This window comes from Henckelia pumila, chromosome 1, assembly GCF_033568475.1.
Source record: "Henckelia pumila isolate YLH828 chromosome 1, ASM3356847v2, whole genome shotgun sequence".
NCBI lineage: Eukaryota > Viridiplantae > Streptophyta > Magnoliopsida > Lamiales > Gesneriaceae > Henckelia > Henckelia pumila.
In genome coordinates this window covers 155,903,247-155,975,335 of record NC_133120.1, presented here as the reverse complement: position 1 = coordinate 155,975,335, position 72,089 = coordinate 155,903,247, and the positions used below count along the sequence as shown (strand labels likewise).

The 72,089-nt window shown below is 33.7% G+C and overlaps 3 protein-coding genes and 2 non-coding genes across 5 annotated transcripts; 2 read left to right on the top strand and 3 right to left on the bottom strand.

Moving 5' to 3' along the window:
* Positions 1–14,824: 14,824 nt before the first annotated feature.
* LOC140887454 (small ribosomal subunit protein uS4y-like) lies at positions 14,825–17,604 on the bottom strand. Its single transcript, XM_073294704.1, has 3 exons — positions 17,484–17,604; positions 16,148–16,529; positions 14,825–15,268 (listed from the first exon to the last, which is right to left on the bottom strand). The coding sequence occupies exons 1-3, from the start codon at positions 17,509–17,511 to the stop codon at positions 15,085–15,087; spliced, it is 594 nt and encodes a 197-aa protein (XP_073150805.1). The 5' UTR covers positions 17,512–17,604; the 3' UTR covers positions 14,825–15,084.
* Positions 17,605–21,070: 3,466 nt separating this feature from the next.
* Positions 21,071–21,176, bottom strand: LOC140876798 (small nucleolar RNA R71). The gene has a single exon (XR_012149030.1). It is a non-coding gene; the product is annotated as a small nucleolar RNA R71 (small nucleolar RNA).
* Positions 21,177–36,437: 15,261 nt separating this feature from the next.
* LOC140876008 (HVA22-like protein a) lies at positions 36,438–37,896 on the bottom strand. Its single transcript, XM_073279846.1, has 5 exons — positions 37,770–37,896; positions 37,662–37,688; positions 37,194–37,316; positions 36,738–36,978; positions 36,438–36,584 (listed from the first exon to the last, which is right to left on the bottom strand). Exons 1-5 carry the CDS (start codon positions 37,826–37,828, stop codon positions 36,516–36,518), a joined length of 519 nt encoding a protein of 172 aa, XP_073135947.1. The 5' UTR covers positions 37,829–37,896; the 3' UTR covers positions 36,438–36,515.
* A 3,296-nt stretch (positions 37,897–41,192) lies between these two features.
* TRNAT-GGU (transfer RNA threonine (anticodon GGU)) lies at positions 41,193–41,264 on the top strand. Its single transcript has one exon. It is a non-coding gene; the product is annotated as a tRNA-Thr (tRNA).
* A 2,960-nt stretch (positions 41,265–44,224) lies between these two features.
* On the top strand, positions 44,225–45,474 carry LOC140875083 (probable glutathione S-transferase). The gene is made up of 2 exons (XM_073278628.1): positions 44,225–44,574; positions 44,874–45,474. The coding sequence occupies exons 1-2, from the start codon at positions 44,263–44,265 to the stop codon at positions 45,216–45,218; spliced, it is 657 nt and encodes a 218-aa protein (XP_073134729.1). The 5' UTR covers positions 44,225–44,262; the 3' UTR covers positions 45,219–45,474.
* Positions 45,475–72,089: the final 26,615 nt, after the last annotated feature.

Below are 72,089 nucleotides of genomic sequence, written 5' to 3'. Positions count from 1 at the left end.
TTGACTCGGAGCTTGTGGTCGCAGATTAGAACCTCCCATTGATTTCCCTGGTGGCCTCCGCTGGTCTGTAGTCTGAGAACCAGAACCTGAACCTTCTCCCCCAGCCTATGGTCAATCCTTCTTGAGATGACCAATCTCTCTGCAACAAAAACAAGCTCTGCAGCCTTACGGCATTTATCCGTCGGGTGATTCTTCCCATAGTGAGCACACTTACCCTTCTTCCAAAAACACATAACTGCACCGGATCCAGAGGAAGAAGTAGTAGAAGAAGACTTCTTAAAATACTGGGTATGAGGACCCAAAGAACTTGTGAGTCGAGAACACTGAAGCGTCATACCATGGTTCACACTGATCTTTGCGCCGACAACGGTTCAGCATGTTCTCGTAAGAAGTGGGGTCATCACTGATAGTATTATAGTAACACGATCGAAAATCTTCTGGTTCAATACTTGCAGGAAGTGATCGTACTTTGCCTCAGAACTGGCGCCAATATGAGGACAATACGGGAGGAGGTCAATAAACTTCAGTTGATACTCATCAACAGACAAGGATCCCTGCTTCAAATTAAGTAACTCAATTGCTTTCTCTTAGCGGAGAGCTAGAGGAAAATGCAACTGACGGAACAATCAATAGAAATCCGGCCACCAGAAGGCAAACATGCCCATGCTCCTGAAGTAACGGTGCAGACGCTGATCTCCATCACTTACTAGCACGCCTCTCCAAGAGGAAAGTAGCAGCCTCCATCTTCTGGTCCTCCGAACAATAAAAAACATGGAAACAACTCTCCATCCACTCAAGCCAGTCCTCAACTGCCTCAGGAGTCTTGCCTCCGAATAAGGCTTAGGTCCCATATGCTGGAACCTATGCATCTAGAAATGGAGTCTGGCCTCTCGATGATAGCAGTGTGCGCAGGACGTCTCAGAGCATCACCATCTCCCCACCGACCAACACTACCCTGGCTCTCATCGTCTCTATCAGTCATCTGAAAGGATTAACACACATCAAAAACCCAAAGATCCAAGTCTAACTCCCAGAAATATCCTATGCATGCTCTGATAACATAAATTTAGTGACCCGCAACGTGATCATCTACTAAACTAAAGCTTAAGCATGCAATAATATTAATTAAACATGGTCAGAAATTTACAGCAGATTTATGTGGGTATTAACTAAAGCTTAAGCATGCAAACCCAAGAAAAAAAAATCCTAATACTAAAGTTATTACAACCAAATCGAACCACATTCTCAGTACCGAATCAACAAGTTCTGATAGGACCCTTAGAAGAAACAAAACTCTCCAACAGCTGCCACAACTCTGAAACTAAGTCCACTCTGAGGCTCCTGCTCCGTCTGATAAGTGTATTTTATACATTTAATTTATATAATATTTTAATTGTTAAATGTTTGTTTCGAGCAGATTTATGTGGGTATTTTGTTGTATTTGTGTTTACAGTGAATTATGGAATTTTGTGGAGAAAAGAAGAATTATTGAATTTATTTGGAAAATGGAAGAAAATAATAAAAGGAAGGAAAAGAAAAGAAGAAGAGAGGAACGTACAGTAAAGAAATCGAGTTGGGCTTTTCTATATTGGGCCACCAAAGTTTAGCGCTTCTTGTTAGCGACTAAAGAAAGAGCTATCGCACTATGCTTGGGAGCCTTGAAGATTTTAGAAGCGGACTTGAAGGCGCGCCCGCGCCGATCCTAGCGTGCCTGCCCCGTTTCTGTTTGGAATGTTTTAATTATTTCGGGCAAATATTTTATGAGCTTTTTGGATGTGCTTTTTCACACGATATAAAAGAGAATTTAATTTCATCAGAGGGTAGAGCCGCCACAATCACACTCACGTACATATCAGAGATTTGTGATTTTGATCGTGAAGATTTCTGGAGCTTAATTGAAGAACGAAGACGGAGATCTATAGATCGGACACGACATCGCATCGACGGATTTTTTTCTTTTATCTTTTATTTATTTAATTCTGAATATGTTTGGATTTTTGAACATGTTTTGTTTTATTCAGAATTTTATTATGAACTAAATTTTTAGAGTCTAGAGGTCGGATGGAACCTGGTGTAGACACTTTCATGAATTTTTGATTTTATTGAATTGAATTTCTTCTAGATTATTTGTTTTTTCTAGAATTGATTGTCTTTTCAATTATCTGATCAATAATTGATTTGTTATATTTATTTGAAATCATTGCTCGGGAGAGGGAATTTGGAATAGGACCATTGCAAAATACACTGTTAATTATTTATACAGCTCGGGAGAGTGTATAATTTTAACAGAGCTTTTAAAAAGAACATTATTTTGTGATAGATCACTGCGATAAATTCTTAATAGGGATATTGGAATTTAATTGTAGTTGATAAACATTATTTGTTGCTCGGGAGAGGGAAATAATAAACTTAAGTGTTCTTGGCTATTAATTGATTGGAATTCATGAAACTAAATTAATTAGGATTGATTGTTGTTGAAACCAGGTGAAATCTATACCTCTAGACCATCTTTCTCTGATTGATTTTTTTGAAAGTTGTGTGCGTGCTTATCAAAACTTCATTGCTATTTTATTTTTCTGCAAAATCTCTTAAATATTGATTTTCTAGATAAAGTTTGGACTATTTTAATTACAAGCACTGAATATTTTTATTTTACTTCATGTGGGATCGATATCTGATTTTATCACTATATTAAAACTTGACACTCGTACGCTTGCGAGGAATTTTCACAACAAGTTTTTGGCGCCGTTGCCGGGAGTAAATTTTGATTATTTTTTAGTCTTGTTACCAATTAGTCTAGATTTTAATTTAGTGTTTTTATTTTATTTTATTTTAAGTTACTAATTAATTTTTTCTAATTTTAATTGCAGTTTATGCGACGATCTCAAAACGCCAATTTTGATTGATGATTGGCGAGTAAAAGAGAAAAGGAAGATCTAACACCAGTGAAAGTCGGGCTGATGACTTTAAACCAAGCGCTACTTGGGAGGCAACCCAAGCATTTTCTTTTATTTTATTTTATTTGCTTTTATTTTCAGTATAATTTATTTTTTTATTTAGACGTTTTAAGTATTTTTTTATTTTCAATTTTTGAGCTTAATTTTTCTTAATTTTAAAAAATTTGCAGGCTTCAGAAATCTCAAATTCGAGCAATCGGCGCGCCCGCCCCATTTATCGGAGCGCCCGCGCCTTACCTGGACGAAATTGGAGTTATTTTGCGAATTAAAGGCGCGCCCGCGTCCCTCCTCTCTAGCGCCCGCGCTTCCTCTGCGCCACACTAATGCAAGAACTAGCGCTAACGCGCTGCTCAACCGCGCTAACGCGCGTACCACCTCCACCAACTGCGCTCCATTAGCGCTATCGCGCTATCACCATTAGCGCAAGAACCATGCGCTATCGCGCCTCATTATCTGCGCAACACTCTCCTCATTAGCGCTAACGCGCTTCCCACCTTCCCATCAGCGCAGCTTCCTCCTGTGCGATTGCGCAAATTCACAGCCCTTTCACATGCGCTAACGCGCATCCCTCCATCATCAGCGCAGCACCATCAGCGAAACGCCTTGCGCAGAAGACAATCCATCTGCGCTACTATCTAGCGCTACCGCGCCTTCCTATCCTTCATCTGCGCTGCGCAAACGCGCAAGAATTCCAAGCTGTTGCGAATTTACTCCACCAACCAAGTCCATCATGCATGCTATTTGCTTGTCTCAGCGCATCATCTTGAGCAAACTCGCATTGCCTTTCACCATCTGCTAAACCATGAACGATTGCGACTCATCAGCAGCCTTCTTGAAATCATGCGCCAACTTCTTCATCAATGACACCATTTCTTTGGGCCATCAAAGCTCCGGAACAGGACATGATCATGCTCACCATTCCTAGCACTCTTCCTGATTTTCCCATACATTAAGCGAGTTATTTTGTTTTGTTTGCCTCGGGATTCAATTTTGTGTATTATCTTATCGTGTGCATGTACTCTTTTCAGGTTAAATTGGATGCTAAGTCGTGTTTCTTCTCCACCTCTCCAATGGTCTTGCGGTTGCGAATTATTTTTCATGGAGATGATGATGATGACATCGGGTACTGATGCTCGGTGTCGAAGGTATGCGTCTCGTGTTCTTTTTCTAGTTTTTAATCATTTGGGATAATGATCATATTAAGTTTGGGGGGAGTCAATCATTTTTGTGCAATGATTTAGTGTTTGTTTTAGTTGTGAGGTTGTATTTATGTTGAGTGGATTAGTTTGAGTGGATTTATTGTGTGCTTTGCTTCATAGATTAAAATTTTGTTGTTAGTTGAGTTGAAAAGAAGTCAAGAAAGAAATGGATGCATGACTGATAAAAAAAATTTCTGCTATAATTGAAATCCATGATTGTCTACCTATCTGAAAAATATTTTTGAAAAAATGGAACCAATTAGATGAACAATTTCTTATATACTCTGTGATTAATACTTGAATCTGATTTTTGAGACATACAGGCATAGATATGATTGAGGCATTTTTTGATTTTGGGCCTGATTTTTATTGAATTAATTTATTCTTAGTTGCCTATTTGAGCCTACACGTATATTAGTACTTTGAGGTACGGAATAATCTGAATTTTGTTGTGAAAATCATCGTTTACTACTGATGAGTATTTTTTTCTGCACTGATTGAGATTTGTATGATTTAATTGTGGATTGATACTTGTCTAGAACTAGTTTCGACACTCTTCGAGGCGAAATACGGGCAATACTGTGATTAGGAATGATTTAGGCGATTTTTTTGAATTCGTTTGAGCCTTTCAAGCTACCTATTAATCTATGTTATCCCTAGTACCTTGTTTGAGCCTTATTGAAAATTGAATGGCATGCGTGTGAACGTGTAATAAACCCCCATTCGTCATTATTTCAAGGTCCTACATTGACTACCTGAATAGCCTAAACACTATTTCCTACCTTTAAGGGAGTAATTTGAATGCTAAAATTTTATATGCTCCTAGTTTTATTTGTGAAAAATAGAATGGTGTGGTGGATGAATTGAAAAGATGAAAAGAGGTAGTAGAAAAAAAGAAAAAAAAATTGTGTTGAAAAAAGTTGTGAAAGAAGTTGTGAAAAAGTTGAAAAATCAATGAAATGAAAAAGAATGTGAAATTGTGAATGAAAAAGAGTCAAAATTAGAGCATAAATATAAATTACTCCTTATTTTGAATTCTTATCCTTCGTTTGTAGCCATGAGTCAGACCTTACATTACAAGCTAATTAAGTCCTATTGACCGAGTCTCAGTTGCCCAATATACTAGTGGAGAAGAGTTGCGAGAATTTAGCCTATGGACTGTTGATTGATGCTTTTAATGATTATGAATTTTGATTGAAACACGTACACACTATTATTCTTTGCATTTACCTATTTGTGAGTGTTTTTGATTATATTCCTATAATTTGATCCTATGCTACCTTGAAAAGTCCTCATGATCTATGAATGTTTGAATTGAATTTGGACAATGGTGTTTTGAACGTGAGTTGGGGAGATTGTGAGTTTATGCAGTTATTTTGTTATGGCTGAAAACTTTCAAGTGTTAGTTGGGTGTGATATGATTGGATTTGATATTTTTTTGAAATCATTGATGAGGCCATTGCTCCATAATATTTCTTGGCTATTCTTGTGGGTTTGAGAGTATGAGTTTTTAGAATTTATTGTTTTGAATAGTTTTGCTCGGGACTAGCAAAAGTCTAAGTTTGGGAGTATTTGATAAGTGTATTTTATACACTTAATTTATATATGATTTTAATTGTTAAATATTTGTTTCGAGCGGATTTATGTGGGTATTTTATTGTATTTGTGTTTACAGTGAATTATGGAATTTTGTGGAGAAAAGAAGAATTATTGAATTTATTTGAAAATAGAAGAAAATAATAAAAGGAAGGAAAAGAAAAGAAGAAGAAAGGAACGTACAGTAAAGAAATCGAGTTGGGCTTTTCTATATTGGGCCACCAAAGTTTAGCGCTTCTTGTTAGCGCCTAAAGAAAGAGCTATCGCGCTATGCCTGGGAGCCTTGAAGATTTGAGAAGCGGACTTGAAGGCGCGCCCGCGCCGTTCCTAGCGCGCCCGCCCCGTTGCTGTTTGGAATGTTTTAATTATTTCGGGCAAGTATTTTATGGGCTTTTTGGATGGGCTTTTTCACACGATATAAAAGGGAATTTAATTCCATCATAGGGGAGAGCCGCCACAATCACACTCACGTACATATCAGAGATTTGTGATTTTGATCGTGAAGATTTCTGGAGCTTAATTGAAGAACGAAGACGGAGATCGATAGATCGGACACGGCATCGCATCGACGGATTTGTTTCTTTTATCTTTTATTTATTTAATTCTGAATATGTTTGGATTTTTGAACATGTTTTGTTTTATTAAGAATTTTATTATGAACTAAATTTTTAGAGTCTAGAGGTCGGATGAAACCTGGTGTAGACACTTTCATGAATTTTTGATTTTATTGAATTGAATTTCTTCTAGATTAATTGTTTTTTTCTAGAATTGATTGTCTTTTCAATTATCTGATCAATAATTTATTTGTTATATTTATTTGAAATCATTGCTCGGGAGAGGGGATTTTGAATAGGACCATTGGAAAATACACTGTTAATTATTTATACAGCTCGGGAGAGTGTATAATTTTAACAGAGCTTTTAAAAAAACATTGTTTTGTGATAGATCACTGCGATAAATTCTTAATAGGGATATTGGAATTTAATTGTAGTTGATAAACATTATTTGTTACTCGGGAGAGGGAAATAATAAACTTAAGTGTTCTTGGCTATTAATTGACTGAAATTCATGAAACTAAATTAATTAGGATTGATTGTTGTTGAAACCAGGCAAAATCTATACCTCTAGACCATCTTTCTCTGATTGATTTTTCTGAAAGTTGTGTGCGTGCTTATCAAAACTTCATTGCTATTTTATTTTTCTGCAAAATCTCTCAAATATTGATTTTCTAGATAAAGTTTGGACTATTTTAATTACAAGCACTGAATATTTTCATTTTACTTCATGTGGGATCGATATCTGATTTTATCACTATATTAAAACTTGACACTCGTACGCTTGCGAGGAATTTTCACAACACCGTCAAACCTAAGACTTGCCTCGTCGAATGGGGTATCCAATAAACACAGAAATATGAACGTGAGCGCTATGCTCAGAAAGAGAGTATGCGTATACAAATACTATATGAGCTTTAATACAAGTGTACGAGATACCAAGACTCAAGGTCTAGAAACTATGATCAAACAGACTTGGCCCCAAGATATGTAGCACTCTGTGACGTCGCCGCAGGAGGTGGGTCACACACCCTACTGCGGATATCGGTGACCTGATCACGAGTACATGTGTCCAACCATCCATTAACACATTAGGATAACCAGCCTAATACATGTTATCTCAAGGTTAAAAACTCAATATGATAATGCATGAAGCATAATATCGTGACATAATACATGCAGATAAAATCATGGCATATAAATAATGAAATGCATAATACATGCATACTCAGTCAGAGTATCTCGAACAGTACTTTTGTACCTCAATAATATCAGATAAACTACACCAGCTCTACTGTCTAATCTTATAATCACAAGATTAATATATCACTAATCATCGTCTAAAAGCCTTAACTAAGCTAATAGATACTCCTAAACTATTTATAAAAACTCAAATTATACTTTCGTTTGTCGTTAGCCCGTTGTTGTTGATTGCCCCAAAACTTGGGCACAACTTTGCTACGACTCCGGAGACGTCTCGCCAAGGCCCGTCTCTTGACAAAGAAGGCTGTAAATCCCCTAAACCACTCAAGAAACAAGAGAATATGTTGGTGAATTAACAAAACAAATGTGCTCCCGAATGCCCTATTTTTAGGCGGAGATCGGACGATCAGTTCCCAACTTCAGACGATCTGATCTCGCATGTAGGCTATATTGCAACAATGTACAGTTCAGACGCTATGATCCCATCTTTGGACGATCCGAACTCCTGTGTATCTAAACATCGATGACACCTCGACAAATACATGGCCTAACTACGATCGAACGATCCGATCTTGTTCGGACGATCCAATCTCGTTCGTAGCTTCGGACTGCTTCATTGCCTCCGATCTCTTTGGACCATACGATCTCTATAGGGCTTGAGTTCGGACCATCCGAACTACTCGAGCCCAAATAAGCTCATTATCCATTTTTGGACATTCTGGATCTGATTTTTTGGTCCGTTTGATCATATAAAAATCTCTTAACCAAGTTTTATTTATTCTAAACATGTTTAAATCATTTAATCTTGTAAAATAGGACTGAGTTATTACAGTTTACCTCCGGGATCTTCCAGGACCATTTAATTCTGAATATCATAATTGGATCGATGTCTCCTTGCTTGATTCCATTTATTGCAACTGCTACCACCTTCGTTGTCGTCTGGAACGCCATTGTTCTCAACTATGGCAAGCCCTCTCGTAGTTGCATCACTAAATTAAAAACGCAACTTCGCAATCCGATCAAGGGCGAGGTCCTTCATCGAGTTCATGTTGTTTATCAAATCTAAAGCAGATGAACTAGCTCTCATGAATGCTCCTCTTGATATTGAGGACCTTACAATCAAAGTTCTCAATGGTCTGTATAATGACTATAAGAAACTCGCCAATGTCATTCAGGCACGGGACATTACGATCTCCTTTGAGAAATTACATGAAAAAATCCTCAACCATAAAGCTCGTCTCGCTGCTTGTCAGGATGCTCCAGCCCCTCTTCCAGCCACGGCTCTCTCCTCTGCCCTATCTAGTTGTTCCTACCTGATATGAATTCGTATATGCACGAAAAACAAACAAGATTATAAATAATATCGCGCCCTCAATTCAATAACAAAAAAAATCAAAGTGGTTGCCCCGACCTTGAAACAAATAACAAATTTTGGATAATCGCCTCTAGTTTAGAAAAAAAACTAGCGAACATTCCTTGGAGAACTTCCTTGAATCTCTTGCTTCAACCTTTTGTTATTGGTCCTTGTGGTAGCTCCAACGGATCCCTAACGCGCTTGGCAACTTGTTCATCATGCGAGCCATCCATGATTGCATCAATACCACCGCACGCCATCTGCCTTCATCCATAGCCAGCCATCGTCAGCCGTCAACCTTGCCTCTGGCACTCTCGATCGCCGGAACCTCCACATTAGTCGACATACGGTTAGCGTGCCCCGCTCCCACATCTGGGGTGCTGCCAGCTCTGCATTTACTCTCCATCTTATAAAGTTATCTGACATTATAATGCTTCCAATTTTATAAAGTATATATCGACCAAACAATTATGAAATTTGCATATACGGTAAGAAATATTTAATCTTTTTGTAACTAATTTTGATGCGATTTTTTTTAGTTTTTTTAATAAAAAATTTTACTATTTTTTCTACAAAAATCGGTGTTTTCAGCTTTCATGATTTTTGGATTTCTCGCTAAAAAAATTTAGCCCGGTTGGAGCTTAAATTTGGCTCCGCCATTGATTAGAGCCCATGTGCTTATTGAAAAACACCATATTGTACATAGAGACCCCGTTTGGTTTCAAAAGTCAGGCCAAAAAAGCACTTTTTTAAGTGCTTTTCAGTTAACAAGGTGTTTGGTTGACTAAAAAAGTGCTTAAATAAGCACTTTTTTAAGTCAAAATTAGAGATTTTTTAAAAGCCAAAAATTGTAACTTTTAAAAGCACTTATTTTAAAAAATCTCTACAAAATCCAAACGGGCTCAGAATTTGATAAAATCGAAGCGTTTACTCAACAAAAATGTGTTGATTAAGTCACATTCAATAAACATTAATGAATTTGTCAATTTTTCCCGCATGGCTACTACAGATTGCCAAGTTATCAACTCCATACGCAAAAAAAAAAAAAAAAAAAAAAAAAAAGAACCTCCATATGTAAATAGCCATAACCAGCTAGAATCCATGATAATCATATGTCAAATAAAGGGAAAACAAATTAAAGCAGGAGATATCGAAAAGATAAAGGCGTAAGAAGAAATTTGCATCTTGATGGCATGAAAGTGAAATATCATGTGGTATCCTAAGTATCAGATCTCCGACCCGATATTTTTTTTATTGGAGTACTGACGAAGCGAGATTCAGAAGGAAATAAAAATGACCCGATATTATATACTATTAATAAGATTGATATGTCACCGAACACGTTTAATGCATTTAAGTACGCTAATGAGATCTTTTTGTGAGTATTTTCAAGAGATGACAAACGATAGAAAATTGAGAGCGTCTCCCGAATCCATATAGTACATATATTGTTAAATCTATATATATAATTAGTGTGTGTATATGTATATATTAGTAAATTTTATTATAAAAATTAAAATACCTAAACTTATTGGAAAATTTTATTATATAAACATATAACAACTATTATTCAAGTTGTCAACAAAAAAAAAAACAACTATTATTCAATTTTATTATAAAATACATAGAACATTTTAGTGTAAAAAAAATTAATTTTAAAATTAAAATTTAAAATTAATCACAATATCTTAAATAAGAGATATTATTATCTTATCAAAATAGTTATTTTAAAATAAAATATTATATATCAAAATTTTAGTAAAAAATTATTTCTCTCAAACATTTCTCAAAATCAATGATAAAATATATATATTAATTTTACTATTTTATTTATGTCTATGCAGCATTAACTGAATTCAAATACTATATTTATGTTAAAAACTATTATGTTATCATAAGAGGATGTATTTTAATATAATGCATAAAAATAATAAAATTAACAAACTTTTTTTAAAAAAAACTAACAAATACTATTAATAAAAAAAACTAACCAATACTATTACTTTAATTTTAATATTTAGTATATCTTATATTTTATTTCAAGATTCAATAAAATTTGATAAATAAAATTTTTTATTATTATTATTATTATTATTATTATTATTATTATTATTATTATTATTATTATTATTATTATTATTATTATTATTATTATTATTATTATTATTATTATTAGGATGGACTTGAGTTAGAAATAGGATCCTCATACCCACCCTGATTTATAAAATATATTATATATAATATATTAAAATAATACAAACAAATAAATACTATTAGTTTTAATTTTATCGTTTAACATATTTTGAATCGTATTCTAAGATTTAATCATATAATAAAATTTGATAATTTTTTTTTATACTTTATCATCATTATAATCATTCTAATATTTAATAAAATATTATAAATTTTTTTTGCACTTTATCAATTTGAGATGTGGATTGTATCTCCCTATTTGCCCGATTTACTTTGTAAGACCGACTCACAGGATATCTATTCTTTTATAAATGTAAATTGATAGCGATAACTATAAGATTATATAATATATATCATTCAAAGTCCATATATAAACAATATTGATCTATTTTTAAAAAAAAAATTTGGTTAACAATATATGTTTTTACTAAACTTGCTTTTTAAATTTTATTAAATAAAAACAGTTGTTTTAAGTTTTTTTGCGGAAATTAGTACCTAGATTCACCCAACTAATTTTAGGGGAGGATGACTTTCTCACATAGCTAGTAAATTCAAATGTCATAGTGTTTAAGAGAGTTTTTAGAAAACACTTTTAACGTTTTCTTCACAAAATTTGAAAAGCTCAAAAGTTCTTCTTAAAAACAATCTCAAACACCACCTTAATATAAACTTGAAACTGAGTTTATTTCAATTTTCTTCGTCCGCTGAGATTTAAACTTGCTATACTTATTTATCATCAAAATATTTTACTGTGGCGTTGTATCCATGGGAACAAAACACATTATTTTATTAAGTGAGACATGAACTATAACGTAATCACATCTAGTAATTTTTTTTTTAAAAAAAATAATAATAAATCTTGTTATAGATAGATCTTACCATGATTCAAATTGTATGCAATATCTTAGTTCAAGGGTTTATATAGCACATATCGAAAAATAGCAGTTGCAAATTATCATATCATAAAAAATAAAATAAAATAAATAAACTAATGATTTTTTTTTTTTTTGACGTGGAAACCCGCAGCCGCTACCTTTCTATGCGCACTAATGATTCTATCTTTGGAATCAATGGTTCTGGTTACAAGGGAGTTGAAACTGGAAATGAACCATTTGGATACGGCTTTCGTTTATGGTTATGGTTGCAGTTTGATAATGATTGTAACTGATTTGAAATGAAATTTTTTTATTTAATTTTTAACTATTACTAAATATATAAATATAATGACAAAACTTAAAAACAATACTTGCATAGATAATTTAATATTCAAATTTAGATTATATTAATATGAATTTTTTTTGACAAAATATTTATATGAAATTTTGAAACATAATGATAGGAAGGAAAAAAATAAAAAAAATTATATCGAATATATATAGTTGGAGGAAAAAAACATGATATTGGGAAAAAGAGTGGGTTTTGTTGGATTTTAAATTTAAAATGAGTTGTTGATACTACGTTAATGTCTTTTTCTAGACTTTGTTTACAAATAAAATGGAAGTAATTAAGTCCACAAGTTAAAAAATGAACAAAATAGTTTTTAAGGGCTTTATACATTATTAATTAAATAGTAAAGATCAACATAACTCATAGATTAATCAATCAATTAAATTTAATTATTTCAAAATTATATTAAAGACATTTGTTCAAAAAAAAAGTATATTAAAGACATGATAGGAATATTTATTTTTTAAAAAAATGAAAAATTGCATATTTCATATAATTTACGGCCATCTTCATATTTCCGATCACTGAGATTGAAATTTGTATCATATGATATATTGTTGGATTCACATTTTTGAGACGACCCTACCGTAAAAATTTCAAAGCAATCGGAGTTTTTTTTAACATGGGTGCACATAAATTCCCGCAGCCTAGAATGCGTGGGATCATATTTTATATATATATATATATATATATATATATATATAATGGACAACGCCATCTCCTTTGCCTGCCGTGTCTCTCTTGATATTATATAGGGTAAAAGACAAGTCATGAAAAAAAAAACTTAAAACCAAACAACGAAGTTTTTAATGTTAGAAAAAGACAGGATTGGATGTGATAACAAATAAGGGCCGTGCCGTGTCTGCTATGGGGCTCTCCTATTTATACTGTCACCATTATTAGGACTTCCAAATTTTGGAAATTATTATTATATCTTTATTTTCATTTTGAATTTAATTTATTCTCTATCACTAGACAAGATTTTCAAATTCAACGAGAATGATATAGCATATAAATTGATTTTTATTAAGTGTATATATCAATAGTTGAAGATTTTGGAATTTGAAGCCCCTAGAACTTTGTTCGGGTTCTAATTATTATGGTTGAAGCCGACGACTTGAGATTGGATTTTTTTCGGTAAAGGTTGGTATATTTCATTTGGGTCGAATGATTCAAAGATAAATTTACGTCTCAGATTGATTATTTCACAACGACTATAACAAAATATCGTAAGCTTGTACGTACGTACACCCTTAACTTCTCACGTTCACTACATGATCCATCAATCAAACAATTAAATTAATATTACTACATGAAAAACTTTTAGATCTCATACCCTCGTTAGCACTTAGTACGGTGAAATATTTTATAAATAAATATATTTTCACGTATTATATCACCCCTATACTCCACTTATACCCAATTGCCAAGTACAAAATAATAATCAATTTGATTGTTTTACTTGTTCTAGAAAACATTACAATAATAGTAATAAACCAAAATATCGACATTGTTCACATGTTTAGGTCGAGGTTGAATACTAATAATGAAATATATATACATAGTGAAGAATAATAGTAATAGTAATAAAATAGTCGAATACGCAAAAAGAATCCTAGACAGCAAATATGAATAGTGAATACAATCAGCGCGAACGAAAAGATGCAAGAACTTCAACACCAACAATAGGAACATGTTTAGAATTGATTGCTATGCTTGTGTGTTTGATTATTAGATTGATCACTTGATGATTTTTTATACAATCTACTGTTAAATTAAAATTCAAATCCGTAATTGTTTGAATAATCTAATTTGTGAAGCAACTGCAATTGATAATCGTCTGCTTGTGAGTTTATTAAATTGTAGGAACAACAATTGACTAGATTAAATACATCCGCTTGTTTATGTGTTGTCTAGATTCACCAGTTTCATTAGTTTGCATGCATTCTTGAATTTAAATCTAATCGCTTGAATTGAGTTAATTCATTGGTAAGGGTTAATTTAGAACCCTTGTGTCTAGTTAACTAAGATTAAGTTGAAACATAAATTTAATTTCAATGATGAATATTCGATAGAATTAATTATTTTTAGGTAATCGATGATCGAATGAATAATTTCAAGGATGTAGTCGACCAATACCAATGTTTGTTTTAATTGATTAATTCGTTATAATTTTAATTCTTACATGCTAGTTGATAAAATTTATTTTTATTTACTTTTAATTTTTGGTAGTTAATTTCAAAAATCCAAAAATCTCCTTTTTATTCATTTTCAATATATTTAAGAACACAAATAAATTTCAATACCCAACTGCCAAGTACAAAATAATAATTAATTTGATTGTTTTACTTAATCTAGAAAACATTGCAATAATAGTAATAAACCAAAATCTCGACATTGTTCACATGATAAGGTCGAGGTTGAATACTATAAAAAAAAAATTATACATAGTGAACAACATAGTAATAGTAATAAAATAGTCGAGTACGCAAAAGGAATCCTAGACAGCAAATATGAAGACAATCAGCGCGAACGAAAAGATGCAAGAACTTCAACACCAATAATAGGAACATGGTCATAGCTTTATCCCAATCTAAACAAACTATTTCAGCGAAAGCTTTAAGCAAATCTAAACAGAATAATATTTCAACAGAAGTTCTAAATGAATCTGAAACCAAATATTCAATGAAAACCACTGGTAGTTTATAGAGATGATATTTTCACTGCACGAGCAGCACAGATGAACGCAAAATGATGTTTCCTAACATTATTGCTGCTAAGTGATGGATCAATGCTCCACCTCATTCCTCATCATCTTCATCACCATCACCACCAGATGCCTTCTTTGCAGCTGCCTTTTGGTTCTTTCGCTTCACTCTACCAGGGCGGCCACCACCAAATGGGCTTGTGAGGGAGAAATCAATATGTTTCTGGGAGTCTACCCTCACCATAAAAGAGGGCACGTTGACAACTTGCCTCCCTACCCTAAGGTAGTATAAACATAACTTTAGTTAATGAGTGCAATTCGCGACGCATAAAACTCATAATGTGTGTCAACATGCAAAATGCCAAGAATCTGGAGGATTCATGCAGTTGTAGATACATTTCAGTGTAAGGACACCCAAGAAAAGTTGGCACAAGATCAAAGGCAACGACTAACATGACTGAGTGTAACATATTGGCGTTGACAAGTTACAACAGCTTAGGCTTACATGTTCATTCTTAAACTTCACTGAAGGGCAAGACCATGAAGAATTCAAGAAGGCATGAAAAAGAAAACAGGAATGACTATTGACGAACTTTAATCAATTGAGAGTTAACGAGATTTGTTCAATGCACCAAGCTCTGATGTAGAAGAATAAACACAATGGGAAGACCCACAAAAAAAATTACAAATTGTATAGTTAACCCCCAATCAAGATAAACATAAGTTGAAAAGCTAAAAGACATAAACATCACATCCTTTGGCAGGTACCTCCTCTTACAAGTCGCCAGCAATTGCCAACTTAAAATTGTGCATGCATGAGCATCCAAAAAAAATAAAAAAAAATCGTCTATGCTATACAGAGTTACATATTAGCAATATTTTGCAAAAAAATGAAATGTGAAATCGAAAAAATTTTGTTCAGCAGTCAGCTTGAAACATAGGTGCAAAAATTAAATGATACCAAAGACCGACAGCATATACCCGACACCTCATCTTGGCCTTCATGATTTTATTTAAATTCTGCGATAGCTAATGCTGCATATGTATCACGATTTTGTTTAAAAATAACGTTTAATCTAACTATCACATGCTAGATTAATCTCAGCTATGCAAAAGAATCTACATGGAGTCTTACATGTGAAGCATCGAATATGTACCTGATATGCTTTTGCCTGATGAGCACTCTGGCATGGTGAATAGACTTGGCCATACCAGCCTTGAACACCAGGGTTTGGAGGCGGCGCTCCAGGAAGTTTTCGACAGTGAGGGCCAAGACATAATCGAGCTTGTTCTGGCTCTCATCTAGTAGCCCATACCTGTTCATCCTCCTCAGGAGAGCTTCACCCTCAAAAATACGACGAGGATCCTTCTCGTCAAGAGTCAAAAGCATTCTTGCAGCATTCCTAATGCGGCTCAGTGCATACTGCACCCTCCACAGCTCCCTCTTGCACCTAAGTCCATATTCTCCAACAAGCTTTAGCTCAGCATCTAATCGCTCCTTCTCATAAGGACGACGCGGTTTCTTAAAGGTCTTCCCATCTGAATCCAGGATGTGTAAAAGTTCATAAGCTCAATATGAAGTTCGATAACATTTATTATGGCTGCTAAGTGCACTAAATATGTGCCCTGATGGCTGGCTCAAATTGCAATCATATTCCAAATTTTTTTAATACCATCTAAAATACAGTTTACAAATTATTTACAATAATAACACAAATATCTGTTACAATACAAGAAAATATGGATATCAGAATGCATTTCACTTTGATTTCAGCATTCCATAATTTAAGATGTATTCAAAGAGCACTTTGCGCCACTCCAGCACATGCTTTGGTGAGCTAGCCATTTACTGAAGGTTACACCACCTTGGTTTGTCCCTGGGATTTCCCTTTCACCTAAGCATGCAGTTTTCAGGCTTTTAGCAAAGCACTGTAGGTCATATGAATAATTAATTACCTTTGAAATGCATGTCACATTTTAAATTTTACGTCTGGCGCAACATGTAGAACTAGAACATCATTCTATCTTCCAGCGGCAGTATACAATATTCCAGCTTCAACATTCGGGCAGAACATAATCTATTCTGTCAATACTACATTACAACAGATAGGTTCAGGACAAACTCCTTTTGTCATGCTTTAATCTCTATAATGGTTTAATCGATTATTGAAAGATCACTCTAAAACCACAGCAGCCTTCTTCTTACCATAAAACCAGCAAATCGAACTAAATCACATCAATTGCTACTTTGCTAGATATTCTAAAAAAATAAAATCAAAGCAGCCTTTTTTCCGCACAAAACTAGGAAATCAACTGAAAATACTGGAATTCTATCGCATATCAATCAAATAGATAATCAGAGGGAGAAGAAAAAGCATAAAACGAGTAAATAGACGACAACGCCACAATCACACGCACCCAACTATATCTCGATATTTCCCGAAATTATGCATCTATCATCAATGGCTTAATGAATAATCAAATGGGGCTTACAGTTGCGATAAAAGGAAACGTTCACCATAGTTTTAAGCCACCGCCGCCGCTGCCACCGCCCTGGCGATCTGCTGAAGCTGACTGCGGTATAAATGGAATCTCTAGGGTTTTGATTGTTGAATAGAGATTTAATTACTCATTTTTGGGCCATGTGGCATTCATTGGATGACAAAGCCCGGTTTGGAAAAAGAAGGTTGGGCTTAACGAGAATAATTCCAGCCCAATAATTGCGTTCGTAAATAGATTTGAACTAATTTCCATAGACTTATTAAGTTAGGATAAAGACCCAAATTTGTTTCTAATTTTTTATATTTCAGTGTTTGGTTCATTTGATTGGATTATTGAATGATTATTAAATGAATGATAAAAGACATGATAAATAAGGATTGGTAATTTGTGTTGAAAATAGTATTGTGTTTGGTTTGATTTTTAGGAATAAGATTAAATAATTGTTTAAATTTTTTTGACAAAAATACCATTTATATTTTATTGGATGAGTGATTTTTTGGTTGGAGGGAAAGAGTAATTATGGAATTTATGTATAATATGAAAACAAGAATAAGTAATACTAGCGTGAGGGGAGGGTTTAATTAATCTACTATAAAACAATTTTATCTTTTCTAGGTTAGATTAACTTGTTTTAATAAAAGTCCTACCAAACAATGGAATAAATCAAAAATCATACACAAATCGACCTAATCCCTTGTACCAAACACTGCGAAGTGTTTTGATCCTATTATAAGCTATATTATATTTTGGTATTTGGTTGTTTTTAACTGACGTTCTAATGTGGAGTCGAAAAATATTGACGATGTGGTTATAATATAAAATGTTAAAATGTTCGCTACCACCTTAGTACTCTTTAAAAAAGAATAAAATCAAAAAACAACATCACATAAGACCAAAAAAAAAAAAAAAAAAAGGAAGCCAAATTTGAATACAAACAAAAAAATAGAAAATTTTAGAGGATCATTTTGACCATTATCCCTTTCAAGTTTTCTACAAACTTAAATCATGACACTCTAATTCCAGGCCACTAATTAATTGACCAATTGTGTATTTTATTAATTGCTATTTCAAATAATGGCAATGAATAAACCCAAATTTTATATTTCAATGATTCAGTTGAATAACAATACAACATAAATAAGTAAAATTATATGCTAAAATTAGGGGTGATCACATTTTTTCAAAAACCGCCCGAACCGACCACCCCGCACTGCCCCGCACCGCCGTATCTCATTTTTTGAAATAACCGCGGTTTTAAAAAATATGAAAACCGCCCCGCCGCCATGGTTCGGTTATAATTTTTGTCCCAAACCGCCCCGAACCGCACCGCCGTGTATAATGATATTTAGCTAGGGTTATATTTATAGTACATTATATATACATTATACACAATAGATTCGATCCTATGTTGCCTCCACTCTCTTCTCTCTCAACATTATACACAATAGATTCGATCCTATGCTGCCTCCACTCTCTTCTCTCTCAACTCTTCTTCAAAAAATTATCCCCTATTTCTCTCTTCATAATCTATTTACTACATCTCTATACAAATATCAATCTTCAACCTTGTCTAAACATATTATTGATGAGTGCAATTTATGCACTTATATTTTATATGATTTAGCTTGGCTTTTGTTGTGTTTTGAGCGATATTATGCATTTTCCTTGTTGTTTGTGTTGTTTGCAGGAATTTAAGTGTTATTCATTTTAATCGGCCAAAAGAAGTGAAAGGAGGTGAAAAAAGAGTTGAAAAAAAAGAAAGAAATAAAATTGCCCAAACTAGCGCCCCAGCGCTACAAGCCAAGCGCTCCAGCGCTACACGGAGCTTTCCGAAGGGTGAAAAGTCGAAGAAATAGCGCTCCAGCGCTATCAAACCAGCGCTCCAGCGCTATTGAGGAAATTGGACGGGCGCTCCAGCGCCAATGACGAGCGCTCCAGCGCTGCGCAATCCTAAAATTTGGAAAGTTTTTGATCGAGTTTAAGAAAGGATTTTAAGGCTGATTCTGAGGGATACGAGGGTTAGAGAGAATTTTCAGAGCAGAAAACGGCTATTGAGCGATTGGAAGTGCACAAGAGCTTGAGAATTCGGTACGAAGACGGAAGACGGCGGCATCCGGCGACGGAGAAGCTTCATTCTAATTCGTTCTACTTTCTCTTTGAACTCTGTTTTTCTTAGTTTATGGATTGTTGGAAAAACATGAGTTATTTGATTTTGAATTGCGTTATGAACTAATTTCTTAGTCTAGAGGTAGACGGATCTTGACTGGAACCCATGATTGACATATTTTGATTTATATATTTAAATTTCTTCACACAGTTTATGTGTGTTTTTTTGATCTTAATGCTTTCAATTTACTGGCCATAGATTGAATGATATTTTATTTAGAATCTATCACTCGAGAGAGGAGATTTTGAATACGACATAGGAAAATACATCTTTGGTGTTTATACTGTTCGAGAGGCGTATAACTCCATAGAAGTCGTTATAAGAATTCTTGTGCTATTTAACGGATTTAATAATTGAACTTTGATAGAGATATTGAGTTTGTTATTGAATACGAATTTCTGCTTGACACTCGAGAGAGGTAGTAGAAAATAATAGGGATTCTTGGCTAATAAACTAGAAGATTTTATAATTGAACAATCATTAGAAATAAATTGTGGTGTACAGTCAAGTGAAGTCGAACCTCTAGCATTCATCACTTATTGAATTTTTTCTCGTGAACTCGTAGTTATTTAGTTTTGTTTCTTGCAAAATTTAGTTTTATAAAAATCAAATCAACTTCGTAGCTCTACATAGGATTAGGATTATATTAGTTGCAAATATTTGATATAATATCATTTATTCATTCTCCGTGGGAACGATCTGGACTTAAATTCCTGTATTATAACTTGACATCGTGCGCTTGCGAGCGAAAAACACGCAACAAGTTTTTGGCGCCGTTGCCGGGAAATGAATTTTATTTGATTATATTAAATTGTGCTAATTAGTCTTAATTTTGATTTAGAGCATTTTATTTTATTTGTTGGTTCTAATTTTAAATTTTTTTTATTTTTGTCTATGCAGTTTATGCGAAAAAGCCAAAGTTACGACTCATTGCTCTTTGATCCGGAAATCGAGAAAACTGCTAAAGCTTTGCGAAAAGCTAGAAGAGAAGAGTTGCAACAAATGGCTGAAGAAAGAGAAAGGGAAAGAGCTGTCAATAATGCTCAGGTGCCGATCAGAGATCACTTTCGACCGGTGATCAATACACATTATTCTGGGATTGCTCGGCAGAACATCACGGTGAATAACTTTGAATTGAAGCCAGCTCTGATTAATATGGTGCAGCAGAATCAGTTCAGGGGTGCAGCTACTGAAGATCCAAATTTGCACCTGCGTACTTTTTTGGAGATTGCTGACACAGTAAAGATTCATGGTGTTACTGAGGACACCATCAAACTACGATTGTTCCCGTTCTCTCTTAGGGACAATGCTCGTAGTTGGTTGCAATCACTACCTCTTGGGAGTATCACTACATGGGATGATATGGCTTCCAAATTTCTGGCTAAGTATTTTCCACCTGCTAAGTCGGCTCAGTTGAAAATAGAGATTACTACATTCAAACAGCAAGATTTTGAGCAGTTGTATGAAGCCTGGGAGCGGTACAAGGAGTTGCTTAGAAAGTTTCCAAACCATAATTTTCCGAACTGGGAACAGATTGAATTATTCTACAATGGTTTGAATGGGCCAACTCGTATTTCTGTGGATGCTGCAGCTGGAGGTTCGATATTTTCTAAATTTCCTGAACAGGCTTATGAGATGCTTGAGCAAATGACTGTTAACAGTTATCAGTGGCCGAGTGAGAGATCTGCAATAAGGAAGCCTGCTGCTGGAATTCATGAAGTGGATGCATTCACTGCTTTGACCGCTCAGATGGCTACTATTTCTACACAGTTGGCTGCACTGACCAAAGGGAATCAAAGTTCTAATGAGACAGCATCACTGGCGACTGCCGTAAATTCTGCTGATAGATTTGAGAATGTGGAGCAAGCTCAATATGTGAACAACAGGAATTACAACAATTATCGAGGTAATCCTGTACCCAATCAGTATCATCCTAGTTTGCGTAATCACGAGAATTTTTCTTATGCAAACAATAAGAATGTGTTGAATCCTCCACCGGGGTTCAATACTCAGAATGGTGAGGGTAAGGCATCATTGGAAGATTTGGTGGGTAGTTTTATTGCAGAATCATCCACAAGATTTAAGAGGAATGAAAATAGGCTTGACAGTATGGAGACACACTTGACCAATGTGAGCTCTTCTATGAAAAATCTTGAAACACAAATTTGTCAACTGGCTAATGCATTGAATAATCAGCAGAGAGGTGTGTTTCCTAGCAATACTGAGGTTAATCCTAGGGAGCAATGTAAGGTTGTTACTCTTAGAAGTGGTAAAGAAATTGGGAATGATAATCCAAAGGCAGTGGATGATGAGGAAGTTGATGAGATTGTGGTGGAGTCCGAAAATTCTGATAGCAAAAATTCCAGCAAGTCTGCAGTTGTTCCTGAGAAACCGCTTGTGTCAAAAGCTGTTCTACCATATCCTCAGCGGTTCAAGAAGAAAGCGTTAGATGAGAGGTTTTCTAAGTTTCTTGACATTTTCAAGAAAATTCATATCAATATTCCATTCGCTGATGCTTTGGAGCAGATGCCACACTATGCTAAATTCGTGAAAGATGTGATGGCGAGGAAGAGAAAGCTTGAAGAGTTTGAAACAGTGAAGTTGACAGAGGAGTGCAACGCCATCCTACAAAAGAAATTGCCACAGAAACTGAAAGACCCAGGGAGTTTCACTATTCCTTGTATTATTGGTGGTGCGACTGTTAATAGGGCATTATGTGATTTAGGTGCAAGTATTAATTTAATGCCTTTGTCTATTTTCAGGTCTTTGGATCTTGGCGAGGTGAAACCAACCACGATTACTCTGCAATTGGCTGATCGTTCTCTTAATTATCCTAGAGAAGTTGTGGAAGATGTACTGGTAAAAGTAGATAAGTTTATTTTTCCTGCTGACTTTGTAGTGCTTGATATGGAAGAAGATCAAGATGTCCCTCTAATTTTGGGGAGACCATTCTTGGCGACTGGCAGAGCGTTAATTGATGTGCAGGAGGGTGAACTAACTCTACGAATTGGTGGTGATGCTGTCACTTTCAATATCTATAAAACCATGAAATACCAAGAAGAGGTACATTCTTGTAATCGCATTGATTTATCTAATTCTTATGGGAATAATTTTTGTGCAGGATTGGAATTGGAGGATGTTTTGGCGAGGTGCTTAATTAATTCCATAACCCAATTTGATGGGGATGATTGGGAACTTAGAGAGCAATTTCTCGCTCTTGAAAGTTTGCCAAAGGAAAAAGATGGCCAAGAAAAAATTGAATCATTGTCTTCGGAAGTCGAAAAAGAGGTATCAGTTTCTACTCCTGAATTGAAAGAACTGCATGGTCATTTATGTTATGCATTTTTGGGAGAAAATTCGACTAACCCGGTAATTATTTCATCTTCTCTTACTCATGATGAAAAAGATAAATTATTAAGAGTTTTGAGAAAATTTAAATCTGCGTTGGGTTGGTCAATTTCTGATATCAAGGGAATTAGTCCCAATATTTGCATGCATAAGATTTTAATGGAGGAGTCATATAATCCCTATGTTGATCATCAAAGGAGGTTAAATCCTGCGATGAAAGAAGTGGTAAAAGATGAGGTGTTGAAATTATTGAATGCGGGTATTATTTATGCTATTTCTGACAGTTCTTGGGTGTCACCAGTACAGGTTGTGCCGAAAAAGTGAGGTATGACTGTAGTTAAAAATGAGAAAAACGAGTTGATTTCAACTCGTACGGTTACTGGTTGGAGAGTTTGCATTGATTATAGAAGGTTGAATAAGGCTACTAGAAAAGATCATTTTCCTCTTCCTTTTATTGATCAGATGCTTGACAGGTTGGCAGGTTATAAACATTACTATTTTTTAGATGCCTATTCTGGCTATAATCAAATTGCTATAGCGCCAGAGGATCAAGAGAAAACAACTTTCACATGTCCCTATGGTACTTATGATTTTAGGAGAATGCCATTTGGTTTGTGTAATGCACCGGCTACTTTTCAGCGGTGCATGATGGCAATTTTTTCCGACATGGTGGAAGAGGTCATGGAAATTTTTATGGATGATTTTTCTGTGTTTGGGTCTTCATTTGATCATTGTTTGCACAATCTGACCCTTGTTTTGCAGCGTTGTCAAGAGAAAAATTTAGTGCTTAACTGGGAAAAATGCCACTTCATGGTGCAATAAGGCATCGTACTTGGGCATAAAGTGTCATTTGATGGGCTTGAGGTGGATCGAGCAAAAGTGGTTGCGATTGAAAAGCTTCCACCGCCAAATAATGTGAAAGCCATTAGAAGTTTCTTGGGACACGTCGGGTTTTATCGTCGCTTTATTAAAGATTTTTCTAAAATTACTAAGCCTTTATGTAATTTGTTAGAAAAAGATACATCATTTATTTTTGATAATGCGTGTTTGCAGGCGTTCACGAAAATCAAGGAGGCACTAATTTCTGCGCCTATTATGATTGTGCCTGACTGGAAGGAGCCGTTTGAAGTAATGTGTGATGCCAGCGATTATGCTGTAGGAGCAGTTTTGGGACAACGAAAAGATAAGATGTTTCGGGCGATTTACTACGCCAGCCGCACTCTTGACGGAGCACAACAAAATTACACCACTACTGAAAAAGAGATGCTGGCTGTGGTGTTCTCCTTCGACAAATTTAGGTCGTATCTCATAGGCTCAAAAGTAATTGTTTATACTGACCATGCAGCTATTCGTTATCTCTTTGCCAAGAAGGATGCCAAGCCAAGATTGATTCGGTGGATACTCTTACTACAAGAGTTTGATTTCGAAATTAGAGACAAGAAAGGGAGTGAAAATTTAGTAGCAGATCATCTGTCTCGCTTGGAGTTGGAAGAAAAAGTTGAACATGAACTCATTAAGGAGCAATTTCCTGATGAACATCTTTTTGAGGTAAATTCTAAACTTCCTTGGTTTGCAGATTTTGCTAATTTTCTTTCGTGTGGTGTTATGCCTCCAGATCTCAATCATCACCAAAGGAAAAAATTCTTTCATGATGTCAAGTTTTATCTGTGGGATGATCCGTTTGTGTACAAGAAGTGTTCGGACCAAGTGATAAGGAGATGCGTGGATGAAGCTGAAGCAAAAGAGATTTCGGAACAATGTCATTCTGCACCGTATGGTGGTCACTTTGGTGCCACACGGACAGCCGCCAAGGTACTTCAGTCTGGTTTTTATTGGCCAAATTTATTCAAAGACAGTTATACCTTGGTAAAATCATGTGATAGATGTCAAAGGATGAGGAATATATCTAGGCGTCATGAGTTACCGCTCACAAATATTTTAGAGGTTGAATTATTTGATGTGTGGGGTATTGATTTTATGGGACCATTTCCTATATCCTTTGGGCAATCGTATATTTTATTGGCTGTTGATTATGTTTCGAAATGGGTGGAAGCAATCGCCACCTCCACTAATGATGCTCGTGTAGTGGTGCAGTTTGTGCAGAAAATATTTTCACGAGGTTTGGAACACCAAGAGCCATTATCAGTGATGAAGGTACGCATTTTTGCAATAAAATCTTTAATTCATTGCTGACAAAATATGGTGTTAGGCATAAAGTGGCATGTGCATACCATCCACAAACAAATGGGCAAGCTGAAGTATCCAACCGGGAAATTAAGCAAATTCTGGAAAAGACTGTCAACACGAACCGGAAGGATTGGGCAGTTAAGTTGGATGATGCACTATGGGCATACCGGACCGCGTTCAAAACTCCTATTGGCATGTCTCCATACAGGTTGGTCTTTGGTAAAGCATGCCATCTGCCAGTGGAGTTAGAGCATCGAGCGTATTGGGCGGTGAAAATGTTGAATTTTGATATGAAAGCTGCTGGAGAAGAGCGATTGTTGCAGTTGCATGAGATTGAGGAGTTTCGTAATCATTCTTACGAAAATACCAAGCTCTACAAAGAACAAACCAAAAAGTGGCATGACAAAATATTACTGAAGAGGGAGTTCGAGCCTGGACAACATGTATTATTATTTAACTCTCGTCTCCGCTTATTTCCAGGTAAGTTAAAATCAAGATGGTCTGGTCCGTTCACCGTGGTGAAAGTGCATTCCTATGGCGCCATTGAATTGAGTTGTCAAGATGGTCAGACATTCCAAGTCAATGGGCAGAGGTTGAAACATTATTTTGGCAATGAAGTGCGGAACATGGAGAAAGTTTCCTTGATAGACCCTGCATAAACACTCCAGAAAAGTCGGGCTGACGACGATAAACCAAGCGCTCTTTGGGAGGCAACCCAAATTTCTTATTTTTGTAAAATTTTGTTTTATTTTATTTTATTTTATTTTATTCTATTTTTTTTAGTTACTTTTATTGAAATTTCAGTTATTTTACTAATTTTGGTCCTAATTCGGAGTTTTATTGCAGGTTCTGTTCTTCACAAAAATCATATTTTGGAGTATGAAATTCGAGAATATAGCGCTCCAGCGCTCTGCATATAGCGCTCCAGCGCTGTTCTTACGTTGGATTTTTTTTGAAAAGTCGAAAGTTTCGCGCTCCAGCGCTATCTTTCCGGCGCTTCAGCGCTCGTATGTGAGCATCACAGTCGAAGATATAGCGCTCCAGCGCTCCCCATATAGCGCTACAGCGCTGCTCTGTATCATCAAGGACGAACGTTTAGCGCCCCAGCGCTCTGCATATAGCGCTCCAGCGCTGTGTTTGAAAAAGAACGGGCGCTCCAGCGCCACTTATATAGCGCTCCAGCGCTATCGCGAAAATTTTGAAAAATAAAAGGGGATCTCAGAATTCATTCAGTCATAATCTTCAAATTTTCTTGCCTTGTTCGCCGCCTCCAAGAAATTGGCCCTTGCAATTCGAGAAAAACTCCCACCTGAAACTCTCGGCTACACCATACATCGCACAAATTCATCCTTTCCTCGCATCTTGTTCGAATTTTCGTCATCCGGGTTTCAATATTTTCGCAGCTAGGGATTTCGAGAAAAGGGTCGTCGATTTCTATTAATTCTGTCGAAGAAGTGAACTTCGAATTCATTGAGGGGCGAAGCCGAGTTGTTCTATATATTGTCAAAATTTCTCTATTCCACCGGACTCGACACCAGCCGAGGTAAATTGAACATTTTGGGGCTAAAAAAAAACAAAAAATTTCTGCCGATTTTTTCTTTTGGAAGGGCTCCGTGCTGAGTCTTATTTACATGTTTATGGTGCTTTTAGAATTGATCATTCGAAATTGTTGTGAGAAATTCGTACATGGATTGGAAGTTGATCATTAGGTGGTGCATAATATTTGCTTATTTGTTATTGGAAGGGCCAATGTATGTGACATTGTTGTTCTGCTGAAGATTTGTGATTTGTGCGGTTATATCGGGTTGGTAGACTTGTTATTGTTGGTTGTGCGGCGTGGTAAATTGTTTAGATTGGTTGGAGATTAAGCGGCATAGTGGGCGGTGGTGTACTGTTGTGTTGAAGTATTACTTGGTTCAATTGAGATTGCACTATTGTAATGGCTCCGAGAAAGAAACAAAAGCAGGGTGCATCTTCGTCCGGTACTTTCGATGCCCATCGGTTTTGGGATGAAGAGGCCGCCAAGAATTATTCTCTCATGGTGAGCAAGAGCATGGTTAGAGAAAGAGGGTTTGATCCTAATTCTCCTCTACCTTTGTGGGATGTGCGACAAGAAGCTGTTGCGCGAAGATGGACGAATTTTGTCCAACACCCCGGTGATGCTGTGATTTCTTTGGTCCGGGAATTTTATGCCAATCTAAAATGTAAGCATGAGCAATTCCATGTTCTAGTGCGAGGTAAGCGCGTGGCATTTGATGGGCACACCATTAATACCCTCTATGGTATGCCATCTATAGATGAGGATGAGTATTCGGCATTCAAGGCGAGTGATGTGGACTATGATGAGATTATTGCCACTCTTTGTGAAGAAGGGGCACAATGGAAGATGAAGAATGAAGCAGTGGTACATTTTCCTTCCGGGAAAATGAAGCAAGACGCGAGGTCTTGGTTTTTTCTGATAGCTGCTCGTGTGCTGCCCACTGGCCACACTTCTGAGGTGACAGCGAAACGGGCTGTGCTGACTTACTGTATTGTCACAGGAAAGACAGTGAACTTGGGGAACATCATTCAGGATTCCATTATTTCGGCGGTAAAGGGCACCACGACTGGTGGATTGCCGCACCCTGCTCTGATCACCGCGCTTTGTGCACATGCTGGCATTACATGGGGTGCAGATGAAGAGCTTTTTAAGGTTCAAGGACCTATTACTGGGACTACACGAGAGAATATACCACCCCCTCCACGAGCAGCCGCACCTCGAGATCGCCCGACGAGTAGCAGCCAGCCACCACCACTACCACTTACTGGAGCGTATGAGCATTTTGATGAGCGCTTGACGCGAGTGGAGCAGCGGCTAGACCTTCATTGTCGTCGGACTGATATTTTCATGGATTATATGGTGGATTTCACAACGACTCTAGCCCAGCGCTTTCCTGGCTCCAGTGAGGATCCGCAGTTTCCCCCACCTCCTACGTGGCAACCCCAGGATGATGACATGGGCGATGACCACTGATGGTCGTCGCCATAGGTACGTGTCTTCCCTTGTTCTTTTATCGATTCATTGTACATTAGGGACAATGCACGAATCTAAGTTTGGGGGGGGGGGGGGTCTTGAACTGTTATGTTGGTTGTGATTTGGATGTACAATGTTTGATGTTTATGTGGTTGTTGAATTGTTGGATTGGCGAAAGTGGTTGGGTTGAAACGTAGTATGAAATTTGGATAGTTGTTGTTGCATGCTGAATCAGTCACTAGTTCCTGCATCTGTGTTTTTAGTTCTCGTTCGCATTATGTTTTTGCTTGTTTTGTTTTGTGTCAGTTTTATTGTTCAGTTGTTCGTTTTATTTTAATGTTGTCTGTGTTCGGTGGTGTGGTTGTTTATGTGAGAAAACAAAAACAAAAATATGAAAATGAGAAAAGAAAAAAGAAAAATGGCCTATGACGATGAAAAAGAAAAAAAAAAGAAAAGAAAATATAATCTAGTGTTGGCGACATTGGATCTTGAGTTCTCACTTTTTTTGCACTATAGCCTTGACTGTCGATACTCCTGATAAGTAGAGAAAATTGTGTGGATTTTGTGAGAAGATTAGCTGATTTGATTCTTAACTTTGGTGATACATACTCGAAAATGAGGTAGATTTTTACAAACAGAGAAATGATTTAGGCAACTTTGTTTTTGAGCCTGCAAGCCTTTGATTTGTTAGTCTTTCATTTGTAGCCTTGCGAAAAAAAAAAAAAAGAAAAAATCCAATTGGATGAAAAAGAAAAGATAGAAAAAGATGGAGAAAGTAAGGTGAGGGGAGGCATTGAAAATGGACTGAAATTTGAGTCCAAAGAAAATGCAAAAAGGTGTAGAATGTATGGAGTAGAGGAGTCAGACAAATATCTGATAATGCCCTGCAACTGATAAACCTAGCCTACTCAATACCGCAGAAAATTATAAATATCCAATTCTCTTTGCTTGAATCTTATATGCTTACATTGACTATGGATACTTCTCTGCTATAAAAAGTGCTTGCCTAAAAGAACTCCCTGATAAGTCCTGTTGATCTTTGGGAGTAACGGTTGAACTTGGTGGAGAGTGTGTTGAAACTAGAGAGCGGGGTTAATGACTCTTTGAGGCTTACTGATTGCATGATTTGACCGAAAGTTAGGTGGGTAGACAAGATTGGCTAATCACACACACACGATAACTCTTGAGAAAATTAGCTACACATGGATTAATTGTTGAACATCTGAGGCCAGTTGGGTTAATAAGTTTTACTGTTTTCTTGTGTGTTTTTAATTCCCTATGCGTCTTAGTATTTTGTTTGTGTTGTTTTGTTTTGCTCGGGACTAGCAAAAGTTCAAGTTTGGGGGGATTTGATGAGTGCAATTTATGCACTTATATTTTATATGATTTAGCTTGGCTTTTGTTGTGTTTTGAGCGATATTATGCATTTTCCTTGTTGTTTGTGTTGTTTGCGGGAATTTAAGTGTTATTCATTTTAATCGGCCAAAAGAAGTGAAAGGAGGTGAAAAAAGAGTTGAAAAAAAAAAAAGAAATAAAATTGCCCAGACTAGCGCCCCAGCGCTACAAGCCAAGCGCTCCAGCGCTACACGGAGCTTTCCGAAGGGTGAAAAGTCGAAGAAATAGCGCTCCAGCGCTATCAAACCAGCGCTCCAGCGCTGTTGAGGAAATTGGACGGGCGCTCCAGCGCCAATGACGAGCGCTCCAGCGCTGCGCAATCCTAAAATTTGGAAAGTTTTTGATCGAGTTTAAGAAAGGATTTTAAGGCTGATTCTGAGGGATACGAGGGTTAGAGAGAATTTTCAGAGCAGAAAACGGCTATTGAGCGATTGGAAGTGCACAAGAGCTTGAGAATTCGGTACGAAGACGGAAGACGGCGGCATCCGGCGACGGAGAAGCTTCATTCTAATTCGTTCTACTTTCTCTTTGAACTCTGTTTTTCTTAGTTTATGGATTGTTGGAAAAACATGAGTTATTTGATTTTGAATTGCGTTATGAACTAATTTCTTAGTCTAGAGGTAGACGGATCTTGACTGGAACCCATGATTGACATATTTTGATTTATATATTTAAATTTCTTCACACAGTTTATGTGTGTTTTCCTGATCTTAATGCTTTCAATTTACTGGCCATAGATTGAATGATATTTTATTTAGAATCTATCACTCGAGAGAGGAGATTTTGAATACGACATAGGAAAATACATCTTTGGTGTTTATACTGTTCGAGAGGCGTATAACTCCATAGAAGTCGTTATAAGAATTCTTGTGCTATTTAACGGATTTAATAATTGAACTTTGATAGAGATATTGAATTTGTTATTGAATACGAATTTCTGCTTGACACTCGAGAGAGGTAGTAGAAAATAATAGGGATTCTTGGCTAATAAACTAGAAGATTTTATAATTGAACAATCATTAGAAATAAATTGTGGTGTACAGTCAAGTGAAGTCGAACCTCTAGCATTCATCACTTATTGAATTTTTTCTCGTGAACTCGTAGTTATTTAGTTTTATTTCTTGCAAAATTTAGTTTTATAAAAATCAAATCAACTTCGTAGCTCTACATAGGATTAGGATTATATTAGTTGCAAATATTTGATATAATATCATTTATTCATTCTCCGTGGGAACGATCTGGACTTAAATTCCTGTATTATAACTTGACATCGTGCGCTTGCGAGCGAAAAACACGCAACAATTATAGTTGATTAACTTTATTTTGTCGTTTGATTGTTATTTTATTTAGTTTTATTTTGTTTATTATAGTTTTCATTCATTATTCTAATAATTTGAATAGTTTTATTTTTTTTCCATTTTACCTATCATTAAAAAAACCGTGAACCGACCGCAACCGCTTAAATCCGCCGAAAATCGCGAAAACGATTTTACATATAAAACCGCAACAAAAAAAATAAAATATAACCGAACCGCAATTGGCAATTCGGTTTGAATTTCTTATGAAAAACAGCCAAACCGCACCGCGATCACCCCTAGCTAAAATCACCATTTCTTTTTATGTATTATTGTACTATTAATCACAGGCATGTTTTATGCTCAGTAGACCGTATTTTTCGGTAGAATGCCTTGTGTAAAATTTAAGAGTAATATTAGAAAACAACCAGCAAGAATTTTTAAGGTGAACGTTTACTAATTTAGTAATTAATTAAAACAATAAAAATGATATTTACGCTCCAAAAATTTATAAAACACACTCCACTCTGGTAGATATAGACCTGGCCACGGGCAGGGTCCGGTCCGGGCCGGCATTTAGCCAACCCTTAACCGGCCCGCCCATGGCCGGTTCCGATCCGGGTTGGTGAACCGGCGGTTCCGATCCCGTTAACCGTCGGTTCAAGGTCCGGGCTAACCCGTGCATTTAAAAAAAAAAAAAAATTGCAGCGCCCTTGCGCTGATTTTTAAGCGCTGGGGCGCTGCCCCTTCGAATTTAATTCGAAAGGTCAGCGAATTCGAAGGGTCAGCGCCCCAGCGCTTCAAAACCAGCGCTGGGCGCTGAGCCTTCGAATTCAATTCGAAGGGGCAGCGCCCCAGCGCTGCAAAATCAGTGCTGGGGCGCTTAACCTTTGAATTAAATTCAAAGCCCAAAGGGGCAACCGGGCAAGTGAGCAACTTCAATTTTTTTTTAATTTTTAAACAAATTTTTAATAAGACATATTTTTTAAATAATCTCAATTAAATATTTCATATCTCCATAATAAAAATCTATTACATTTATTAAATAAACAATATATTAGAATTTCAACATCTTATGACTTATATTACAAATCTATTACATTTTATTCTACTTCACTCGTATTTCCTTCCGTCACAGTTTCGGATGTTCCTTCGGTATCATCTTGGTCTTCTTCATCACTTTGAATATGTTGTGTTCGAGTAGCGGCTTTTGACCAATAATTAAGCAAACATTGGGCTTCCAAATTTTCCGGCCTTAAGCTAGAACGTCTCTCGTCCAATTTATTTTCTCCAATACTAAATGCTTGCTCCACTGCAACTGTTGAAACCGGATAAGCTAGAATTTCTTTTGCCATTATAGCCAAAATTAGATATATTTGTGTTTTTTGCGACCACCATCTCAAAATATCAAAATTTTCCTCATCTGTATCACTAAAACCAAAAGTAGTGGTAAAATAATTCTCAAGTTTCTGACTGGAACTTGAGGATCCTTGTGGACGTTTCGTCCGTTCCCTTAATAAAAGTTGTGCTTTAGTTAGTTTAGAAGTAACATTACTAGTTGCAGTGGATTGTGTTTCATGTGAAATAATTTGTCCACCATATTTGATGTTATATTTATTATAAATATCAAGTAAATGAGTTTTAATATTAAACAAAATCAATGAGATAGAAGGAATCATTTTCGCAATAGGCTCCAAAGATTCATAATATAATGTTAACATGTCGCTTAAGCCATCTAATTTAAGTCTAGGATCTAAAACAAAAGAACATAAAAAAATTTCAGGAATGAGCCAAAAATATTTTTCCCATTTTGCTTTCATGACGAGAATACATTGAGATAAAGCACTATCATTAGATTTAGCATGTTTTTGAAAAATATAAGCAATGTTGCAACAATGTGTTAAAACTAAATGTGAAGTAGGGTAATAAACACTGGATAATTGGTAACTAGCATCATTAAAAACTTTTAAAATTTCACAAATACTAGTGCATATGTTCCATTGATTTGAAAACAAATAAATATCACGAGCTTGAACAAATTGATGAAAAAATGTACATAATAAATCTTTATATTCAAAAGAGGATAATAACAATTTATATGTTGAATTTCAACGAGTTGGAATATCTCGTGCAAATCGCTTAGGCTTCATACCATTTACTCTACAAAATTTTCTCCATTGCTTCATAACTTGAGGATGCGTCCATAAATAATGAATAGCGTTCCTAATTGGTTGAATATGTATGCCTAAACTCTTTAGCCAATCTTGAACACACAAATTTAAAATATGACATGTGCATCTAATATGAAAAAATTTGCCACCTAGTGATGGTTTACATATTTCAATAAGCTCACTAATACTAGAAGTATTTGCACTAGCATTATCAAAAGACATTGAAAAAACTTTGGTAGTGAGAACATATTCTTCTAAAATAACAAATATAAGTTGCGAAATATTTTGTGCCGTGTGTGATTCGTTGAAACATCTATATGCAAGCAACCTTTTTTGAATGTTCCAATCATTATCAATCCAATGACATGTAATACCCATATATGAACAATTTTGCCAATGATCACTCCAAATATCGGAACACAAAGAAACTTTATTATTCAAACTATAAAATTCCTTAATTAATTCTTTCTTTTGATCAACGACTAACTTTTTTATTGTGCATTTGAGACTATTTCTTGGAATACGTCTAATAGAAGGATTTGTGCTTGTAGAAAGCCAATTTTCAAAAGATAATTTATCGCTAAAACTAAAAGAAAGTTGTTCAACCGCACAAAATTTAGCCGTTTCTTCTCTAAATCTAGCTTCGTTATATATAAATAGTTGAGATTCATTACCCGATTGAGAAGAGAATGTCGGAATTTGAGTTTGAGCATGATCAATCCCAATTTCCACCGGATGATTTTTCTCGATATGCCGTGTCAAAGTTCCATAACCACCTCCTTGTTTAAATTTGTAACATTTTGAAAAATATTTGCATTTGACTTGCAAATCACCGGAGGAAAGCGTCACCTTGTCGAAATATTTGGTGAAGATATCGGATGTCGGGCGAGACACCGCTCAAGTTTGTCTTTGAGAGGCCGCCAGATCGTTCATACTTTTTTGACTTGCATTATGACGTGGTGGTGGTGGTTGTTCAACTTGTTGTCTTTGTTGCGCCTCTTGTTGAATTTCTTGAATTTCATCATCGGAATATTCAAGATCAAAGCCATCGACATTGAATTGAGGATACTCGACCTCGGGTGGTATGATGCTCTTTTCCTTTCCTTTTTATTTGTCACCCCTACGGCTTGATCCCTCTCCGGACATTTGTAATTGTATAAATATGGAAATAAATCAACAATTGACAATAAACCAATAATCAAATTATCGAAACTTGATATTTTTGATAATTCAAGAAATTAAAAAGAATTGAGAATAGAGAGAATGAAGAGAGAATTGTGTAAACAAAATGAAAGGAGGTTGGGGGTATTTATAGAAAAAAAAAGTAGGTTTTAAAAAAAAAAACGGTAGACCCGGCGGATCCGGCGGGCCGACCCGTCGGGTCGGCCGGGTTTTCAACGGCCACAAAATCGTGGCCATTGAGAGAGATCCAACGGCCACTTTCTAGTGGTCGTTGGATCTAGGCTCCCCAATGGGCGCCACATGTCCAACCCGCCGGGTTGGACGGTTCCAACCCGGCGGGTCAGATCCGTTCAACCCGACGGGTCCAACCCGTCAGGTTGACGGTTTTCCAAATGGAAAACCGGGACCGAACCGCCTAGTGGCCGGTCCGGTCCCGGTCCCGGTTCCGGGTTGGGCCCGTTGACCACGGGACGGTTTCGAGCCAGGTCTGGGCCCAACCCGGCCCTTGGCCAGGTCTAGGTAGATGAGATCCTAGTATATGGGTAATACCCAAACCATGGATCCAACGGTTAGTATTTTTATCCATAGGCGTAATTAATTATATATTGTTGATGTGGCAAATCATGGGACATTAGATCTATCATTGGGGTATTACCCATATGCTAGGTTGAAATCTACCACCTCGACTCTTAACATTTAATGTGATTTCTTACAAAATTACCCCCACTTAATTATTTCATATTTTTGAAGGATAATACAACTTTCTTTGTATACATGTCTTTCCAAATGAATTCACTACACTTATGAGTTATAAAGAGCATCTTACACTTCCTCATCAAATATTTTTATAAAATTTTAAAATGCAATATATTAATGATTTACAAAGTTTGATTTTGCAATCGTAAGATGTAATCATAAATTTTGAAAAACTTTATAAATAAAGTGTGGTGATTTTGAAAACTTGCTTGATAAATATTTTGAGTTGTAAGAACATCTATAAATTAGAATATGTGCACAACTTTAAAAAAAAAAAAAGGGAAAAAGAGAGAAGACAAAAAGAATTTAACATGTCATTTGGAAAAAAAAATGTTCAAACGTTAATTAAAATTATGAATAAAAATTGAATACAAACAAAATTAATTAGAATTATAGTAATCTTAATAGCATGTGAATTTATATTTTTGCGAAGTTATTATATGAATAAACAAAAAGATGACTCATTTAACATTGAAAATTTTATCAATTAATATAATTTTTTTGACAAATCTAAAAACTTGAAAATATCTACACGAATATTTACGTTTTCCGATTTTACCGCCTTTACCTTTTGATTAAAAATTTCCGAAGAATCTCAAATTTAATTTAAATTTTGATAGTGGAAATTATTCCAAAAAAAAAAATAAAAATTACTTATTAAATAATTATTATTTTTGAGAGAGTGACAACAATCTTCATAAGAATTTCTTTTAATTTAATATATATTTATTGGGAATTCTACTTTTATTATTTTCTCTATATCTTCAACATACACAAAATATAAATTTTGAATAATATCATCATTCTCCCATGTTAAGGAAAGAGAAAGACGAACAAAGAAATTAAAATTTTTAAATGATCTAAAATAAATAAATAAAATATAACAGAAAAAGTAAATAAGTAGTAAGATTGAATGATTGATGAAAGGGCATATTAGTCTAATAAATATATGGAATAATTAAGGGTAATAATGTAAAAAAATACATTAATAATCAAAAGTGGAGTACAATTATAAAATTTTAGAGTGTAAATATCATTCTTCTTAAAATAATAATTTAATTTTGAGTTTTTATTTATTATATTATTTTTAAAATTAGGGTAATATGATAAGCGCTAAAACAAGCTTGATGAATATATAATAACTGTGCAGACCAAAGAATGAGCAATTCTATTCGCTTGCCTCCTGACAAAATCAACTTTAAAAGTTTTATTGTTGTTACAAAAAGAACCACGCGACCGGAAATAATATGTTCAAAATTCCGAAATTATCACAAACTCTGAGCATATGGAATATATTGACATTTTGTGTTTTTGTTTTATGTTAGCGATGTGATATATGGGATTGATTTCACATTATTATTAATAAAAGTCCTTAATTTACTACTTGAATACATAAACAAAACCGATCCATGATATCAAATAACATCAACGCAATGTATCCATTCAAATGTTAATAGGAAGTTGTGAAGTCCCCAATATTACACATTGATTGAATGAAACACCAAATCTTCAATATTGATCATAACCATCGTGAAAGATTGAGTAGCTGCTACGCCTGTCTCTTGCTTCCCTATCAGCCTACACCAAATAAAAATTAAAAAAACCAACATATATATATATATAATCATAATATTATTTTAACATGTTCTCATGCATGCCCCTCGACTACCGACTCACGGGCCGGGCTCACCTCAGGTACGAGACGTTGAACGTATATAATTAACTCAGTACCTTTGCTATCATCCTTTCGAAAGCTTCGGGTCCGTTCTCTTCGATGTATTTTTCGGCAGCAGTTAATATATCATCTGGCTTGCTGAAGACATCCTTTTTCCTAGGAATGTACCATATTTTAACCTGCGGATTCTTGTAAAAAGGCCTGATGTAATTCTCGTACACACACGCTGCCCCGTTGAAGTAAGGCAACACCAACCAGCAAATGCCCATCAACTTCGCGTAAGACCATATGGGAAACCTAATAGTATATATATATTCGAGAATACAATTATATGTATGTAGTCCATTTCTGTTATATAAAAAAATAAACAAAACATTACAAATTATAAAAACTATCCCACCATGTTGCTACATATATAGTTTTGTAATTTCAAAGGCAACGTGTAACTGTGTGCGTAATATTTATTGTACATGTAGCATAAGTCTAATTATAAAAAGATAAACAGGGATTACCATTCAAGTACTTTAGCAAATGTGAGTTCAAATAGTGTGACCAGGGAGTAAAGAACCCAATACGTTAGCCATTGCTGATCGTCTGCGCGCGATTTCGTTTCAATGGCCTTGATTGAACAATATCTGCGCAATGGTTTAATTTAATTAATTTACGTGGAATCAATCTATGTTATTCTATCAGACACTGCAGCTTGATTCACGAATCAGACTACGAATAATTCATAATATAGTGTTGATAAATCATTATACTTAATTAGATAGAACTTGAGCGCTAGCCAAACTGATCCTCCGCATTAAGCGATGATTTATTGTATTTCAGCAGATTTGTGACAATATTATAATTAACTTCATTAATGAAAATAATCTTCCCCCTCTTAATTTTTGAATTTTATTAACTTCACATTTTAAAACTAGTAAATGTAGCAGGAAACTGGCAAGAGAATATGTATCATAAAATGAACGACTCACAGTGGGAAAACAAGGGAGACCAAAGGCCTGAAAATCAAGAAATAGTTCGAGTTAGTGCATGTATGAGATCTCCAAAATATTAAATTTAAATAAAAACATTATACGTACATAGCAAGAACATCAATATTCTTTGCAACCACTGAGAAAACATTATCTCCGGAGCCCATCTGGGAATTTGTTTTTGGATTCTTACAACCTTTGATCGATGGATAATATTTGAGATAATGGAAGCTAATTGACCATACTTGCTCTCTAGTGTGATGGTAAATATCATGAACAGAGAAAGAAAAAAGAAATGTACGTTAATTAAATAAAATGATTCGTGCATGTTTTGTGGCTAAAAGTTGTGTGAAAAGGTGGAAAATTGAAAATTTCAAGTGCCTAAAAAGGTGATGAGAAGAAAGACGTGGGCCAAATTCACGGAGAATCTAATGCTAGTGTTTCACAGAGAAAGAGGCACCGAAATTTTGACTATGGACAGAAGTTATATTATTATTGGTACGAGTCGAATTAATTTTGTATTTTTATTTTTGCTCAATGTTAATTCTTATTTTAATTTCTTCATGCACGGTTGTATGTTTAGCTATTGAGTTAAGTATATTGGTATACATCGCGCGATGAACTAATGTGATGGAATCTGGTGGAGGGTAGAATCTAATAAATTAATTTGGGAAATTGCATATCTCACTCTTGTAAAATTTTGTGTTTACTGATAACTTTTTGTGAAATTTTTTGAGCTAAAAACCCCCTTGTGTTTTTGGATCGGTAACACGCGCACCCCTTTCGTTGTGTTTTGTGGCTCACGCACTGTTAGATGCGAAAATGCAAGTGTTTTTTTTATAAATTTGGTCCAAAATACCCTTAAATGATACCCAATCAGTTCGGCCATTGAACCCGTCACCTTCATCTTCTTCGATCACGACTCCGGTCAGCCGTTCCGACGTTCCTTTCTTGCTTTAGACTCCTCTTCACCCCCCCTACAATCCTAGACATTTTTCCCTTCATTTTCTTCCCTCAATTTGTCGAGCTCCAGCTCCAATCTTACGCAGATACTCACCACGAAGCTGACTGGTTTTCCTTCATTTTCGACCAACTTCGACCACCAATTTTCCAAAGAAATCCCAATCTGTGACCCTCTTGTCCAGACGAACAAAACACACACATCAATTTAACCGATCCGTACTTCCTTGGGGAAGATAAGACATGGGCAATTTCGTCATTTTTATTTTTTATTATATTAAAATTTGAATGGTAAGGGTGTGTTGTAAATGTGAAATCATAGGGAGTTATTAGCTCAAAAAAATTTCACAAGGGGTTATCAGCGAACACATGATTTCACAGGGGTGATATATGCAATTTTTCCCAAACTAATATATAATAATAATAATAATAATAACAATAATAATAACCACTATAAATATATCAGTTTGAATTGTGAACTTATAATATGTCTTCGTCATTTGAAGTATTTTCTCTAATAATTTCTGAACTTCATGGTCTTTCCCTCCTCCATTATAGCTCGACGGACATACCATTAATTCAATAGCATTTATTTGGTCTCTTTCTTTGTTTTATCTCTTCGTATTCTCCCCTTTTCAAATTCTCAAATAATACAAGACCAACAAATATTTGACTGTTCATTGCAATTCCTTCGGTACGCTTGCTCTATTGAAGAATGCCAGTATATGATTTTTCTCTATCATGCCTGTCAAAGGGAAATTACTTACTGTGGGTGTTGATTTGGTAGACGAAGTGCGTCTCGATGCTTCTCCATTCCTTCCTCATGATGGTCGGTATCTTTGTTTCTGGGTTGTTGGTTATCCATGTATTGTTTGTTTTTCCATTTTCCCATTTCCGCCTTATCGAACAGATAGTTCACAAACAAAAAAAGTAGTGTACAAAGAAGTGTTGGAAGGATTTGTTTGACTGCATATATAACTATAATATTTCATTAGAAAAATTTGTGTGAATGGTTTTTGTTTTTCATTTATATTCTATGCATGAATATGATTTAAATAATATAATGTTTATAAGTAAATTTTTGTTAGATAAAGCATCATGGATACATCTGTAGTTTCTAAAAAATTGGGGAAACCTATGTAAAGCTTATTCGGCAGGCCGATCAATGGTTAGGAGCTTAGTAGAATTTTACAACGGTAATGTATTGGAACCTAAGCTTTTTCTATTCTTCGGAAAGGGTGTCAAATTTGGTGTCATACCATGATCCCTCTCAAGGTGTGATATACACATACACACATATGAATGTTTCTTCAAGTGAAAATTTATGCTTGAAGTTAAAGAGATTTCTATTGTTTTCATGGTTTTCGGAAATTACATTTTTCGAAAAAAAATGGTGCAAGCAAAGAAATAATATGACAGTTTTCTCGAAAAAAAATATTACAAGATTTGAAAAAATAAAAGTATAAAAAGAAGTTTGGATTCACTGTTGCATATTATATGTATTTGATTTTCGAAAAAAGAGATTTATCATCTCTTAATATGTTAGATTTTAAAACAAGAGTCTGATATATATATGAGGACTTTTCAGCTGTCCAACAATATTTTCCCAAATCGTTCCCAACGAGTTTTAGTTGTTTTTTTTTGCAAAACTAAAACACAGTACCGAGTTTTAGTGGTCAGGGACGAGTTGGACATCATTGATTGGGCAGCTGAAATTTTTTAATATATATGTATAATTGAATTAAATTTTATAGTATTAAGTTGTTAGTACTTTATTCACACACACATTTTATATTAGAAAAAAATAGTATTTTTAATTTATATTGTATTTTTTGTTAGAATATTGATTTGTAAATCATTATTAAGTGTATGATCATCGAAGCCAAAGAAAAACTTAATAAATAAGCTGAAGAAATACACGTGAGTTAAATTTGAATATATTATGAATTTATGCATGACGAAGATGGTTGAGAATCAAAGCAAATCAAGCTACAACAATTGTCTTATAATAACATGATTTACATAGATAAAAAATAATATGTGCTTTAAATTTACTTTATCAATATAAGATCAATTTCATCTCCAAATAAAACTTTTAAACAAAAGAAAAATAGTTACAACCATCTATATTTTTTAGTAAAATAAAAATATTTTGATCCAACAGTTTATAACTATATATATATATATATATATATATATATATATATATATATATATATATAAGAATCATCGTATGCCCCCGAAGATAGATTGTTACGAGCCATACTTGACATTCAGGTATCTACTTCAAAAGAAACTTGTTTAAAACTACCTATAGGTGGTAGGGGCCGGGTTATTGATGTGAGGTGGATCCATAAAAGGGGAGGTTCTAGTTATAAACCAGAAACGATTCGTATATATATTTCACAGAAACGTGAAATCAAAGTAGTGATCCTTTCCGGGCCTTGACTTGTCACATGAGTCTGAATCTCATATTTCCGTATGTGAAAAGAAGTATAAATATCTTCATATACTAAACGCTCACTAATGAGTACTGCATCTTCAGAATTGTAACCTTCCCATGGCATATAAGCCCTTTTAACTCAGTGGTAGAGTAACGCCATGGTAAGGCGTAAGTCATCGGTTCAAATCCGATAAGGGGCTTTGGGGCTTATCGCTTGTGCTAAGGATCATCTTTGGTTTTCATTTGGTAAAATAAATATTCGTTCACAGGGAAAAGTCTGCTTTGCTTAGAGAAGAAAGACGCAGGGTCTTTCCTTTCCTACCGATTGGCAATGATATCTCTTTCTTCTGCCATATATATATATATATATATATATATTACTTTATTTATTTATTATTTTCAACAAATATATACCATATATTATTTCTTTAAAGTTGTTAACTAAAAAATAAATCAAACTCAAGGTATAAACATGCAACATACTACGAGAAAAACGTTGACCAAGAACCGACATATATCACAAAAAAAAAAAGTTAAAGACATAATATTCTCACTTCAGTAGCTAATTAGACATTGAATCATAGTAACCGAATTTTGAAATTGCCTGTAAAAAATATAACACTTGATTTTAAAAAATCTAAACAATTTAAGATGAAATTTGATAAATTATGTCTCAACCAAATAAAATTGTTGTCACGTTCAACGCACGTGCAATTTTTTAGTGTGTGTATATATATATATATACATATATATATATATTATATATAAGTTTTGTTATTCTGCACATCTAATGTGTTCACCATGAGGTCTCACTTAACTATTGAATGCACAATTCATCACATCCAATAGTTGAGTGTAGAGGTGCGAACGAATCGAGCTACTCGTGAGCAGCTCGTTAGTAGCTCGGTCAAAGCTCGACTCGAGCATACAATCGAGCTCGAGCTTCAAATACGCGAGTTACTCGATAACACACATAGATAAAATATAACAAAAATATATATATAAATATAATGTATACAATATTTTATTTATTTATTTATTCATATATTTTGTATATATATATATATATATATATATATATATATATATAATTTTCGAGCTCGAGTATGAAACTAACTACTCGATCGAGCTCGAGCTCGAGTAGTATGCTACTCGGGCTCGGCTCGATTGCACCCCTAGTTGAGTATCAACTTATAGTGGGCACATTGAGTGGCACGGTGGGTGTATATATATATATATATTGTTTGGGAAAATAAGTTTTTTGGTCCATTAACTTGTTCATGTTTTGATTTTGGTCCATTAACTTTTCCAATGTGGGTTTTGGTATACTATCTTTGCATTTTTAGTGTTTTTTGGTCCAACTGCATATGTGTCAACTTTGATTGGTCCAAAATGATAACGTGGACCAATCAGAAGCTGATGTAGTATGCAGTTAGACCAAAAAATACTGAAAATGCAAAGTTAGTATACCAAAACCCACATCGTAAAAGTTACTGGACCAAAACTCAAAAAAGGTAAAGTTATTGGATCAAAAAACTTATTTTCCCTATATTGTTTTGAGAATCTATCATTCATAAATGGAGGGATGATTCTTAGGAAATTAATAATATAATATGGTAAATGTTTGGTGAGAATGATAGGATAATCATTGATTGTATAACTCGAACTTACACACACCAAATTTCATACAATTAATTACTCGACTACATAAATTACATTATATCTAATTTATATATGTTTTATCATTTCATATTATACTTACCAGAAATTCATTTATAATAATGAAAGAAGGAAGAACTCACTTTCTTTAGCAAAGATCCTAGGTGAGAATTAACAAGATAATTTTTTAAAGAAGTTTGATACCTTTGTTCCAATTATTCTCATAAAAAACCCCAGGTTTGACGGGAAAATGCATTATATGTATCAAACAGTACTACTTGAAATGAACAAAGGGGGTTTGTTTGAGGAATAATGCCATGTTTTAGGCACCGTTTGGTTTGATTAATAGGATAAGTATTCCATAGATAAGTAATATTATGTAAATTTAAAAAAAAAATAGTTAATACATTATTTGATTTAATGGATAGATTATAATTTATTTGATTTAATTGATGTAAAATTATTAATTAATAAATAGATAAATAATATGACGAAAATAAAGCGAAATTAATTGGGATAAGTTATACATAGATTAATAATACTTTAAACCAAACAATGCCTTAGAGTAGTAGAACTCATCTAATGCAATCCACCCATATACATTGATACAAATTACAAGGTAACATCAATCATTGGGCCATAATTTGGGCCAAACAAAAATATAAATTGGGCCATACACGATGAACCCAGTTTCAATATGTCCAAACTCATTTGATTCACGTTGCATGGCGCTGAGCTCATGGCATAGGTCAGCCTTTCCATGATTCTCTCAAATAATTTAGTACTTCACAGTTGACCAGACCGGTGGTCGTTCTCTACTTTTAACTTATATATATATATATAGTAAAATGATTTTTTTATTTTTATTTTTTGCTTTAGTAAAACGATTTAAGTTCCAAAGTAAAGTCTAAAAACAAAACAGCTATTTTATATAATCTAAAATATATTATTATTTAAAAATTTTGTATGGTATTGGATTTTGAGCATAATGGAATTTTTTGTTTTGGTGGTATATTTGTCCATATTTTAAAAAAGATTAATTTTTATTAGAGTCATAGACTCATAAACAAATATCTGGTTTCAAAAAATAAAAAAAAAATGGCCGAAGATGATCGATCACATGATAAAGTATTATATATGCTACATTTTTTTTATTTATGTTACTCCTAGACAAAATAAAAGTAAGAAATTATGTATTAAAAAATAAAGTGAAGAGATTTATATATGTTAGTCAATGTTTAGGTATAAAGTTTCAAATTATACTTAATAAAATATAATAAGCTTAATAGCTCTAAAAATTTGATTGAACCACTGAGAGAAACTGTAATTTTAAATATGAATTATTTGGACAAATAATCAACTAATTGGTATTATTCTGCTCCATGTTCTCGATCCTTCGCTTGAATTTTGCTGAGTTTAATTTATCCACATTTTCGTAGAGGACAAGTCAAATGTCCCTATAAGAATGGGCTCCCAAGAATTAATTAACACATTCAAAAACTCAAGAAAAGGAAAAAAAGCCTGTAATATTCGTGATCGATGGCGGAAGTGAAGGTACTTGGTTCTTGGCGCAGCCCGTATAGTTGTAGAGTGGAATGGGCGCTGAAACTGAAAGGAGTAGAATATGAATTCATAGAAGAAGATCTAAGCAACAAATCCTCTCTACTTCTTGAATCCAATCCAGTCTACAAAAAAATCCCTGTTTTGATACATAATGGCAAGGCAATCGCCGAGTCATTGGTGATTCTTGAATACATCGATGAAACTTGGGAAAATGGCCCCCCCATCTTGCCCAAAGATCCTTACGACCGAGCCTTGGCACGTTTCTGGGCTAGATTCTTGGACGAGAAGGTAATATTTTATCCGGATATAATTGCATGCATTACCTACCCTATATTGTTGAAAAGCCTTCGTACGACTATTAATTTCTTATGTTTTCAAATTTTGCGCACACATGTTTCTAAAAATCTATAAAAATATGAGGACATATGTACTCAAGGTAATAAACCATTTTTTTTATAGGAGATTTTTAACAATCTCATGAGTATTAGTAGTAAAACATTTAATATAGTTTTATAAAAAGTGTCTATAGAATCATTAATATTGTGACAGTTTTATTAATGTATATATATTTTTGTTTGAATTTGCAGTGCTTGCCAGCATATAGGACGGCTTGTTTGGTTTCAGGGGAGGAGCAAGCGAAAGCCAAGGAAGAAGCAGAGGAATCGCTTCAAATTCTTGACAATGAACTCAAAGGCAAGAAGTTCTTCGGGGGAGATGTCATTGGATTTGTTGATATTGTGGGCAATTTTATTGCCCGTTGGTCTGTGGTTATTGCGGAATTGGTGGGATTGGAAATCATAACGAAAGAGAAGTTCCCGAATTTGTGTGCATGGATGGATGAGTACGTCAACTCGAGCTATGTTAAGGAACATCTGCCTGATCGGGAGAAACTGGCCGAGAGTTTACGGGCTCGGTTTCAGAAGACTAAGTGAGAGTTGCATTGGGCAATGCGACCATACTTTTATTTGGATATCACTCTCCGTGATTGATATTTAATAATAGACGTCGTGGGGTTCGTTCATCTACTCGGCAACTTTGCTTTTATTTCGTATGTGGTAATGTGATTCTAGAGAAGGGAACAAAAAAAGATACAATGGGTTGTAGTGTGTTTGTAATCGGTGTTTTTTTTTAGTTTGAATAATAAATGTTTTACATAATGTATTGATTGGTGCTTTTTTTGAGTTTGAGTTTGAATAATAAATGTTTTTGATGCGTTCAAAAATTTCTGCATCAAATAAATTACTTGGAACCGGTAATCAACGAACCAATTTCTTCAATAAATCGAGCCGAATGATCCCAAAATATTTCTGTATATAAAAAAAAACATGTGAGATGGCTCGCCCGGAGGCGAAGCCACTTCGACCCTCAAGTCAGTATGAGATTCAATAGAAAAGATATGAAAACTGCAAGATAAGAGTAAGAAAGAGACATAAATAAGATGTGTAAAAGAAGTATATGGGAGACGTATGAAAGAAAATACAACCTTTCTGAATAAGGTCATATCATCAATACTTCCTCCCGGAGAGAAGTGACGACGAGTGAAACGATGAAGAACTTAATTTATATTTTAGAGCATAAAGACAACATTTTGGTTTTTTTGTAATTTTCTTTGAGCGTTCGTGATGGAGTGAACTTATATGGTGCCGAGATGGTCGGGCTTTTGAGATAACCATGAGTGGCGTGGGTTTACACATTGTGTCGAGCTGGTTGGGCTTTTGATGGAGGCCACGAATGACGTGGTGAGTTCCGAGCTGGTCGGGTTTTGATTTGACCACGAATGACGTGGTGAATGCCGAACTGGTCGGACTTTGTTTTTTGACCACGAATGGCGTGGTAAGTGCCTAACTGGTCGGACTTTGTTTTTTGACCACGTATGACGTGGTGAGTGCCGAACTGGTCGGACTTTGTTTTTTTACCACGTATGGCGTGGTGAGTGCTGAACTGGTCGGACTTTGTTTTTTTTATCACGAATGGTGTGGTAAATGCCGAACTGGTCGGGCTTTGTTTTTGACCACGTACGGCGTGGTGAGTGCCAAAATGGTCGGGCTTTGTTTTTTGACTACGTATGACGTGGTGAGTGCCGAACTGGTCGGGCTTTGTTTTTTACCACGTATGGCGTGATATGTGCCGAGCTTGGTCGGGCTTTTTAATTGACCACGAATTGTGTGGTATGTGCCGAGCTTGGTCGGTCTTTTGAGTACCACCGGAGTGGGTTTGGGTTTAGCACCATCGGAGAGGATTTTGGTTTAACACCCTCGGAGAGGATTTTGATTTACACCCCCGGAGAGGATTTTGGTTTAGCACCATCGGAGTGGATTTGTGAAGTGTTGAGCTATGGATTGGTCCTTATTGCTAGATTGCATGCCAATTTCTGTAAAATAACCCAAACAAAAATACCAAGCAATAGAAGTATAATATGATATTGGGTTAATTAAATACATGACTCCACATAAAAAAATTTATTATGAGATATCTCAAAATTTGTCAAAACAATAATAATTTGCTAAAAATAATTAGAAAACTTATATTTATTTCTCGAGTTTTCGAGTAGGCTTGACTAGTTTATCACATTGTGTCAAGCTAAGATGCTTGATAATAAGCAATTTCCATGTAACCAAATATAACATGTTTTAAGTTCTTCACCTAAGGACAGAACCAATGAAGAAAAGATCCAAAACAAATTTGAATGTCTATGATCACAATAAATATATTATAGAAAATCGAAAGTCAAGTAGATGAAATTCCTTGTGTAAATTTCCATGGTTGAGGGGAAATACAGTAAAGAAAATCTCTGGAATTTGATAAACTCTTATATAGAAGATATTTGCCTCAATTAGAGCATTAAAAGGCTCGCTGGTGACAAATCTATGAAACAATGCAAAATGGGCCATATGATGAAATAGATCGTCAATGACAATTTGGGTCAGTTTGATATAATGAGATAATCGTGATATAAAGAGTTTAACTGTCATAAATTAAAGAGATAATAGTCAAAATAATCCTGTAAGTTTGCTTATTTTGTGATTTGGTCATGTAAGTATTCAATTTTGGGTTTTGGTCCTGTAAGTTTAGTTATATTTTGGTTTTTAGTTTTTTTTATTATTTAAGCAATGTTTTTTAATTTATAACCGGACCGTTGATTAAACTGATCTAAATTAAAAAAATGATCCAACTTGTTGGAATATTTTAACCGGACAGTCAGATTGGAAAATCGTTTATATAATATTATTAATAATATATTTTAAATTATAAAAACCTAAAAATTTTATATAAATAAAAAAATATATATCTTTATCGTAGTTTGAAAACTAATTAACTATATAAATATATTCAAACAAATTATAAATTCTAATATTAATAAATAATATTTCTAACGAAGAAAAAATTTCAAATAATCATGTATATATATAATAAAATATTAAATTAAGGTTTTAAATTAAAAAAACTAATTTTTCAAAAAAATTGAAAAACCAATTTTTCGATTCTTGACCAGTTTTGTCTGTTCAGCCATTAAAATGATTTTTGAGAGTGTTTCGGATCAAATCAGTGACCGATTTCAGATCGAACCAGTTGAACCAGTCGGTACAGCCCGATTTTGAAAACATAGCATTTAATTGTTGATGCCACAACAGACACATCATCATTTCTCAATGCCACTTAAGCATTTTTAGCTGTTACGTCAGCATTTTCTGATGTCACGTCAACACTTTATGAAGAAAGGACTAAAAACCAATTATAACTTAACTTATAGGACCAAAATCAAAAATTAAATACTTAGAGGACCAAAATACAAAATGAGCAAACTTACAGGACCATTTTGACCATATTCCCTAAATTAAAATTACACAAATTTTTATATATATATATATATATATATATATATATATATATATATAGTTTCTTTCAAGTGCCCACCTATCATGCCCACTACCATGCCCAAAAATGATGTGGCACTATTCTATTGAACTTATAATTTATCACATCTTTATCACATCCAATAGAATAGTGCCACATCATTAATAGGCATGGTAGTGGGCATGATAGGTGGGCACTTGAAAAAAACTCTATATATATATATGTATATATATTGAATATGTTTGTAAGGCTAAAAACACGTATACTATATAGCCTTACAAACATATTCAATTCCAAAAGGAATTAGAGTCGTCTCAATTTGGCTTGGGTGACCCATCATGGGCATGAGATGATAGATTAGACTTTATTATTGATCTAAATATTATTTTATTAGTTATCGAACCAAAATAAAATTATAATAATCAATTTTTTACAGACAGATCTTTGAATTACAATCAACAAAGGCACGTGCAAATAGATTCAGAGATTTAATATATCAAAATTGTTGAAACCTAGGTGGGAATCCATGTATTGAATATTTTAAATTATAATGAACATAAATTTTACACTCACAGGAGGTGGGAATCCATGTATTGAATCTTTTAAATTATAATGAACGTAAATTTTACACTCATAGGAGGATTAGAGAATTCTACTCAATTTATAAAATAGAATTCTACTCAATTTATAAAATAGTGGTGCGGACGATCGGGCGATCCTGGAAATAGTGCTTATTCTTTTTCGGTTAAATTACAATTCAATTCCTAAACCCATTTTCAACTTACATTTCAATACCTACTCCATTAAAACTTATTTTTTACTCCCTGGAGAGAGAAAATTTTGTTTCAAAATACCATTTCTACCCTTACCCATTATCCTCCTCATCAATCCCTAAAAAAATGATGAGAGAATGGAAACTAAAAACAAAACCAATCCAAATAGTATTTATATAAAAATTCAAATTAAAATTAAAGAATATAAATCATATCATATATATGCTTATGTTGATACAGGAGCAAGTATGTGTTTAGAAAGCAAACATATACTTCCAAATCATTATTGGAAGAAATATGATAAAGGATTAAAAATTCGAATATGAGATGGATCAATTATTTTGCTAGATACAGTAGCAGAAAAATTAAAAATTGAAATTGAGAAAACAAAATTTGTAATACCAATAATATACCAAATAGAATCAGGAATGGATATTATAATATGAAATAAATTTTTAAGACAATATCTTTCTTTTACACAATTTAAATATCACATAACTTTAAACAAATATCATCAATGATTTACATTCCTAAAATACAAACAGCATTTCGTGTAGGAAATTAAGGATTTACAAAGAATTTTCATAAATGAAATACAAATCCAATAGAATTAAAAATAAAAAATATTTTAACGATTAATCCTGAAAAAAAATCATGAAGAAATTTCATGATATTTGTTCTGAAAATCCTCAGGACAAAATTAAGAAAAGAAAACAATGCATTTCTTCAATAAAACTCAAAGACCCTAATATCACAATCCGTGAAGCACCAAGAAGATGCAACATGGATAACATAAAAATATTCGAAAAAGAGGCTCAAGAATTATTAAAACTTAAAATAATCATCCCAAGCAAGAGTCAACACTCTTCACCAGCCTTTTATGTTAGTAAGAAAGATAGTGATAAGAAAAGAATGTTAATTGATTATCGGAAAATGAATAGTGCAACAATTATGGATGAATATTACATCCCAAACAAAAATGATTTATTATCTTATATAGGAGGAATGCAATATTTCTCCAGTTTAGATTGTAAATCAGGATTCTGGCAAATTCAGCTAGATCCACAAACCCAATTACTCACAACATTCTATTGTCCAAAGAACAATACCAATGGACAGTATTACCTTTCGGACTAAAGCACCAGGTATTTTTCAAAGATACATGGATGAATCATTTAAACCTTCTATAGATTTTTGTTGTGTCTATATAGATGATATATTAATTTACTCAAAATATTATATCAACATTATAAAGACCTCATGATAATTTTAGATATTTGTCATAAAGATGAAATTATACTTTCTGAAAAGAAAGCACAATTGTTTAAAACCAAGATAAATTACTTAGGATTACAAATTGAAAATGGTAAACATTGTTTACAACAACATATACTTAAGAAAATTCATGATTTTCCTAGTGAAATTAAAGATAAAGATCAAATAAGAAAAATTCCTCAACCTGGTATCTTGAAACAGAGGATGATCATGAATATGATACATTTCATGAATACCATATAAATAATTTTGATTTAACCATATTTGAATCATTATATCAACTAAAAATTGTAATAATAATGAATGAATGGAACCAAATTGAAATTAAATCATTTATGTGACGACCCGGTTCTTAATCTCTCAAATCATAATAATAATTCAATGTTCATGAATTAAAGGCAAACATCAAATCCAACAACAAAAAGAAATAATTTTTTTTTAAACTAAGGTGGCTCGCTCGAGCGAGCCTCACCTCTCGCTCGAGCGAGAGCCTCTCGAGTCCAAGACCCCTTGGCTCGCTCGAGCGAGCCTCGGGCTCCGCTCGAGCGAGCTGCACTCTGCCCCACTGCTAAAAATATGAATTTCTGCTGTCAAATGAAGGTTTGTGATATCTAACTTCTTCCAACAAAACCAGATAAGAACAAGAGAAGATGATAACATCAAAAACTCGAACTCAAGATGATCATGTGTTATACATCTCGAAGTAGTAGAATCTCTAGACCAAAAGTTTAAGTCTTAACAACTACAAGATCAATGTTCTTGAACCAACAAAGGTTGACAGCAACTAACATCTACACCGGATCATCACTCTAATCTCTCAAGTCTCGATTCGACATGCCCGTCCTTGCCCTGTTCCTGAATCACCTGTTGCCATGCACACATACAAACACGACAACAACCGGATAACTCCGGTAAGAAATATATATTTCTAAGTAAAAGCAACTAACATGCAACTCATGTCATATATGTATCAAACTCATGATATAAAATAAAGACAATGCATGATTTAAAATAGGCTTCTCTCAAAGAATCTCTCATTTCATCGGTTGGGATCCCGAGAAAAAGATGTCGTAACTGAACCACCGACACTCCCAATCGAGGTGGGGCTACTTACCTTACTTCTCTAGACTTTGAAGCCACTATATATGCAAATCAGATGCTAGACTAAGTCAACCACACGGGCCATACATATATAATCCCTCAAATCGTCTAATCGAACGCTTTCGTTCATTTCAAAATCAAGGAATCAGTTTCAAGATGAATGCAACATATAAAATCAATATAGCATTCATTCACATCATAGTCTCATTCAAGAATTCATATAAGAGCAAGTAATCAAATAAGTATGTGATTTAGGGAACTCGATACAAACCATCTCGAGTTTTAATCTCATTCAAGTAGTAGTCCACCTTTACCTTCGTATTTCTTCTGTTCTGAATTCTTCAAATCTGCACTACAACATCCAAACATTCACATCAAACTTCGTTCAATTCATTCATTTTAGAATCGAATCAAATTCATCAATATATCTTCATTCAATCCATTTCAAACTTCCACTTCTTCTTCTTCGGTTCTCATTCGGAGTTATGCGTCGTTAATCTTCAAAACAAGTCTGAAACTGAGAAATAAAAATGCTATATCATCGATAACATTTCAAAGAACATCTCATCTCAATAATCAGCTATCAAACTAGTCTCAAAATACGAATCGACGGCGTAGCAATTAAAAATTGGTAACCGACAAAATATCGAATTCGAATCTAACTTCAATTCCATTCATACGTAACTTCAATTCAGTTCATAAGCCATCGAAACCAGCATAATCATAATCTATATAAGTCGAAACACTGCTGGAAATCATAACAAATACCAACGATAGTCGTTCATCGATTCGGTTTCGATATCGAAGTGCATACAAGTTCAAGAACACAAATATAAACTCATAATCTGATCTCTGAAATATTTTGATCTTCAAAATATACCGAAATAATTCAAGACTTACATAAAATTGAAGTCCTCATCGCAAGGATTCCAGAACACTTTTCGGAATTGAAATCGGACGATCGGATCAAAAGTTACGGCCATTTGAAAATCAAAATTCAAAGAAAATGAAAGGGGTTCGAGTTCTGTTCTTCAAATTCCGATTCTCTTCTGAATACTACACGTATGAATTCTGATTATTATATGTACTAATCGGATATATATTGCTTAATTGTAATTTAGTCCCTCAAGTCTTTCTTAATTGCAATTCAGTCCTCGGCCCTCTTTTTAATTCAATTTCAATCCTAAATAATTTAAGAATATTAGAATTTAATTCAAAACTCTAAATATTTCCAAATTAAATATACTCGAATTAAAATTAAATAAATTCGGATTAATTAAATAATCCTGGCATTTTGCATTTTAGCCCTTCAAACTTCGATATTTTCAAATCAGTCTCTGATCGGGTTTCATCGTCAAAATCAATCATATTAATTCCCGAAATGTGGAATTTAATCTTAAATTCCATAAATATTCAAATCGAATATTTATTCTTTTAATTTAAGAATTCCCGGAATTTACTTCCCAAAACCCGTAAAATTCTCAAATTAATATTTCGGCTCGAAAATTAAATCTATCATTTTCATAACTTCTCAAATCAATATTAGTCAATAATATGGAATTTAATTCTCAAATCCCGTAATTAATAATTTAATATTTTCGGGCCTTACAATTCCTCCCCTCTAAGAAATGATTTCGTCCTCGAAATCACATTCAATCGAACTATTCACTCTGATAGACTGAATGATTATCTGAAGTTATTCTCACTTCAATCATATAACTCTGAACGTCGTATCTCATCTCTTCATCTCTTAGCAGACTCTTTCTTCGAATATGCTACTATTCTCTTGTCTTCGATATCTATTCAGTTGTACTTTAAGTCATTGAAAAGAATTCGTTCTGAGTTGTTTCTTTATTCAATCAAGGATTTGTCGACTAATCGACTTACTCAAAATCTTTTCAATATCTATCTCATCTAATGAAAGTACATAGGAAGAATCTTCTGATACTTCCTTTACTTATATACGTGGAACAAATCGGATCCATTGTATCAAGCTGAAAAGAATAAATCTTTTACTAAATTCATCAATTCTGTTAGATATCTCATTCAATGAAGTTCAGTATTTGTGTCGACTTGTTTCTTTCTCTATATCAGTCGATGTTCTGCATAGAACATATATCAAGTTTACACTGTCATTCAGTTCATCGCTTCAAGATCAGTATTCAACTTCATATTCTGAATCTGTAAATTAAAATCTGCTCTTTCTCTATCCTGAATTGAATGATGTTTCAAGAATAACTCTTCCGCTTAACGAATCATTTTCAGCTTCAAAATTTATATCTATCATTCAATTACTAATTTTTGTTTCTTCTTCTATGTTTTCATTTCGTACAGATTCATCTTCAAAATCTTTGTGTGTCTCAAATCAAATTTGATCTGATATCGACAAATCATGTCTTGTCTGATGTCATATACTTCGTTAGTATCATTTTCATCCAAAGAAATCGGATTTCTTTTCATCATATCATCATAGCATTATTTCAAAATTGACTCCATAGCTGTTACAGGAATTATAATCATCAAGTGGCAATACATCAAGTCAAGTAATACCGAATCAGGTATTAAAGTTCTGAGAATATTCTCAACATCTGGAAAATCAACTCAGATAATCCATCAATCGAAGAATGGTATAATGCAATCACATATAACCAACTCTCAGAACATCAGTCAATCAATCGATGCCACATTCTGTCGAATAAATCTAAAGTCTTAATTCTGACAATAGAATTTAATCATTCCTGTACTTTCATCATATTTTTATCTTCTTCACATCTATCTAGTCATATCTGCATCACATCTTATACATCATATTTTAAAATTCTGATTAGTCTATTCGGAATATATATTAATCAGAGTATCATATGCTGTATTCACAGATTGCAATTTATTCAGAGCTGTTGATACTCGGTATCATGTCAGCAGATAAAGTTCATTCTCGAGATTCGATTCATCTTCTCTGACTATTCTTCCAATACAAAGATAATATGTTGTACCTTTATCTCAAAAAGTAATCAAAGTCTTCAGATCATCTGAATTTAATAGTAACCCAATGTTTCAATCTGAAACAGTATTTCTTGGCTTACTGTTCATCTTGCAACAAATCTAATCACAATTCAGTGATTTGATCATACAGACAGATCATCGTATATAGTAATTTCAATCAATCTGTTCATAACCACCTGTTTACATCATATAAACTGCTTCATCTTGATAGTTTCACAAAATACTCTTTCAAATCATGATCTCATAGCAATTCTGGAGTTTCTAACGTGTCACTGAACTAATCTAGTCAATGATTTTCAACTTTATCAAAAATTCTCTGTACGTTTAACTTCGAAAACGTACTAATTCTATTACTTCTATTTGCTTTATTTTCTGATAAAACAATTATCGGATGAATATTGAATTCATTGTTGTGCAACTCTTCAAAATCTGATATTTCTTTTCGGAAATATCAAGCACAATCAGATAATCAATCATAATAGAATTCATTCATTCTGATATGAGGCTTCAATTCTTATCTCACTCTAGTATTCTTTACTGAATTCTCATTGCTTCAATTTACTTTATGTGTTTCTTTCATCTTCTGAACAGTTCTGGCTTACTTCCAATCAAAAATCATTCTGATTGGTGATATATTCGTCTGAATATACTCAAACCAAAATACACAAAAATCTAAAATCAATCGATCAATGCCTATTTCATTTCTCACTTCTATTTCCAAAGTATTGACAAATTATACAACCAATCCAACATCTGGATAATATTCAAATATTTCTATCAGTTACGAGCCAAAAATCTTTAAATACGCTGAAATTTTGCATCAAAGGATCAATAATTCCCAAAATCAAAAGAAATAAATCAAGATTGAGAAAATCTCTCAATCAAGGTCATCCAAAATCAAATCGTCTGGATAACAAACTCTGCAAAGTGAAAACAACTCACTTGCATCTCATAACTCAGAATGAGTAATTCAACTCAGGCTCTATGAATAAAACAAGGAGAGCCACTCAAATCAGCATTTCAAGAATCATATATCCAATTTATGTAATCGATTCAGCATAATTAAAAAAAAAAAAGACTCAACTGTAACTGATTTTCATATCATCGTCTATCTTATAAACTTCAAAAGCAGCATTCAATTCATCAATTCATCACGTCTCTATAAAATTCCAGTTCACAGCTTAAACTAAAGTCAAAATCTTACTGGAATATATATATGTCATTTCTATTCATTGGCATATCTATCAATGCTGATTTCGATCTTGAACATATCTAGTGCATCGAATATACTGATTTCGGAATATTTCTGTAATCAAGCATCATATATCAAACCGAAATCACAGAATCTTAATTCAAGATTCTATATCATATTATCATATGCATATGCACATTATGTTCTTGCTGATCTATTTTTATCGCTTCTTATTATCAATTCTTCTGCTAATCTGTATTCGATTATTGCATCATCAGCTATCATGCAACCTAACAGATATCTCAAATACTAACTCAATCAGATCCAGTCTCATTTCTTCGAAGCAGTAGTTCAATTTTTCAGTTCAATTCACAAAGTCTCTTTTCTGATACAGGTGATCATATAATAAGCTTTCAGCTATCCTGTACCTATTGCACCAATAATAAACATGTCAAAACAAAATAAATCCGTTACCTGAACTTTCATCCTCAGGTGTAATTTCATTTTGATCCTCTGTATACTTCTGGAATTTATTCTTTGAACAGATTCTATCACATCTGTCTGAATTGTCCTTACACTGCTTGTTCGGATATCTTTCTCCACAATGAGTGTAATAATCTCGACTATACTCTGCATTCAGAATCAGACTAATCCGTCTCGATTCTCTAGAGTTAAAGAATTACTTTCGTATCATTTACTTTGTATCTGTTCTGGAATAAAAATTATAGATAGAGTTGTGAGTATCTCACATACTCTTGCATGTCTAAAATTTTATTCTTCTAACTCATCATTCAGCTTCAATTCGCTTAGCTCTGTCTATGTCTTTCATAAAATGTTTCAGTCGTCTACATTTATTCTGACATAATCTTCGAATTCAACTCCTAATTAAACAACTCAATCTTGAGCTTCATTATTATCATCTACAATTCAAAGAATCATAGTAGGCTTGAAATATAGTAATGCATTCTTCAATATTCAAATTACTCTGCTTTTGATTGGTACATTCTTCTGCTCATCATTTCTATCTGTTGAGGCAAAGAACTATAAACAAAATTCTGTTCTAAGCACTTACCAACAATCTCATATACCTCAATTCTGTCAGAATTTCTTCATTAGTTGATCAACTGATCAAGTTCTTCAAGTCAACTTCTACCTGCAATACATCCATTCGCTGATATTCTGTTCTTATTCAATCAGAGATACTTCTTTTAGCTGAGCAATACTGTTCTGTTTAATCTGAACATACCATTCTGTTAAGTAAGGGGTGCTTACATCACCCAAAGAACACTGTTCTATTCAATTATGGGTGCTTACATCACCCGGGGAAAATCTTATAACAACATCGATAAGAAATTCGAAAATTTACAAATCAGTAAATCAGGTAGTTTCACGTCAAGAGTAAATCATGTTCACATGCAATTCTTCCAATCATCGAATCATCAAATCAAGTAATGCAAAATCATGCAATACTATAAATGCATGTGACTCAATCTACCCCGCTCAGCTACTATCTCAGTCCAAGAAACTTACGCTCTGATACCACCTGTTGTGACGACCTGGTTCTTAATCTCTCAAATCATAATAATAATTCAATGTTCATGAATTAAAGGCAAACATCAAAGCCAACAACAAAAAGAAATAATTTTTTTTTTAAAACTAAGGTGGCTCGCTCGAGCAAGAGCCTCTCGAGTCCAAGACCGAGCGAGCCTTCGGGCTCCGCTCGAGCGAGCTGCACTCTGCCCTGCTGCTAAAAAAAATATTAATTTCTGCTGTCAAATGAAGGTTTGTGATATCTAACTTCTTCCAACAAAACCAGATAAGAATAAGAGAAGATGATAACATCAAAAACTCAAACTCAACATGATCATGTGTTATACATCTCGAAGTAGTAGAATCTCTAGACCAAAAGTTCAAGTCTAACAACTACAAGATCAATGTTCTTGAACCAACAAAGGTTGACAGCAACTAACATCTACACCGGATCATCACTCTAATCTCTCAAGTCTCGATTCGACATGCCCGTCCTTGCCCTGTTCCTAAATCACCTGTTGCCATGCACACATAAAAACACAACAACAGCTGGATAACTCCGGTAAGAAATATATATTTCCCAGTAAAAGCAACTAACATGCAACTCATGTCATATATGTATCAAACTCATGATATAAAATAAAGAAAATGCATGATTTAAAATAGGCTTCTCTCAAAGAATCTCTCATTTCATCGGTTAGGATCCCGAGAAGAAGATATCGTAACTGAACCACCGACACTCCCAATCGAGGTGGGGCTACTTACCTTACTTCTCTAGACTTTGAAGCCACTATATATGCAAATCAGACGCTAGGCTAAGTCAACCATCCAGGCCATACATATATAATCCCTCAAATCGTCTAATCGAACGCTTTCGTTCATTTTAAAATCAAGGAATCAGTTTCAAGATGAATGCAACATATAAAATCAATATAGCATTCATTCACATCATAGTCTCATTCAAGAATTCATATAAGAGCAAGTAATCAAATAAGTATGTGATTTAGGGAACTCGGTACAAACCATCTCGAGTTTTAATCTCATTCAAGTTGTAGTCCACCTTTACCTTCGTATTTCTTCTGTTCTGAATTCTTCAAATCTGCACTACAACATCCAAACATTCACATCAAACTTCGTTCAATTCATTCATTTCAGAATCGAGTCAAATTCATCAATATATCTTCATTCAATTCATTTCAAACTTCCACTTCTTCTTCTTCGGTTCTCATTCGGAGTTATGCGTTGTTAATCTTCAAAACAAGTCTGAAACTGATAAATAAAAATTCTATATCATCAATAACATTTCAAAGAACATCTCATCTCAATAATCAGCTATCAAATTGGTCTCAAAACACGAATCGACGGCGTAGCAATTAAAAATCGATAACCGACAAAATATCAAGTTCGAATCTAACTTCAATTCCATTCATACGTAACTTCAATTCAGTTCATAATCCATCGAAACCAGCATAATCATAATCTATATAAGTCGAAACACTGCTGGAAATCATAACGAGTACCAACGATAGTCGTTCGTTGATTCGGTTTCGATATCAAAGTGCATACAAGTTCAAGAACACAAATATAAACTCATAATCTGATCTCTGCAACATTTCGATCTTCAAAATATACTGAAATAATTCAAGACTTACATAAAATCGAAGTTCTCGTCGCAAGGATTTCAGAACACTTTTCGGAATCGAAATCGGACGATCGGATCAAAAGTTACGGCCATTTGAAAATCAAAATTCAAAGAAAATGAAAGGGGTTCGAGTTCTGTTCTTCAAATTCCGATTCTATTCTGAATACTACGCGTATGAATTCTGATTATTATATGTACTAATCGGATATATATTTCTTAATTGCAATTTAGTCCCTCAAGTCTTCCTTAATTGCAATTCAGTCCTCGACCCTCTTTTTAATTCAATTTCAATCCTAAATAATTTAAGAATATTAGAATTTAATTCGAAACTCTAAATATTCCAAAATTAAATATACTCGGATTAAAATTAAATAAATTCGAATTAATTAAATAATCCCGGACTTTTGCATTTTAGCCCTTCAAACTTCGATATTTTCAAATCAATCTCTGATCGGGTTTCATCGTCAAAATCAATCATATTAATTCCCGAAACGTGGAATTTAATCTTAAATTTCATAAATATTCAAATCGAATATTTATTCTTTTAATTTAAGAATTCCCGGAATTTACTTCCCAAAACCCGTAAAATTCTCAAATTAATATTTTCGGCTCGGAAATTAAATCTATCATTTCCATAACTTCTCAAATCAATATTAGCCCATAAAATGGAATTTAATTATTAATTATTTAATATTTTCGGGCCTTACAATTTATCTGTTACAAATGAATCAGGTATGTACAAATGAATCAGATCTATAAACCGATGTGTAAACTGATGAATAAGAAGAATTCCGCAACCTGGTATCAGAGCGGTTATTAAAGCAGATTATTAATGCCTGGATTAACTTTAGACATTGAGATTAAAAATTTATTTGACAAAATAATCTTATTAAAAGATTTACATCAAGTAAATCAATTATGGAATAGAATAAAAGATCTTCAAACCTTTTATTTCAAAAACCATAAACAAGAACATTTTTCAAGCAACTCGAAAATGATAATTCAAAATTTTGGAAATGATGAAATTGAAGACATAACAATATGTTATGTATAAAAATAAGCTTTGTTATCGAAACCCAATCAACAAACAAAATAGTAAAACTAACAATTTTTACTAAATGGAAAATATATGAAAATACAAAAACAAATATCTTTAATTTATATTCTCAAAATATAAATTTTGATATAGAAAATTGTGAAAAAAATTTGAAACATCTCAAGAATTGTCAATCTTCAATTGATAATTTCGAAAATTTTCAGAATCTATTAGAACAAATAGATTCAACAAAAAGGTTTTTAACAACTTTAAGAAAATTAAGAAGTTCTATTATCTGTTAAAATGACAGAAGTGACAATTTCAAATCAAAACATTCAGATTGATGAATCTGAAGAACATTAAGAGTATAATTTGAATATTGTATTCAATCAAAGTAAGTTTGCTGAAATGCAGAAAACATGATTTTCTAGTTCAAAAACAAATTTAATAAATCAACCTGGACTGTTAAGTAAAATTTCAAATCTTCTTAATCCCAAAAATAATTTAATTTATTATTCGATACGAACAAAAGAACGATCATGTAAAATAAATAACGAACTGAGGTCTAATACACTGAAGTTATTAACAACTCAAGATATTGATACCATCATGACAAAATCCAGTGAAAAAGAAATATCTGAACTAAAATATGTTCGTATCGGAGGAATTGAAATAATTGTACATCAGCTCACTACCGAGAAGGAATAGATACACCAATTTAAATCACAGTTCGTGACAAAAGAATACGTAATCTTGAGGATTCAATCCTTGGGAAAATTATAGGAAACTTATGTTACAAAAAGATGAAATTTTGTATTTATCTACAATACAATATATATCTTTTTGATAAAAACATAAATGATGTTTTAACACTAGATTATTGTTTTTTTATAGAAATAATCTTATGTTAACAGGAAACCATCCAATCAATATAAACTATGTTGTCGGTTTAGCAATGAGTAATAATTCTCAAACAGGAATAATTTCAACGAAACCAACCATTTCTGTTGAAAGAATGTTTGAAAATATTACAAGAATTGAACATCCCCGAAAGACATTTATTGAAGAAATAGATTCCTGTAAAAAAATGGAGTTCAGATGACCTCCAAAGGACAAAACATTTTTTTCCAAGAAGATCATTATCATTTGCTAGAAATGATGAAGATATCCTTAAAAATATTGGAACCATGAATCAAAACATTCTTAAAATTAAACAAGTCATTGTTACTAAATCAACCTCATCGTAATGACATCCTTAACAAAATTAGAAAAAGATCTAGGAGAATTAGAAAGTAAAATTGACGAGATCAATCTAACAATACAAGAATTTGAAAGAAATTTCAAAGAATATATTGATTTAGCTACGACTAGATTAATAATAGAACAAGAAAGACATAGTAAGCTATATCAATGAAGTTCTTCCAATAGATAAAGGGAAAAGAAAACTGAAAGAACCACAATTCAAAATTGAATCATGGTATAGAAATCCTCTTATTTATGGAAAAACTAAGTATGAAGATTTTTAGTGAAACAGTTCAATCTGATTATGAACAAATAGGAATAAATACAGAAGAACTGTATCATTCTCATCAAGAAACAGAACAATATAGAGATATGGATATCTCAGAACCAGAATCAAAAGACGATTCTAGACCACGATTAACTCTACGAATAAATGTAGGTAGTGGTAGTGGCACAAAAAATGAAGGATTTAAATACAATAAGGACCAATATTCTGGAACATATAAAGATGTTAGAGATATTCTAAGAGAATAAAAAACGTCAGGATTGGGCAAATGAACTATCAGTACAAATTCAATTAACACCATTATTAGATAAAAGTGAGAACATACAAGTATTAACTCATGAAATGATAAAAATGACTTTGGTAGGAGCAGTGAGAACTTGGGCTGAAAACCTAGTAATAACAAACCTACCACAAGGAATGACAGGACATCGATATTTCGAACTATTTGTTGATTCCTTATACCAATAATTTTTAGGAGTTTCTAATAATGACGCTAATTTAGTAGCCGAAAACATAGAACAAAATAGATCAATTTTTATATTGGATAATATTAAATTATGCAATTTATGTTATCTAGAAAAATTTATTTGTGATTATGAAACAAATTATTATCAGTTAATGGATGCTGATAAAAAAGAACATTATAAATTAATTATTTTTAATAAAATACCTAATATACAAATAAATAGTAAAAATGAATTTTTAACTAGCCCTTATGCCAAAACTTTGGGAGGAGCTATTAAATTTATCAAAGATATAATAACAAAGAAATGTCATGAAGTAACATTAAATAAAAGAATATACAAATCTTACAAACAAAACAATAAACTTTGTTGTGAAAAAATGAAATTCACAGTAAAAGAATATGGTTGTAAAACAAACATGCCACACAAAATTTAAAAAGACAGAAACAAAATAAATCTAATAAGCCTTATAAATATTTTAATAGGAAATTTATTCCCTATAAGAAAAAGAAATTTTAAAAAAATTTCTTCAGAAAACCTTATAGACGAAAATTTTATAAAAAGTTTGATAATAAAAAACCACCTTGCCCAAAAGGTAAAGGAAAGAATTGCACATGTTGGTTGTGCAATGAAGAAGATCATTATGCAAATGAATGTTCAAAACGAAATGAAAAGAAAAAAAAAGTTAAACTTTTACAAGAATTATACACTCTTGGATTTTATCCCGTTGAAACAATTGAATGTTCATCAGAAGATGAAAATATTTATTATCTTGATGAATCAAGTGGATCAGATTCTGAATCAGACTCCACACTTGATAATTACGAAATTAATAATGCTTCAAGTTAAGACAAGGGCATTTTTGAAAAAAAAAAACATATCTAGGTACTAAACTCAAACTTTTGTTTGGCTTGGGTACCTATTTCCAAGTTGCCCTTCTTTTTCTCGACCACACATAAAGAGGATCTATAAATATTTTATATAATTTGATAGAGGGGAAAAAAACAATTATATATCTTTCCAAATATGAAGATGTCGATGACATTGAGGAAAATTTTGGATCGAAACTCTTTTTTTCTTTTTCTTTCAACAGCATAGAGAGCATGTGAATAAATTTCGTTCCCACAGACGGCGCCAATTGATGCGTTCAAAAATTTTCGCATCAAATAAATTACCTCAAACCGATAATCAACGAACAAATTTCTTCAATAAATCGAGCCGAATGATCCCAAAATATTTCTGTGTATCAAAGAAAACATGTGAGATGGCTAGCCCGGAGGTAAAGCCACTCCGACCCTCAAGTCAGTATGGGATTTAATAGAAAGTATATGACAACTGCAAGATAAGAGTAAGAAAGAGACATAAATAAGATTTGTAAAAGATGTATATGGAAGACGTATGAAAGAAAATACAACATGTCTGAATAAGGGTAAGAGATCTCTTATTTATAGAAAGAGAGTCTCAGTTCACGTAGAATTGTAATGTATAATACAACTAAATTTATGCATATCCATGTAATATTATGAATATCTCTAAAATATAAATAAAGATATGATACGATTTTTATCATATCATTAATTTTTACATAATGTATTGATATTCAGATACTTCTTAAATAAAAAATTGGAAAATCGCATATATTACCCCTGTGTAATTCCACGTTTGCTGATAACCCCCTATGAAAGTTTTTTAAGCTAATAAACCTCCTGTGATTCTAGACATGTATCATGCACACCATTTTCAGCTAAAAATAACAAAAAATGACGAAAATACCTGTGGGGACCTCGGGCTGCTAATCTCATCTTAGGGCAATTAATGATTAATTAACAATTAATAAAACAACAAAGGAATATTAAAAAAATTAATAAAATATTAAAATAATATTAAAACCAAGAGCTTAAATTTTTTTTTAAAAATTCAAGAACCTCACTCGATCGGATGAACTCGTCTGATCGAGCGAACCCAATTCCTCAGCTCTCGGATTTCAGGATTTTCAGGCTGCGCTCGATCCCATGTACCCACACGATCGAGCGAGCTCCAATTGCTCAATTCTCTATTTTGAAATTTCACGGGCCGCGCTCGATCCTACGAGTTCATGGGATCGAGCGTGTACCTCTGCTTCAGAATTCCGCAGATTGCCTTTTGCTGTCAAAGCTTGGCCTTCAATCCAAATCAGCAAAAATCAACTCCAAAACAAAGGTTATCAATTCTAGAACTTGCATATAAACATATATGAAGTCTCAAGCATATAATCATGCATTTAGTACATCAAATGAATTGTTCAAAAAGCAATAAAAGTCATAACTACATTAAGTCTCATACACGAACTTCAAACCACAATAGTTCTAACATGTTTGATGCTATCTATCTATCATTCTTTAGCTTAAACCCGAGTCCACACTTGCTACATCTCTCTTCCGAGCTATCAATGTCATATTTGATAAGCTCCTGCCCCACTGTTTCCATGCACATATACAAAACAAAGCAACAACCGGATAAACTCCGGTGATAAATCATTCCTAGTATAATCGACATATAAAGCGTTAAATAAATCATATCAACTCTAATCATAATCGACTCGACAATAGATTAAATAACGCATATTTCGATTAGAATTGATTCATATATCATCGTTGTCATCAATATTTGTAACCGATCTTGACATGGATATCCATCTATCGTAGCCATTTTTGACTAGAAAATAAGGTCGCCTCAGACCTTGGAAATAGAATCAATTCTGTACATATCATATCAACAACATATCGAATTCAAAGATCCACTACCTGAGATGGATCGACAACATCAAATAAAATCAAAGCGATAAACAAGTATGTGATTTTGGCGGGACAACTCAAGAATCTTCATTCTCGAGTTTCAGATCCCTGACTCGCTATGTCGTCTTATACCTTCGTATTTTCTCTGTTTTGAACGCTTCAAATCTGAAACATAACATCAAAACATTTATATCAAACTTCATTCAATCTTATCATTTCATAATCGATTCAAAATCATCATTCATCTTCAACCAAATTCACTTCAAACCTCAACTTCTTCTTCGTCGGTTCGAATTCAAAGTTCTTGATTTGTTAGCCTTCAAAACTAATCTGAAATGGAAGAAAAAAATTGCTACAACATCAATAACATCTCAAATAACGTCTCAACTCAATCATCGGCTATCAAAACGACTTCAAAACATGAATCGACGGCGTAGCGATTTAAAATCGATAACCGACATAATATCGAAATCATTCTAACTTCAAAAGCAACTTCTACTCAATTCATCTCAGTCATAAACCATCGAAACCAGCGTACTCATAGTCTATACAAATCGAACATATGCTGTAAATCATAACAAACACAAATGATAGACGTTCGTCGATTCGATTTTCAATATACGAAGTATAAACGTTCAAGAACACAAATATATCATCAAAGTCTGATCTCTACCAGATTTCAATCTTCAAAACATGCCGAAATAAATCAAGACTTACATCAAATCGAAGTCCTCGTCGCAAGGATTCCAGAACTATTTTCGGAATCAAAATCGGACGATCGGATCAAAAGTTACGGGATTTTGAAAATCGAAAATGCAAAGAAAATGAAGATCTCGGCTTGCTCTGTCAAAATTCTGAATATCCTTAAGGACCTACACGTATTCATGCTGATAATACATATAATAAACGGTATTGTCATATTTGCAATTTAGTCTCTAAAACTTCATAAGTTGCAATTCAGTCATCTTCCCTCTTTTAAATTCAATTTCAATCCTAAATAATTCAAGAATATTAGATTTTAAATCGAAACTCTAAATATTCCCAAATTAAATATACTCGGATTAAAATTAAATAAGTTTGGATTAAATTAAATAATCCCGGCCTTTTGAACTTTGGCCCCTCAATTCTTCAGTATTTGCAAATTGATCTCTGCTCGGATTTTACCGTCGAATTAAATCTTCTTTCATTCTCGGAACTCGGAAATTAATTCTTAAATCCCATAAATATTCAAATCGAATATTTCATCTTTTAATTTTAAGAATTCCCGGAATTTAAATCTCAAAATTCGTAAATTCTCAAATTAAATATTTTTGGCTCGAAAATTAAATCTCTAATTTCCATAACTTCGCAAATCAATATTTGCCCAAATTACAAAATTTAAATCTCAAATTTTTTAATTAATAACTTAATAATTTCGGGCCTTATAATACCCCTGCTTAAAAAAATAAAAATATTAATATAAAATAATTATATATAAGTTTCATAGTTATTTAACTAAAATTTGATTATTTTATTCAATTAATATAAAATTATAAAAAAATTAATTTAATCATTTTTAAGTAGGGGTATTTTTGTCATTTTTTAGCTGTAAAAGTTTGCTTGCTACATATCTAGAATCTCAGGGGGTTATTAACTTAAAAAACTTTCATATAGGGTTATCAACAAACACGAGATTTTACAAGGGTAATATATGCAATTTTTCCAAAAAATTCTAATGCGTTTTGTATAAATTTCATAAAGAATATCAGTTTTATGTTTTTTTTTTCAACAAAGGAATTTGAAAAATATTATAGTTAGAAAAAAAAAGAAATTTTGAATCCTGTTGTGAAAAAGTAAAAATTTACGGTAAAAAGTAAAAACTCAAAAACTCAAAATTTATCAAATTCTACACTTTATAAAATTTTTCTCTCTTCACAATTGTGTTTTTCTACACAAATGGAGAGACCTATTTATAGATCTCAATTGGAGATTAGTAAAAAATTAATACATCATTAATTACATCATCACACACTAATTTTCAATATTTTACAACTCAATTTTCAACTTTCAACCTTCAACATTCAACAATAAATAATAATATATATTTATATATATTTTCAACACTCCCCCTTGTGATGATGATCATGATAGAATGACTATCTCCATTACGTGTTGTATACTGCCTCGTTAAAAACCTTACTAGGAAAAACCCATTGGGACAAAAACCATAGTAAGGAAAAAAGAGTGCAGCCACGTAAACTCCCCCTGATGTCAACATGAATGATTCTTCACATATTTCGTAGATTGCGCATCCCAATATTATAAATGTGTTTTCTGAATATCGCCGTGGGAAGTGCCTTTGTGAAGAGATCGGATGAGTTCTCCCGTGATTGAATGTAACAGATATCAATATCTTTATTCTTCTCTAGCTCTTGAGTGTATGCAAAGAATTTAGGAGGAATATGTTTAGTTCTGTCACTTTTGATGTATCCTTCTTTCATTTGGGCAACACATGCGGCATTATCTTCATACAGTGTGATTGGATTCTTGTCCACTGATAATCCGCAAGAAGTTTGGATATGCCGAGTCATTGATTTAAGCCAGACACATTCACGGCTTGCTTCATGTAGTGCAATAATCTCGGCATGATTTGATGAAGTTGTAACAAGTGTTTGTTTCTGTGATCGCCAAGAGATTGCAGTGCCTCCACGAGTAAATACATATCCGGTTTGGGAACGTGCCTTATGTGGATCAGATAAGTATCCAGCATCAGCATAACCAATTATTCTCTGATTTGTATCTTTTGGATACAAAAGTCCCAAATCCGTCGTTCCTCGTAAATAACGGAATATATGTTTAATTCCGTTCCAGTGCCTCTTCGTTGGACATGAACTGAATCTTGCCAATAAATTTACTGCAAAAGATATGTCTGGTCTAGTGCAATTTGCAAGATACATAAGGGCACCAATGACACTTAGATATGGTACTTCAGGACCAAGAACAACTTCATCATCTTCACATGGACGAAATGGATCCTTTTCTATATTCAATGATCTGACAACCATTGGAGTACTTAAAGGATTTGATTGATCCATATTGAAACGTTTAAGGACCTTCTCTGTATAATTAGACTGGTGAACAAAAATTCCACATTCTTTTTGTTCAATTTGTAAACCAAGACAATACTTGGTTTTTCCAAGGTCTTTCATTTCAAATTCTTCCTTCAAGTATAACATCACTTCTTGAATTTCTTTATTCGTTCCAATGATGTTTAAATCATCAACATATACAGCAATAATCACGCATCCCGATGTTGTTTTCTTGATGAAAACACAAGGGCATATTGGATCATTTACATATCCCTTTTTCATCAAGTGTTCACTAAGCCGATTATACCACATTCGGCCGGATTGCTTTAACCCATACAATGATCTTTGTAATTTCACAGAATAAAATTCTCTAGGTTCTGAATTTTGTGCTTCTAGCATCTTAAATCCTTCAGGGATTTTCATGTATATATCACTATCAAGTGATCCGTATAAATAAGCTGTAACAACATCCATTAGACGCATGTCCAAGTTTTCAGACACTGCTAAACTGATCAAATACCGAAACGTAATTGCATCCATAACAGGAGAATATGTTTCTTCATAATCAATTCCAGGTCTTTGAGAAAAACCTTGTGCAACAAGTCGAGCTTTATATCTCACTATTTCATTTTTTTCATTTCTCTTTCGAATAAAAACCCATTTGTACCCAACAGGTTTAACACCTTTAGGTGTAAGGACTATAGGTCCAAAAACACTACGTTTATTTAGCGAATTTAATTCAACCTGGATGGCATCTTTCCATTTTGACCAATCCTTTTGAGTTTTGCATTCACCAAAAGATTTTGGTTCATTATCTTCATTTACGATGTCACATGCCACATTGTACGAAAATATCTCATCAATATCTTGTACATTCTTTCGGTTCCATATTTTTCCAGTATTAATATAATTGATAGAGATTTCATGATTCTCGTCAGTTTGTGGTTCTGACAAAATATTTTCATCATCGTGTGTTTCTTCTGGAACACCATTTTCTATTTTCTGATCATCATTTTTCTCTATGTATTTTCTTTTCCGAAGATTTTTATCCTTTGAACCGATTGGCCTTCCACGCTTCAGGCGTTTTATGACATCATGAATGTCTTCATTTTGTTTCTTTGGAATTTCAACTCGAGCAGGGGCATTTACAGCAGGTATATATGATTTTGTTACCCCTTTTGTGTCTGCAAATGCATCTGGCATTTGATTTGCTATTCTTTGCAAATGCACAATTTGCTGTACATTTTTATCACATTGTTTAGTTCTAGGATCCAAATGTAATAATGATGGTACATACCATGTGATTTCTTTTTCGATGTGTTTCTTTTCTCCCCCTAACATTGGGAAGTTATTTTCATCAAAATGACAATCAGCAAACCGTGCTGTAAACACATCGCCTGTCTGAGCCTCAAGATATCTAATGATTGATGGACTATCATAGCCGATATAAATACCATTCTTTCTTTGAGGTCCCATTTTTGTTCTTTGAGGTGGTGCAATAGGCACATACACCATACATCCAAAAATTCTCAAATGAGAAATATCTGGTTCTTTGCCAAATACAAGCTGCAATGGGGAGTGTTTATGATATGCACTTGGCCTGATGCGAATCAATGCAGCAGCATGTAAAATTGCATATCCCCATATAGAAATAGGGAGTTTCGTTCTCATAATCATTGGTCTAGCAATCAACTGCAGACGTTTAATCAATGATTCAGCTAATCCATTTTGTGTATGAACATGAGCTACAGGATGTTCAACAGTAATTCCCATCGACATACAATAGTCGTTAAAAGTCTGGGAAGTAAATTCTCCAGCATTATCAAGTCTTATTTTCTTGATCGTATATTCGGGAAATTGATTCCGCAATTTTAATTATTTGAGCCATCAATTTTGCAAATGCCACATTCCGAGTGGACAATAAACATACATGTGACCATCTGCTAGAGGCATCGATCAATACCATAAAGTATCGAAATGGTCCACATGGTGGATGAATTGGCCCACAAATATCACCTTGAATACGTTCAAGAAATATGGGTGATTCCTTTTGGATTTTAGCTGGTGATGGTCTTATAATAAGTTTCCCCAGAGAACATGCTTTACACTGAAACTTATTATTCTGAAAGATCTTCTGGTCTTTCAGTGGATGACCACTTGTATTTTCTATAATCCTTCGCATCATTATTGAACCAGGATGTCCCAATCGATCATGCCAATTTGTTAGTATTGAAGAATTTCCAATAACCATATTTGATTCGATTGGACTTATATGTGTATAATGCAATCCAGTAGGGAGCATTGATAATTTCTCAACTACATATTTCTTTCCTGATTTATATGTAGTAAGACACATATATTTCTCATTTCCTTCGGTTATTGTTTCCGTATCATAACCATGAGAATATATATCATTAAAACTCAACAAATTTCTTTGTGATCGTGGTGAATATAAAGCACTATTTATCAAAAATTTTGTACCATTAGGTAACAAAAATTGTGCTTTGCCACATCCTTCAATCAAGTCTACAGGACCTGATATTGTATTCACCATTGTTTTTGTTGGTTTTAATTCCAAGAAATATTTTTCATTTATGAGGATAGTGTGCGTTGTACCACTATCTGGTATGCAAACTTCCAGTGCATTATTTCCATCTTTGATCATAGCATTTTCCATAATGATCTTCAAAAACAATATGCAATAAAATGAATTAAGAAAGATACATGCAAATTATAATATGTTATACAATATAAAAATTACATTGTTACATTCTTTTCCCACCAGTACATTTAATCAATATCTTCGAAATCATTCAAAAAGTAGGCAGCATCTAAATTCATTGAACCACTTGCATGGTCAATGTTTTCAGTAAAATTGGTCTCTTTTTCTTTCCCCTTTATTGAATCTTTATAGAGCTTACACAGATGCTCAGGGGCTCGACAAGTTCTTGACCAATGTCCTGGAGTGCCACATCTATAACAAACACTCTCAGTTCTTTTTGGATGATTTTCATTTTCACCCGTATTATCATGCTGCCTCTTTTGTGGGTGGTTCGTGACGTTCCTTTGAGATGAGTTATTGAAATAACTATCTCTTTTATTTTCAAATCCACGGCCTCGACCACGACCGCGATCATTTCTACGCCCACGTCCACGCCCACGTCCTCGTCCACGACCTCGACCAAAATCTTGTCTATATCTTTGATTTTGGTTTTCATTTTTACTTACGACATTTGCTTCAGGAAATGCCGTTGAACCAGTAGGTCTGGACTGATGATTTCTCATGAGCAATTCATTATTCTTTTCCGCCACGAGTAAACATGCGATGAGTTCTGAGTATCTTGAAAATCCACGCACTCTATATTGCTGTTGTAGAGTTATATTTGATGCGTGGAATGTGGAAAATGTCTTTTCAAGCATTTCCATCTCAGTAATATTATGCCCACAAAATTTCAGCTGTGAGACAATTCGATACATCGCAGAATTATAATCACTCACCTTTTTAAAATCTTGGAATCTTAAAGTATTCCATTCATCTCGTGCGGTCGGAAGTATAACTTCCCGTATATGCTCAAAACGTTCTTTTAACCCTTTCCACAAAATCATTGGGTCTTTTTCGGTCAAATATTCACATTTCAACCCCTCATCAAGATGTCTGCGTAAAAATATCATCGCTTTTGCTTTATCTTGTGAGGATGATATGTTATTTTCTTTGATAGTTTCGTTAAGACCCAATGACTCGAGATGCATTTCTACATCGAGGGTCCATGGCATATAATTCTTTCCGGTTATATCAAGTGCAATGAATTCGAGTTTCGCCAAGTTCGACATGGTGGTACTAGAAAATAACAATGCATTTTATTAGTTAATTTCCATAAATATGACAATACAAAATAATGGAAGAACGTAAATTACAAGTGCGTATACAAATAGAGAAAAAATATGTGTTGGAAAATCGCTGGTGAGTAAAAGACTCGTGAGCATGATGATCATAGTCGTTATGAAAAATATCCTTATAAATGTCATCATCTCCATCTTCGAAAAAACCGAGGATAAAATATTTTGAGAGAAAGAATGAATTTGGTGTGATTGAAAATGAGTTTGAGTGAACATATTTATAGGGCAAAAACTAGCCGTTTTGTTACCGTTTGTGACCGTTGGGGGTAAAGAAAAAATTGAGTATGTGTTGAATAAAAATTCGTGATAATCATGTAATGCATATAATGATAATCATAATTAAATAATTATGTATATCATATCACATTATTGTAAGGTCGGTGTCGTAGACAGCCTTTTATATAATGTTGTGAAATTATACCAATATAGTTAGTATAAAGTCAGGTATAGTATATCATATCACATTATTATAAGATCGGTGTCGTAGACAACCTTTTATATAATAACATGAGATTATACAAATATGGTTAGTATATAAATACACAATAATATATATCATATCACGTTATTATAAGGTCAGTGTCATAGACAACCTTTTATATAATAACATGAAATTATACAAATATGGTTAGTATATAAATACACAATAATATATATCATATCAC

What these genes read in the sequence shown, in the direction of transcription:
- LOC140887454 (XM_073294704.1), bottom strand. Translation starts at nt 17,511, where the DNA reads ATGGTGAACGTTTCCTTTTATCGCAACT. An exon ending in CGTTTCCTTTTATCGCAACT is followed by an intron (nt 16,530 to 17,483) that starts GTAAGCCCCATT and finishes TCCTGGATTCAG; the next exon opens with ATGGGAAGACCTTTAAGAAA. An exon ending in ATCAGGCAAAAGCATATCAG is followed by an intron (nt 15,269 to 16,147) that starts GTACATATTCGA and finishes ATACTACCTTAG; the next exon opens with GGTAGGGAGGCAAGTTGTCA.
- LOC140876008 (XM_073279846.1), bottom strand. Translation starts at nt 37,828, where the DNA reads ATGGGCTCCGGAGATAATGTTTTCTCAGTGGTTGCAAAGAATATTGAT. An exon ending in GTCTCCCTTGTTTTCCCACT is followed by an intron (nt 37,317 to 37,661) that starts GTGAGTCGTTCA and finishes ACCATTGCGCAG; the next exon opens with ATATTGTTCAATCAAGGCCA. An exon ending in TCGAAAGGATGATAGCAAAG is followed by an intron (nt 36,585 to 36,737) that starts GTACTGAGTTAA and finishes TATTTGGTGTAG; the next exon opens with GCTGATAGGGAAGCAAGAGA.
- LOC140875083 (XM_073278628.1), top strand. Translation starts at nt 44,263, where the DNA reads ATGGCGGAAGTGAAGGTACTTGGTTCTTGGCGCAGCCCGTATAGTTGT. An exon ending in CTAGATTCTTGGACGAGAAG is followed by an intron (nt 44,575 to 44,873) that starts GTAATATTTTAT and finishes TTGAATTTGCAG; the next exon opens with TGCTTGCCAGCATATAGGAC.